We start from the raw sequence: 72,089 nt of genomic DNA on the forward strand, positions 1-72,089 counted from the left end.
CAAATAGCCAGAGGAATATTGAAAAAGAAAACCAAAGTTGGTGGCATCACAATTCCAGACTTCAAGTTCTATTACAAACTTGTAACTATTAAGACAGTATGGTACTGGCACAAAAACAGACACATAGATCAATGGGACAGAATAGAGAGCCCAGAAATAGACCCTCAACTCTATGGTCAACTAATCTTCAACAAAGAAGGAAAGAATGTCCAATGGAAACATTTGTCTTTTCAACAAATGGTACTGGGAAAATTGGACAGCCACATGCAGAAGAACGAAACTGGACCATTTCCTTACACCACACACAAAAACAGACTCAAAGTGGATGAAAGACCTCAATGTGAGACAGGAATCCATCAAAATGCTTGAGGAGAGCACAGGCAGCAACCTCTTTGACCTCAGCCGCAGCAACTTCTTAGAAACATTTGGGGCATCTGTGTGGCTCAGTGGGTTAAAGCCTCTGCCTTTGGCTCAAGTCATGGTCTCGGGGTCCTGGGATCAGGCCCTGTGTCTGGGTCTCTGCTTGGTGGGGGGCCTGCTTCCCCCACTCTCTCTGCCTGTCTCTCTGTCTACTTGTGATCTCAATCTCTCTGTCAAATAAATAAATATATTTTTAAAAAATCTAAAAAAAAAAAAAAAAAGAAAGAAAGAAAGAAACATTCCCAAAGACAAGAGAAGCAAGGGAAAAAATGAACTACTGGGACTTTCATCAAGATCAAAAGCTCTTGCATAGCAAAGGAAACAGTCAACAAAACCAAATGACAACTGATAGTATGGGAGGAGATATTCGCAAATGACATATCAGATAAAGGGCCAGTATCCAAAATCTATAAAGAACTTATCAAACTCAACACCCAAAGAACAAATAATCCAATCAAGAAATGGGCAGAAGACACGAATAGAAATTTCTGCAAAGAAGACATCCAAATGGCCAACAGACACATGAAAAAGTGCTCAACATCACTCAACATTAGGGAAATAAAAATCAAAATCACAGTGAAATAGCACCTCACACCGGTCAGAATGGCTAAAATCAACAAGTCAGGAAACCACAGGTGTTGGTGAGGATGCAGAGAAATGGGAATCCTCCAACACTGTCTGTGGGAATGCAAGCTAGGGCAGCTACTCAGGAAAACAGCATGGAGTTTCCTCAAAAAGCTGAAAATAGAACTACCCTATGACCCAGAAATTGCACTACAGGATATATATTCTAAAGATACAAATGCAGTGATCCAAAGCGGTATGTGCACCCAAATGTTTATAGCAGCAATGTCCACAATAGCTAAACTATAGAAAGAGCCTAGATGTCCATCAACAGGTGAATGGATAAATAAGATGTGGTATATAGATACAATGGAATACTATGCAGCCATCAAAAAAAGAAATGTTGCCATTTGTAATGATATGGATGGAACTAGAGGGTATTATGCTAAGCAAAATAAGTCAATCAGAGAAATATCAATTATAATATGATCTCTCTGATATAAGGAATTTGAGAGGAAGGGCAGGGAGTCATGGTGGGGAGGGAGAGGAAAATGAGACCAGATGGGACCAGGGAGCAAGACAAATCATAAGAGACTCTTAATCTCAGGAAATAAGCTGAGGGTTGCTGGAGGGGAGGGGGATATGGTATAGGGTGGCTGGGTGATGGACATTGGGGAGGGTATGTGCTATGGTGAGTGCTGTGAATTGTGTAAGACTGATGATTCACAGACCTGTACCCCTGGGGATAAAAATACATGATATGTTTATTAATAAATAAATAAATAAATAAAAATTAAACACCTGTCCATGATAAAAACTATCATTAAACTATGAACACAGGGAAATTTCTTAACTTGATAAAGAACATCTATAAAAGCCCTACAGCTAACATTATATTTAATGATTTTTTAAAAGTACATGCTCTTATGCTAAGATTTGGAACAAAAAAATGTTTACTCACATGATTGATTCAAAATCATACTGGAAATCCAATCCCAAGCAATAAAACCAAAACTAAAAAAGGCATAGACATTGGAAAGAAAGAAATAAAACTGCTTCTATACATGGATAGCAGGATGGTCTACATAGAAAACCCCAGAGGAATCTATAAAAAACAAAAACTAGAATAAATAAATGAGTTTAGCAAGATCAGGAGATTCAAGGGCAACATATAAGAAAATTCACTGTATTTCTATATTCCAGAAATGAGCAATTAGAAGCTAAAATATTTTAACCCACTGAGCCACCCAGGTGCCCCAGAAGCTAAAATATTTTAAAGATGACATATACAATAGCTCCAAAAAAGAAAATAGCTAAGTAGATAAAAGTCTAACAAAGATATGTATAGGATATGCATGCTGAGAACTACAAAATACTAATGAAAGACATGAAAGAAAACCTAAACGACTGGAGACACATACTGTGATCATGGACTGGAAGACTCAACATAGCACAGAGACCAGTTCTCTCCCAAACTTATCTAGATATCCAATGCAATTCCAACCAAAATTCTAGTAGGGACTTTTATAGACATAACAGATTAATTCTAAAATTCATATAGAAAAGCAAAGGAACTAGAGTAGCTTAAACAATAAAAAAAAATAAAGAGCCAAGTTGGAGAATTCATACTCTACAATGGTAAGACTTATTATAAAACTATATTAATCAGGAGGGCATGATATTTACTGACCAAAGTATAGACACAGAGATCAAGAGAACAGAATGGGGAGTTTAGTGCTAGACCCACACTAATATAGTCCATCGGTTTTTGATAAAGATGCAAAGGTAATTCAATGAAAAAAGGATAGTATTTTCAACAAATGGTATAGGAATAATTGAACATCTCTATGCTAAAAGAAAGAAAGAATGGATAAAATTTTTAAAAAAGACGAAGAAAGGATCAGAAGAAAGGCATTGGTGCACACCTTATGGAAAAATTAACTGAAAATGGACCACAGGTCTAAATGTAAAATATAAAACTGTAAAACTCTTTTAAGAGAAGATATAGGAGAAACATTTTGTGACCTTGAGTTAAGCAAAGAGATCCTATACTTGACACCAAAAGCACGATCCATAAAAGAAATAGAAAAAGTAGATTGGAATTCATGAAAATGGAAAGCTTTTGCTCTGCAGAAGACACTATGCTGAGGATGAAAAGACAAGGTACAAATGGGGAGAACATATTTACAAATTATGTAAATGCCTTGTACCAGAATCTATAAAGAACTCTAAAAACTCAACAAAAGAAAATAAGAATCCAATGAAAAGAAGGTGAAATATTTGAACAAATGCTTCACAAAGGAAATATATGGATGGCCAATAAGCACTTGAAAAGATGAAAATCATTATTAGTTATCAGAGAAATGCAAACTAAAACTACAAGGCAATACCATCATACTTCTAGTAGAATAACTTCAACATCAACAACAACAACATAATACCAAGTGCTGTCAAGGATGTGTTGTTATGGAATTCTTAAACATTGCTGGTGGGAATGCAAAAAGGTACAGACACTCTGGAAAACTGTTTGGCAGATTTTTTTTATAAAGTTAAACATGCAGTTAAATGGTGACACAGTAATCCCATTCCTAGTACTTACCGTACAGAAATAAATTTTGTTTTCAGACTAAGTCCTATATATGAACATTTATAACAGCTTTATTGATAGCTACTCCCAAATTGTAAATAAGCTAAATATTCTTCCATGGCAGAATGGAGAAACATGGGTACATCCAAAGCATGAAATGCTATGCAGTAATAAAAAGGAATGAGCCAATGATTCATGCAAGATTATGACTCTCACAGGCATTATCCTGAGTGGAAAAAAAAAAAAAAAACAGCCCCAAAGGCTGAATATCATGACTCCATTTACACGATATTTGTATGAGAAAGTCAAGTATAAGGATGGGAATGATCAGTGGTTGCCTGAGATGAGAGGTGAGTGTTGCACCACCATGGAGGAATTTCTGGGGTGCTAGACCTGTTCTGTATCTTGATTGTGGTGGTGTCTATGTGTTGAAACTCCTAGAGCTATACCCTCAAGAAAGGGGGATTGGCCTTACTGTACACAAATGTATACAAAGATAAGCCTCTCCCTCTAGTTTTCCCACCACACTACATTGTGTCTCCAACGAGGGCAGGCATCACCTATAGCAACTCATAGCCAAGGCAGGTCCCTCACAACTTCACCTCATAGAGTGTAACGAAGAGCTACTAAATTTTGTCTCCCAAAACCAATTTTCCCCCTTAATTACAACTGTATCTTTAACAGAGAAAAACTTGCTGTTCCATTTCAAGTGTTCTGGTGAAGAGGTCATTAATCCTGACCATGAGAACTTTGTTTTTCTGTGTCCTTCCTGTTTCTAAGCCTTGTTCTGCTACTTCTTTTCAATTAAGCCCCTCCTGGTTGCTAGTAACAGCCTTCTGAAAATAATATGGAGATTTTGTTATCTCACATGGCCAACCATTAGGAGGCTTAGACGTCTCAAGGTGGCTTAATTTTGTGAACACACATCTATAATCAGGGATCAACCCTCCTCTTCCACCCTCCCTGATAACCTTCTAAATAAATAGTCCTTTGTTGGAAGTAGCCAGCATCTGTCCCTTAGGCTTATAATGAGGAATCTTAGCTGGTGTGCAGGCCTGTTGTGACCCTGTGTTATCACTGGAATATAAACCCCCAGAGAACAGGAGCTTGTCATTATATCTATCTCCAGCACTGCCTGGCATAAAGTAGTGATCAATAATTTGATAGTCAATGACCAGCCAGCCAGATGACTAGACTATACATTGCATGAAGGAACATAGCTGTGTTTGTTTTGTTCACTGCTGAATTCCCGGTGCCCAGAAAAGGGCCTAGCACATGGTTGGCACTCAATAAATATCTGTTGGATCAGTGAGTGAATTTCTGGAACATCTGCAAGTGGGCCTGGTCCTGCACTAAAGTCTGGAAATTTAGCTATAAACAAGCCAAAAAAATAAACTCTGACTTCCCAGAGATATTTGGGACACACAGATAATTAGCCTTAGGAGCTTACTTCTAGCAACCACTCTCAACAACTGAGAGCAGGAGTCTGAGAATCCAAGGGCAAACCAGGCCACTTTCCACAGCATTGATCTGCCCTTTCCTGTTGCCATCTGCTCTCTTCAGGATGTTCCTTGGAAGGAAAGAAGAAACTAAATAAAATTAAAGATGTTGCCAGATGCTCCCAGCAGAAGTAACATCTTGGGTGAAAATCCCCCAGGCCCATTGATACACTAATTGGTGCTGGGAGGTTGGGGACAGTAGGATGAGGCAGATATAAAACATGTGTTTTTCTGGAGATAGTCTCAGGGAGAAAGGATTGGGGATCCTGATTAGAGGTCATAGCTTGGAATCTTGGCACAGTGCCTTGCCTGTCAGAAATGGCTTAGGTGGCACCATCTGCCTCTCCTCACCCTGCCTCTTGGGTTTTTGAAGGACAGAACCTATGGTTCCCTTTTCCTACGCAAGTGGTTTCATTCTGTGGCTGGTGAACACCCCACTCTGTCTGTGTTCCATCCAGTTACAAGCATCCACAGAACATCTCCACCAGGACACCCTGAGAGCACTTCTAAATCAAATGAATGAAATGCAGTCTCTTACTTTCTCCACTCTGTTGCCACCCATCCCTACCACCTGCACTACCTCAAAACTGGTGGAGCATCCAGTGTCCCCCATTTGGCTTATGTCATCACTATCAGCTTCATCTCCAAGCCCCTCCTTCTTCCCCATCCCCTCTATAAAGTGGATCTTTCCCTGTACCTTCTGAATGCCTTCACCACCTGCCCTAATGACAGCCCAGCCATGCTTATCTCCACAGTTGTTTGCAGGCTCACCTCCTCCCTGGACTGTGACACTTGGTGATCCAGAGTCGTTACACACAGGTGTATCTCCGTCTTCAAAGCTTTACGCCTTCCCAAGGCAAACAGCTCCCAGCCCATTTTGCCAGTCTTGTTGTGTCCTTCATGCATGATGTTTATTCCCACCTCCATCATCTTTGTCCTATTATTGCTTCCACTTTGTAGTCCTCTTCTACTTTTTTCCTAATATCCAAACCCTATTTAAGGTTTGTAAGAGCTTACATCCATCCAGACTTTCCTGCTGGCTCTGCACTTTCTAGTTTGCTCTATTTTCCTAGACTGTTTCATGTGGGCGAGTATTTGGACTGTCTGGTTTACTGCTCTATTTCCAGTGTTTAGTCCAAAGCAAAGCTTGTTGAAGAAAGATGAGGAAAAGAACGGAAGGAATGAGGGAAGGAAGGAAGGCTTGCCTCTTGGCACTGAGATCTTGCTGTATCGTACTTTTTGTTCTTCCGTATTGTTTATGAATTTCATACCAATACCAATACCTTAACAATACCAATACCAATTTCATACCAATTCAACAAACATTTATGGGGTACCTATTCACTTTGCCAGACACTAGGTCTAGTGTAACTGAGATGTGCATTCCCTGATGTCAATGAGGTTACAACCAGCAGTTGAGAGTATTTGGGGTAAGGGGAGAAGCAGGGCAGACACACAGCCTGTGTGTACTGGTAGAGCTGCATTGGTTGTTAAGACAATAAAATAATTCCGTACTCATTTTTATTTTTTTTTTTTTTTAAGATTTATTTATTTGACAGAGAGAAATCACAATAGACAGAGAGGCAGCCAGAGAGAGAGAGAGAGGGAAGCAAGCTCCCTGCTGAGCAGAGAGCTCGATGCAGGACCCGATCCCAGGACCCTGAGATCATGACCTGAGCCGAAGGCAGCGGCTTAATCCACTGAGCCACCCAGGCGCCCCCATACTCATTTTTAAATAGCTAATACCTTGCCATCTCCCTAGGGCCCCCCTACATCCTCAGCTTCCCTGGCCATCTTCCAAGGGTCCTCAGTCTTCTCATAGCCCAATGGCTGAAGGGTTAACACTTGGTGGAGAAAGACTCTAGCGCTATAACTGATTGGCAGTCATTCTGATTACATGGTGCCCCGTCACAGAAGTTGTTAAATATGTTGTTTTTTTTTTTTTAATGTGTGTATTTTGTTTTTAATTTTAATTCTAGGATACTTAACATATAGTATTATATTAATTTCAGGTGTACAATATAGTGATTCAACACTTCTATACATCACCCTGTACTCATCATGATAAGTAGTCTTTAATCCCCATCACCTATTTCGCCCCATTCACCCCCCGCCCTTTGCCGGTAACCATCAGTTTGTTCTCTATAGCTAAGAGTCTCTTTCTTAGTTTGGCTCTCTCTCTCTTTTTTTCCCCTTTGTTCATTTGTTTTGTTTCCTAGATTCCCCATATGAGTGAAATCACATGGTATTTATCTTTCTCTGACTGGCTTATTTGACTTAGAATTATACGCTCTAGCTTCATCCATGTTGTTGGAAATGGCAAGATTTCATTCTTTTTTATGGCTGAGTAATATTCATATATATGTATACACACATATATTTGGCCCTGTTTTATATATATATATCTGAATGGACTATCTGCGAGAACCACAAAAGGGGACAATTGAGAATGTCCACCTCCCCAGGAATTGTTATATTAAAGGAAGTGATAGTCCAACCAGTACCAAGAAAGCCAGAAGAAAGTTTACAAAACTCAAGACTTCCCACCTTGAGGAAAAGTTCTAAGCCCAGGTGTTGATTTTCATAGACAAAATCCTTAGTGTGGCCTTGAAGTTTTTTTTTTTAATTTTAATAAATTTTATTTATTTTTTATAAACATATAATGTATTATTGGTCCCAGGGGTACAAGTCTGTGAATCGCCAGGTTTACACACTTCACAGCACTCACCATAGAACATACCCTTCCCCAATGTCCATACCCCACCACTCTCTTCCTACCCCTCCTCCCTTGGGCAACCCTCAGTTTGTTTTGTGAGATTAAGGGTCTCTTGTGGTTTGTCTCCCTCCTGATTCCAGGCCTTGAAGTTTTTGATAGGCTAGTTGCACAAACTGGATTCATTCTAGATTTCCCAAATCAGGATTTAGCTTATTTTAAACTTTGGGTCAAGTTTTTCTGGAGTCTTTAATATGCTGGCTGTAGTGGGGAAGTCTCCTCACCTTTGAGTTCTTGCTCCTAGATAAAGAGGAGGTTAAAAGAAATGGGGAAAAGCCAGCTATTTGGAGCTTTGATTTTATTTTTGTATTAACATCAATACCCTGGCTGTGATATTATTGCAAAATGTTACCGTTGTGGGAAACTGAGCAAAGTATACAAGTAGCATCTGAAGGATTTCCTACAACTTGTTGTGAATCTACAATGATCTCAACAACAACTAAAATTTAAAACAATCTTGGATCCAATATCCTCCTTTCATACTGAGAGTATAGAAGGACTGGCAGATCCTTTATATGCTAAAGAGTTGGCCAGAGAGTGTTTGAGGAAAGGGAAGTCTAGAGGTTCTTCTGCTAGGAGGCAATAGACATTTTTGGTAGCTGTTGGAGCATCCTCAGGCTAAAAACTGATACCCCGGGGCTGATGGTTCATCTGCCAGCTCCGTGGCCCCACCAGTGTCTTCCCAAGGTGCATCAGTTGTTTTGTCTGCTTAGCAACTCTTCCATCCCGCAACAGCAAACTGCTTCTACTGGTGAATGCCCCCTTCCCCCTCCATGTGCTTTGGAGGGGCTGGCGATTACACTGCCCTCCCCATGGGCCAAAGAATGGGCATGTGACACATGCCTGGTTATTCACAATTTCCCCCTCTACAGGCAACAATCACTACCCAGAACTGGATTCAGGACCAGAGCTAGACCAATCAGAGACCACCATTGATTTCTTTTTCTTCCAATATGGGCTGGAGAAGCACTCCTTCTTTTGACAGTTACTGAGTGACATGATGTTAAACCTAGGTAAAGCAATGTCTACTCTTCATGAACTGTAAGGACAGAGTCCGTCCATGGTAGGACAGACTGAGGTTAATGCATAGAAAGAATTCAAGAAATAAGAGATCCAGGGAGAGATACAGAGAGACCCAGAGAAAACAACTTCACCTGAACCTATGGAGACCACACTTTGGCCTCCAGTTACATGAGACAGTATATCCTTTGTGCTGGAGCCATCTTGATTTGGGTTTCTGTCACTAATCCATAGCTTAACCCTTCATGAACTGGGCCCATAAACTTCAACTGCAGTCTCTACCTCACGTGCTTGGGAGGCTGGACTCAGTGAAAGCCCTTCAATTCTTCCTTAAGATCCTGATATTAAAAACAGAGACTTGTTTCTCACAGTGACAAATGATTAGTTCCATGGATGATAAATGAAATGAGACTGCAGAAGGGCCATGCTAGGCCAAGATGCAGCAGCCAACTCTTCCGTACATGTGGATCCCGAGCTGAGATCCTTGCAGTCCCTCTACTGAGGAGGCTGGCTATTCCAAAAGATTAATATTGTTTACATGAGTTATTAGTCTCAATGCAGGAAAAGATGAGCCAGGGAGGAGAGAGGTTGTGATGTAAACAACTCCATTTCTATCTCAGGGTATGGGTACTGCTCCAGATACTCAATTCAGAATAGGTGGCAAATACCCACAAGGTGCTGAACAATGTTCTGGACAATGTGGGAATGGAAAGATGAGCAAAACTTGGGTCTTTCTTTCCCGGGAAATTGGGCTGTTTGGGAAGATGAGCATCATCTTGTCTAAGTATGTATACCTAGGTTAGTGTGTAGTTCTATGACAGATGTAGTACAGTGAGGTTATAAGCAGGGCTCTGGAATCAGAACATCTGCTCAAAATCTCATTTTGGCCCAACTTATGAGCATCCAGGAGCCAGAGATAGAGATCAGCTGTATTTCTTTAGCAAGCAACCCAGGCTCTGTGGTTTTCATGCCTCTGTTTCTTCTTAGCAAAGTGAGGGTCACAACAGTGCCTATCTCAGGGTTGTAGTGAGGATTGATTCAGATAATAGATGTGAGATTTCCAGCAGGTAGTACATACTTAGTAAATGGTATCTCTTTTGTCATCATCACTATCTTCATCACCAATCATTATTACTGTCATTATGTCAATATATTACAATGAAGACTTTGGAATAAACCACAGAGGAAATCAAGGTTCTATGTGAATAAAAAGAAAAGACCTTACAGAGATTCAGGAAGGCTTTCTGGAATAGGTTGCACTTGAGTTGGACCTTGAAGAATAAGTGGGAGTGGTAAGGAGGACATTCTCAGAATTACAAGGCCAACACATCATTCTTGCTGCTCTAACCACCCAAGTTTTAGAGCAGACCATCCTGTAGAATCAGGAAAAGTGCCCAAGCATCCAAGAACTCAATATTGGAGCCCCATCATTGCACATGCTCTTGTCCTTACTCTTAATTCTGCAACATGGAGGCTAGGAGATCTCATATCTTATTCCCAGACTCCTGATGGACGCAGCTTACCATTTCCTTTCTCTGACCCTGAACTTTAAACTGCATAGATCTGTGCTCCCCAAGCCCCTTGCTCTAACCTGTTTTCTAGTTTGCCCCACTGCCCAACCTAGCCTTAACAGGCCTAGCTAAGCATAGCCTTAAGCATGAGCTTGACATGTGGTAGGCTCTCAGCACTTAGGTTATAAATAAATGAATTGCCTGGCATTTTATGGTCTCATCCCTGAGATATAACCTCTATGAGTGATGGCTAGATACATAAAGTCTTGGCTGACCAATGTGATATTTGGCTCATCTCTATGGGTTGGCAGCCAAGAGCCTGGAAATTGGTATCAATTTCTGAGTGGTTTCTTTTCCTTGGGCCTCAGGAGTCCTTAAAAAGAGGTCCCACTTGGTCACATGGTCCTAGAGACACTTAGAAAGCTGTCCTTATCAGAGAAAGTCTTAGGAAATGGCTCTACTTCCCACCCCTGTTGCCACCAATACACATACACGCACTAAGAGCACTAAGTGGTTATCTGTTGTTTCAGTCTACTGAAACTCATCTCGCCTTATTCTGGCAATAGCTACTTAACTGAGAGAAGGACCCTTTCCTCACTCTTTGTTCATGTGGTTAAGGTATGGCTGACAACCATCTCCACTTATCCCACAGGTGGGCATTTAAGCTGGGCTCAGCCAGTAAGCACATTCCATCCCCCTTGGCCACAGTGATCTGTTCTGGGGGTAGTAGGTACCCCCCCCCCACCACAGCTGGCCCAGTATGGGTAAAGCTGAAACTTTTTGTGGGACTATTGGGAGTAGAAGTTCTCTCTTCACAGAGGTGGGCCCATGGTGGCCAGTAACCATTTGGTACTTCATGAGGAGAACATGTCCGAGAGGGAAGCCAACACAGAAGAGCAGAGCAGGGAGTTGATGAAGGAGCATTTTAATGGCTGATGTTAGTCATACCTGAAGCCAACCTAACCTTGTAAGCTCAAAATACATATAATATATATATTAGGTTTTTGCTTAAACCAATTTAAGTTGGTTATCTGTCACTTGCAAGTCCTGATGACACAAATGCAACAGCAGGAACACCAGTTCATATGTCCAAAAACAAACAAAACAAAACAAAAAAATCCCTGCTTCAGACCTTTGGAAATCAAAGAGCTTTTATCCCTGGGATATGGTTATCTTCTCTGCTCATTCAACAAGTATTTACTGAGCCCCTAAGAAGGATGCTGGGTAATTTTTCTTATCTCCAAAATCCCAAGTGTGATTGATGCACTAGTATCAGAGGTAATCAGGAGAGGTCTTTGAGGATGTGAGTGGTAAGTGAGACCTGAGGAAATGGAGAAATACACAGTGCTCCAGCAGGGCAAGAACATGTTGAGAGGCTTGAATTCTGGATTCTGGTTCTAGCACTCACCAGCTGCATGATCTTCTCACACAGGCACCTTGAACTCTCTGTCCTTCAGTTCTTCTACCTTTACAATGGGGATATTAATATCTGTACTGCTGAAGCCATCTGGTTGTTGCCAAAACAAACAAACAAAAGATGCTTTGAATGTTAAAAGAAATATATATTTGGATGAGAGAAAATCATTTTATAAGATGATACGAGGTCCTTTAGCTCCTTTAGCTTCTGGCCAAGATAGAGGATCAGAAACCAGAATTATCCTCCCACCTTAAAAAACCAAAACACCAGACAAAATATATGGTAAAATGATTTCTAGACATGTATTAGAGATGATGCAGGATTCCTGAAAAAAAAAAAAAAAACAGGCAAAACAAATAGAGTGAGCCCTTCAATTCTGCTAGCTTACTGTCTGAATTGATTTTCCAGAATGCAGTGCAGGGAGGGGCATCCCAGGCAGAGTCTGGTGGTCTCTCTGAGTTGAAGAGATAGATTCGGAAGTTGGAAGAGGTCAAATGAACTAGAGTTTTCAGGGCAGAGTATCATAGTACTAGAATGGCTCACATTCCTGAAATCCAGGATAGAGAAATTTCATAATACATAGGGGGTTAGGTGGATACTCAAATACTGAAAGGTATTGCATCAGTAGTAAGGCCAAATCAGCTCTGTACTAAAGACAGGGATGATATGGCCTAACAAAGCTTAAATCAAGTCCTAACAGAATCAAACTGTTTCCAAGTAACTTAAATGAGTCTCAGAATGAACTTCAAGGACATTTAAAGGAACACAAAAAATGCAGGTAAAATTCAAAATGTTTGATATTCAGCCAGAAATGATCAGACATGCAAAGAATAAGGAAAATACAACTGATAATGAAAAGAAAAACCAACCAATAAAAACAGACCAAGAAATGATGCAGGCAATAAAAATGGTAGACAAGGACATTAAAATATCTATTATAAATATACTCCTTATGTTCAAGAAGATAAGAGAAAGAAAGTCCAAATATATTAAGGACAGATACAGAAAATAGAAAAAGACCCAAATTGAACTTCTAGAAATGAAATATACAATTTTTAAGATGGAAAAAAATATATACTGGAGGGAATTAAATTGACATGAAGGAGATGAGGAGTCTCCCAATTTAGGATATTTTTGCTAAAGTGGAATGAAAGTAAACTGGGCATGGAAGGTGGAATTATAGATTCAGGGAAGCTGCCAAAACATACTGGGTCTTTGTGAAAATTATATAAAAATACCTTAACGGGAAGGACTATCATAAAAAGGATTATTTTTAAAGGCATTCCTTTATCAGGGCTGACACAGCTCTGCACTAGGACTACATAGTGTAGTGAGCAGAGTATCAGCTACATTTCAGTCCCACATGGCCATCAACCAGGCATCCTGTTCCAGTTTGTGATCTGTACAGCTACACTACACCCAGTAGCCCAGCCTAAATGAGTGCAAATAAAGGAGAAAGAATGCCACAGGCCTCATGGACGAGTACTTCCTTAAAGACCCATAAAGAACCACAGTCCCAGCTCTGTGTGAGAGCTCTTTTACCTGCTTCTAAGAATCTGCAGAAACCCTACCAGCTAACTGCTTCTTCCTCTTGCTCTCTGCCTTCTTCCATCATTTTGTTCATTCCCCTCTGCCCCCCACTGTCCTTCTAGGAGTTGACTTCACATTGGCCACCAACAATTGTATGCACCAGCCCTCTGACATACAGATGAGATTAATGAAGGGGGTTTCTCAGCCTCTTGGTTAATCAGTGGATGGGATCCCATTCAGAGGTCACTACCAAGATTTAAATGCTGGAATGAATATATCCAGGAAGTGTTTTCACTGCATATCCTATTTGACAAGACTATGGTTAGAAAAAAAAAAAAAGATGTAAGTAGAAAAATCTTGGCCCTGTTATTGGGCCCCTCAGCAACAGTAGCAAGGGGTTGCTCAGATATTTCCCGAGAATTTACTCCATATTTGCCAAGAAGATGCCTTTGTTCTGATTCTATGCAGCCTGAGAACTCCCGGGAATATTTAGAACCCTGGAGACAGAAACAATATAAAGACAGTCATTTCTCTCTGAAACAACAATTTGTATTTTCATATCTTTGATACAGAGTCTAATACTCAAATCAATAGGCCAATGGAGATTCACCCAGTGCAAGTTTAATAAGGAAAATAGTTTTTTAGAAAAAGATTTGGAAAACAAGAGAGATATTACCTGCAGGTGTGTTAGATTGTGGAGGTGGGGTTAGGTCCGTTCTTTTTTTTTCCCTAGTGTAATGAAACAGAGAAACTAAACCTCTGAGTTGATTATGATCAGATAGAAATGGGAGCTTCTGGCTGTTTTCTATTTGCTATCACTCCTCCTACCCTTGCCCCAATCAATACAATAAGTTTTATCTTCTCTGATGAAAACTCAACTTTCTGTTTTTTGCAATTTAGGGTTCCTCATGCTTGGTTTAGGTTTGCAGTCAGGCAAATCAGTTTTCAAATCCAAGCCATGAGTTGTGGACTCTTGCCTATTCCAGAAGGTAGGTAGGCAAAATTGATAAAAAATAAAATCTATAAAAGAGGGTCAAAAAGGCCCAGAGAGGCTGGGCAACACATAGAACTTGCTCTTGAAGATCCTTTTCTTTATCTCATGTCTCTCTTCTTCTTGAAGTGTTGTGGTTCCGTGGTTGCTAAAGTCAAGTTCAGTTCACCAACACAATGGCTCCTGGCTCCTTTAGGCATAAGGAGTGTGACCATGAAGCTTCCATATCAGTGTTTTGAGTGGACCCATTACCTGCCAGACTATATTTGTTCAATAACTATTCATTGAATGTCTACTTTGAGTAGTACATTGAGTGTACCAAACACTGTTCTAGGCCCTGGGGATATAGCAGTAAACAATGCATATTAGCTCGTAGAGCTTATATTCTAGTAGTTTATATTCTATTATTTATATAAACATATAAATATGTAAATAAGATAATATCTGATAGTAAACATGATATAAGGAAAATCTTTAGAGAGCTACTACTAGAAATTGGAAAAGCATTCTAAAATAGGTGAAGGAAGGTATGTGAGCTGAGACTTGAATGAAATGAAGGAGCTAGTCACATGAAGATCTGGGTGAAAAGTCTTCCAGATAGAGAAAACTGCAGTGTAAAGGCCCTGAGGTAGAAATAAGCTTGGTTGAAAGACTAAAGAATTTCTGTATAGCCAGAGTATAATGAGTAAGGGGAAAGTTATAAGAGAGTTAAAAAATTAGTCAAGATTGAAGATCCTACAGAAACTTGTGGACTTTTATAATAAGAATTTTTGATGAGAAACAATTGCTCTGATTTTTAAAAAAGATCTTTCTGGCTTCTGCATGTATAATGGGCTGTTGGGAATGGGGTGGCATGGAATAATAAAAGCAGAGAAAACAAAGGTAGTCTATGCAAGGGATGGTGAACAGTTGAGCCAGGGTAGTAGCAGAGAGAGAATATGAAGGGGATAAATGAAAGTGGGGTATATTCTGGAGATAGAGTTGATGAGACTGACTAATGCATTACCATGTAGGCAGATATACAAAGAGTGAAGTCAAAGATGACTTTTAGGTTTTGACTTAAGCAGCTGGTTGATTAGCTGTCTGTCCATTCCTGAGTTAGGAAGACAGGAGACAATCTAAGAGTGCTATCTTGGATGTCTAAGGTTTGGGATTCTTATTTGACATCCAAGTGGAGAGGTCAGAAAGGCATTTGGATTTGGAGTCAAGAGCTCAGTTGTGGGAATGTAAATTCTCTGGACCAGTCTTTCTAACCTTCTGGATTTCACTCTTCCAATCAGCTAATTGTTCACTTATTCAATAAGCATTAAGTAAGTGTCTTCTACGCTCAAGGATCTATGCTCAGTGGGTTATAATGAAGGAAATAAGACTTAAGGCATGACCCCGTCTTCAAGGACAGGACAGTCAACCCTGGATCCCTGATCTATAACAGGACACTCTAGATTTTGGTTTTCTTGCTGAATGGCCATATCACTGAATATTGGTGCTCTACTCACTTATTCCAGGAATTTCCCAGTTTGGTAGCTCAGAAGCTCATATAGGAAGGAATTTCAAAGGGTTATTACTCAAATGTCCTCCAAGTGTTTGCTTACACCAGACTTGAGTACCTCCAGTGATGTTCCACTCACTATCTATGCTCTTTCAAAAGTTCTGGTAAGTCTTTGAAATTGGACTTCTTGGGGAGTAACAGAAGAGCATGGGGCCCAACTACCAAAACTTGTAGCTAAATGTAAATCTTGGGACTGTGAGTAGTCAGAGGACCTATAGGGGTACTGTGGAGGGTCTGCAGATGGATTCCAGACTTTCCTCAGGAACTTAAGTGTTTTCACACCTGGACAGCTCACAATTAGAAACTATTGGGCTATAGGGCCTGCTGCAGTATTCCTGGAAGATAACACAGCAGAATGCATAACTTTATATCAGAGATAATTTAGTTCATGTTCCCAGGTATCTGCAGAGACGGGTCTTTGTTAAGATTAATAACACCTGAAATTAACAGAGCCACACACAATACCTACAAGCTTTATTTATGGACTTTACTCCATGGCCAGTGAGAAAACAGTAAAATCCTCACTCTTCCCAGATAGATAAGGAAAGTTAATCCTTGGGACCTCCATCCTTTACTCCTCAGAGGTCTGCCAGGACCTGTGTCCATCCGCCCACGGATGTTAGCTGTTCCCTCACCCCACTTACCCTCCACCTCCACCTGCTGTCACATCTCAGCTCTCCTGAGTCACCCAAGCTTTAATTTGGGCTAATCTCCACTCCTGACTCAGGTAGGTGTGGTGGTGATAAATCAAAATGAGGACACAAGCTGTCAGTAATAAAACAGGAGAGACTTGTCAGTCTAATCAACTTTATTAGCAACGAGTCGCAGAAAAGTCTCTGGCAGCATATTCTCTTTTCCTTGATGCTTTCTTTTAGCTTAGCTTCCATGAAGTTGCCAGCAAAGCAGATGCAACCAAGTCAGAGCTGAATTAACAAAGAAGAGGTGGGGGGCGGGGAGGCTCTGTGTGGCAGCCGAGTGAGTGGTCACAATTACTGATGTGACCAGGGCAAACAGGGACAGAGTCAGCAGTCTGGCATTCCAAGTGTCTTCTCCCCTTTTGAAACTATGTAGTTTAGAGAGCCCAACTGGAGGTGAACAGAATAGAAAGACTCCATCCAAATCAACTTTTTGCTTGAGAAAGATCTTTAACAAACTTTCCTCAGACAAGAGGGAGAACACATGTGATAGAGAAAAGTGGCCTTAAAACCTGGAGGCTTTGCAACCCTGGTTCTAGACTTTGCCAAAGCCATGTTTCTTGCTTGCCTTGGGGTCTCAGATCTGTGTCCTTAGGATGTATCTTTCATTTTCCCCCCCAGTAGCTTGAGTGGATTTCTGTTTCTTATAACCGTGTCAGTCCTAATTATGAGAGTATATTAAAGCACAATGTTTTGAAACATGCTATGACAAGCAAGTCAGCATTCTGTGTTTTCTCTGAGGCTCAGACTATCTGAGCCTCAGAGTGAGGCTGCCTGGTGGACTCATCACATGGAGTCTTACAGGCCCCTTAACTCAACAGCAGTTTTAATGTAAACATGCAAACATTGGAGGTAGAGCTAAAGACCCCTAAAACCACACTCCCATTCCTAATTACTTCCTTGGAGGTCAATGCCATTATCACTGGGCTTGTGTTCCACCAGACCTTTTTAGATGCATTTACATACGTACAAACAGAGATACAAATAGAGATAGATGTGTTTGTTTTCTTACATTTTTCTTAAAGTTTTCTTCATTTTCTTAGATTTTGGTTTCTTAAATTTCTTATATTATACTCTGCATGTCATTTGACGACTCACTTTCTTTCTGTTCAAGATGTCTTGTTTATCTTTCTACATCAGAACATGTGCTTGTCTTTTAAACTCTCGGCCCCTTCTGAACCACTTCTAACCTCTGCCAAAGAGGCCCGCTGGGAATGGAAACCTGATGGGGTTGTCTGCTGCCTAATCACAGGCTTCCCAGTGCCCTAAAGATAAGTGCAAGGCCTTTCTGGTCTGAGCCTGGCTCCCCAATCCATGTCAATTCTCTGTCACTTCTGCCTTAGCTCTCTAGAAACAGAGAACCGGCTGTTCTCCACTCAGCTCCAAGCCACTATGTGTTGAACCCTTACTTTTGCTCATGTTCTGCCTTCTGGTTGGAACACCTTACCCCATCTCAGATTAACCCTTACTCCTTCTTTAAGATTAGAGCATGCCCTCAGGTGCACCGCCTATCTCTCTGGAAATACACACTGCCCATCTGGTGCTGTCCTTTGCACCTGAGTTCTATTTACATGTGTACCGATTCTCCCACCAAATTGTGACCTCTGTGAGGGGAACACTTGGTTTCAGCCATCTACATGCCTGCAGAGCACAGAGACAGTTCTATCCCACTCTTAAGCCATCCTTCGGAGGGGTTAGGCCCTACTTCCCATCTCCAAGGGATTGCCATGAGGCTGAGGCTAAAGTCAGTTGGTGGATAATGGGAATCAGCCCTAGGACTTTTGTTCAAACTATTGGAGAAGAAAAGTTCTCTTTTCAGCTGCACTTGTAAGGGTAGAAAGCTGGTGAATCTTCAGCCTTCTGGCTACCCTTAGGAGTTTACTCATGTGAGAAGGGAAGTTAAGAGAAGGAAAGAATAAACACTGAGTCCAGAAAGCTTCATTTGAGCTCCTATATCCAGCCATGCATACTCTGCTGGACTTTCCATTTCTTCAAGTCAGTATGTTCCTTTGCATTTGAAACTAGCTTGAACTATTTTTGGTCACTTACAACAGAGGGTGTTCACTGGCCAGGCAAAAAAAAAAAAAAAAAAAAAAAAAAAAAAAAAAAAAGGGGGTATGTGTGCATCATATCCTTGTGTAGTCCCTCCTATATTGAATAGGCTATGTCCCATAGGATACTGCAAATGTGACTCTATGTCATTTCCAAGGTTGAGCCAGAAAGAACCCTGTAGCTTCCACCTCACTCCCTCTTCGATTGCTCCCACAAGAGGATGCCAGCTGCCACACTGTGGGGACACTCAGCAGTCCTGTGGAAAAGCCCAAGTAGGGAAGAACTGAGACTTCACACAAATTGCCCACCACGTAAGAGAAATACTTTGGAAGCAGGTCCTTCAGCATCAATCAAGATTTCAGAAGACAGCAACCTCAGGAGACACCCTAAGCCAGCACCCACAACTAACTCCTTCCCAAGTGTGTGACACACAGAAACCGGGAGAGATAAAAAATAATTACTGTTGGCAGTTTTCAAGTTTTGGGATAATTTGTTATATAGCGAAAGACAACTAATTCACCTGCCAAATCTACTGCCCCAACAAAGAACCCCCACCCACCCCTCAAAGCTACTCAACCTTTAAATGGTACCAGCCTTTATCCAGTTTTTCAGGCTAAAACAAACAAACAAACAAACAAAAATACATGGGAGTCATTCTTGAACCCTCTCTTTTCCTCAAAACCCATATCCAGTCCAAGTATTAATCCTGTTTCTTTTGCCTCCAAACTATATCCTGAATCCCAACATCTCTCTCCACAGCCACCTCTGTCACCCCAACCCAGCCACCATATCCCCTCAACTTGACTGACATGATGGTTTCCCAACTGATCTCTTGGCTTCACTTCTATACCCATATAAAGGAGTCTTCTTGCAGACCAAAATTATCTTATTTAAATTCACAGCAGAGCTTAACATGCACCTGTTTGTTCCAGTGGCTTCTCAGCCTACTTTGAATAAAAACCCTACTCTCTACCTCAGTCCAAACTCATGCATGCTCTGACTCAGGCTCCCTTACCAAACCATCTCCTTTTGTCCTCTGCCATCGGCTGTGTCTTCCATCTGCCCCTCACGCTGGCCAGGACTGCTGCAGATCAGGACCTCTGCCTGGACTACTCCTCCAGATCTTCACATAGCTATCCCTCCTCCTTGCTCTGGTCTCCTGGAAGTCATTGTTCTTCTGTTTCAGTAGCCTCCCTCTCCTCTACCAGTAGTCTCTACTTACTATCTTGTCCACTTACATTATCTGCAACAAAATTATTTTTTTTCACGTGTCTTCCCTGCCTCCACTACAACTGAAATAAGCTCCATCAGGGCAGGGTCTTGTTTCATTATTCCCTGCTATAGTCTTATTGTTCCGATGAGTGTATGGCTTATAGAGGCTGTTCAATAAATGTTGTCACCAAACAGCTGACTCATATTCCACAGGGTAGACTTGGGACAATACTGAGCCAAATCATCTCAGAGGTCAGTAGCAGTTCCCAAATGATGTTTATACTTGTTCAACCTGACTTTGCTCTTCCCTTTGGTAAATACTCCCACAAAAGGGAGAAAACTTGCCTTCTCTTTGCAACTGGAGCTTTCTCATTATTGAGGCAAGGGGCCATATCTTAGCTAGGTGTTCTGGCTTCCTGAAAGCTATACAACCGGTGTGGATCTGGGCTGAGAATTTGAATTCCACTCTGCCAAACCTGAGAAGACATGAGATGGAGGAGAGGCAAAACAAAAGGGCTTGCAGAGTCTGATAACTAACAGAACTTATTACCACAAAACTGATGTAATTCCAAGGTCCTTGCATGCAACAGTTCCCTCCAACGCTGTGGGAGGGGCACTAACGATAGCTTTACATGTCCAGGTGTTTCTGTAAAGGTTGCAAGAAGAAGATATTTGAACCATATCAGTTAAGACTGCCTTTTCATTCCCCTGCAATGTGCTTCCATCAGGTAGTGTTGGTGAGCTGTGTGTATATAGCAACCTGGCTAAGAAGTTGGGTTAGAGTCACATTGAGCATGAGCATAGTGGGATATAGGTATAGGGTTTTTGGTTAATTTCATGTAGAGTAAAGCTACTGCCAGTTGTTCTAGCATGGTAATGGCATCCAGGGATATTCCAGTTCTCACTCTTACTGACTCACCTGGCATCACAACATGAAGGTATAAGGCCAGGGGTCATATCTCGAGAAGAATTTGTCCAGTCATGCTCAGCATCAGAAGAAAGTGAGGGAATGGCAGAGGTAGAAGCGAGCATGTGGGACGTTGTTCTAATGCCCAGACCTGTACCACGGGAAGTGAAGGGATTCATCCTCATTTTTACACCTCGCCAAAATGAAAGCTTTCTTCTGCACAAAGAATTTTTCCATTCTCTCTACAGAAAAATCATTGCACATAAAGAAGCAAACAGAGTATGAAACCAAAACAGGCAGAGAAAGTATTTAAGTAAAAAAAAGTATTTAAGAGGTGTGCCAGCAATGAATTAATACAACATTGTTATCTTTCTAATATTTGTGAAAATCATTCTTATTCATTATGAATTCCTTTATTCATTCTAAATCAATATCCATTTTCGTACCTAAATTTGTGCTTTTTTTTTTTTCCTTAAAGAGAATCCCTACACGGTACAAGCCTCCCCACAGAGCTCATAGCCACCCCTGATGACCAGCTTGGCCCTGGACTTGAGTTAGGAGGCAGTAGGGGCAGCTGAAGCTTGGGAGGGATCCAGGGTGGGTGTCCTGGGCCTGGGCAGGGAAGTCTGTTCTGGCTGAGAAGAGCGGAGCCCTGGTTTGCACTGATGGGAACAGCTGCTGTCCCCTCCTCCAGCACTGAAATCCTCATCCCTCCAGCCTTTTTTTTGGGCTGAAGGCCAAATGATTTCCTGTGTTTTCTCTGTTCATCAGCTCTCTATAATCATGATGGTGAGAGCCACCCACTCAATAAAACAAAGCAAACAAACTCCCACAAAACCACAAACAGCTCTGAGCGCACAGGCCCCGATTTTATTTCCTAATTAACCAGTCATTCTCAGCCAATCGGATGATTGCTTGTCATCCCATTCGGATTTGTGGGCAAACAAATCATCCCAGGGTCTCAAGCAATAGCTCCTGGGGCGGGAGGAGGGAGAGTTAGGGAGGGGCCTCATTACTCTGCACAGAGGCTTCCTAAGTCCCTCCTCCTTACCCCTCTCTGCCTGTCTGCACAGAGTTAATAGGCTTGCCAGGCTTTCTGTTTTCAGACTGCTAGGGACAAGGCCATGGACCCAGACCCCAGGGAGCCCCTTTCCTCTGAAGCTCCACAGTTCTGCCCTTTCCTCTCGCTGTATTTATCAGTACCAAGGCTCTAATGGGGGTGGGGGGTGAACCCACAATGAGGGCTATTCATGCAGGGAACATGAGGGCAGCCTCTTCATGACAAGTAGATGAGGGACTGTGGCCTGCCCTTTCTGGAGCCTCTTTCCAGCACACTGGATAAGGAAGCGCAGGGTCCCCAGGGAGAGAGAGAGAAAGGAGTCCTGCCTTCCTGGAAGGCCGGAGGCGCAGGGATGTTCCCAAACACTTCTTTGCCTCCCTCCTCACCACTACCCTCTGCATATCACCGACTCAGCCTCCTCCGTGGGCCAGCCACTCTGTATCCCTGGCCTTTGTCTGCTCATCTGTGAAAGGAAGAGGTGGTATTTTAAAGTCTCATAATGTTGGGTCTTGCACCAAAACCGGCCAGCAGATGTGTTTTGAGGGCTCTTCGTACTGCTTTGTCTTGTTTTGTATTTGCATTAGTTGCCAAAACTTTATAAATAGGAGGTAATCATTTTTTTCTAAAGATTTTATTTATTTACTTGACAGAGAGAGACAGCAAGAGAGGGAACACAAGCAGGGCTACGGGGAGGGAGCCCGGTGTGGAGCACGATCCCAGGACCCTGGGATCATGACCAGAGCTGAAAGCAGACCCTTAACGACTGAGCCACCCAGGTGCCCCAGGAGGTAATCATTTTTTACAACATAGATATCAGGCTTTGCTCAAAACACTGGATTTACTGGGCCCACATTCCCTCCTGGCAACAACTAGCTGAAAACGAAGAGCCGCCTCTGAGAGGTGCGACCAGTTCCCCCCACCCCATGATTTCCTACCGGATTCCACGCAACCCACATCACTCATGAACGTTATCTGGGTGACCCTTGAAGGCATATAAGTTTGATAGTCTGCAGTTTTCATTCTGCATCTCTTCTGAAAAGTCACAATGCATTTTACAGGTGTTTATTGACCGCCCCCCTTCATGTTCCTGGTCCCATACTAAGCACCAAGGAATGTGTAGGGTGAAATTCGGCTTTGCCTGGGAGAACCTAAAGTTTAGTTCCAGAAGCATGGGACTGGTTAAATAAGAGTTCATGCCGATGAAAGAAGCCATTCTCGCTGCTATAGGGGAACCCAAGACCAGTTTATTTTATTTTATTTTTTTTTAAGATTTTATTTATTTATTTGACAGAGAGAGATCACAGTAGACAGAGAGGCAGGCAGAGAGAGAGGGAAGCAGGCTCCCTGCTGAGCAGAGAGCCCGATGTGGGACTCGATCCCAGGACTCCGAGATCATGACCCGAGCCGAAGGCAGCGGCTTAACCCACTGAGCCACCCAGACGCCCCCCAAGACCAGTTTAAATTCTCTCTGTTTATCTTTGTGTATCCATATAGCTAACATATATGGGGCCCCAGAGAGTTTGCAGGACACTTCCTATTAGATCTCTGAGACCTTACCACAACCTAGAGAGGTAGGTATTACTTCCAGATGCTCACAGGTGCTGCTACCGTCTGAATGTTTGTGTCCTCCCCAAATTCATACATTGCAAGCTTAAGACTCCAGATGATGGTATTAGGAGGTGGGGCCTTTGGGAGGTGATTAGGTCAAGAGAGTAGAGCCCTCCTAGATGGGATTGCTGTCCTTCTAAAAGGGGCCCTGCAGAACTAGCTCAACCCTTCCAGAACATGAGGTTACAAAAGAGGTCTGCAACCCAAAAAAGAGCTTTCACCAGAACTCAATCATGCTTGGGACTCTGATCTTGAACTTTCAGTTTCCAAAACTGTGAGAAATAAATTTCTGTTGTATGTAAGTTACTCAGTCTCTGGTGTTTTATTAGAGCAGCCTCAACAGACTAAGACAGATACCAAGTGACATGCCATAAACCTCTACAGGTTGTGTTTCTCATACTCAGCACAGAGATCCCCAGACATAATTTTAAGAATTGGCACCTGCCATTCTGAGGAGCTGGAGTGTTGTACCCTCCTCACTCTGTGCCCTGGTCATTGGTCTTTGTGCTCTAGGAAATATTCCTAGTTCAAAGCGTAAAAAGATATTGGAGAGGCGTCTCAGCCAAAGGTAGAACCAAGACCCCCCTAGTTTTCTCTACATGTCACTGGACTCTTAACTCCCCATCCCCCTCCCCCCAAATCTGCTTGTATTACCAACCAGCACTGCAAAGGGTAACAGCCAACCCCAGTCTGCCTGACTTCCTGTGGCTCAACGAGCATCCAACCCGGCCAGCCCTCCTTGACTATATGGAGGGCAAGTTGTATTCCATTTCCATTTTCAAATAACCAAAGGATAAGTATCTAAGGTCATTTGGAATGATAGACTTCTAGTTCTAGAGAAACCATCAATGTGATCCCCACAAACTAAAAGATGTGGGGATTGGGATCTATAGACCTAATGTCCCTCTCCCTTAGAGAACATGATTCTAAATTCTCTTTCTAGGATTCACACTAAGGGTCAGAAGCCTGCTCCATGCTTGGCCAGTGACTGTCACCAAGGTGGGCACGAGTGGTGGTGGTGATGGATGACCTCTTGACAGCCTTCCAAGGACACTGTGAGCTGGGCTCCCATTGTTGCATGTACATATGATACTCCTCTTCTAACAAGCTTTTCCCTGGTTGAAAGTAATATGTCTCCTGTGATTTAGGTGACAGGCTGTTGGAATTGTTTCCTCTGGCTTTGGCATAAAGAGGAAATGTGACTCTAACATGATCTGGAGTGGAGGGAACACATCAGATCTGAAGACTAGGGTTTTTCCATCTGGGCAGGACTCCGGAAACAGACTCCAGTAGGGACCTGAGGTTACCCAGCTGGTGAAGGATATGCTTAAGATACAGAGGTCGGTCTTTGGGCTCCAAATCAGGTATCATTTTTCTCCTTTATACTGTCCTATTCTTCACTTCTGTCTGCATGTTCCCCTGCCTCCACTTAGGTGCCCAGGACCTATGTGATTAATACATTCCCCTCACCCAACTAAGCTGCCTTCATCAGCGTCCTACACGACACACCTTTTCTTTCCCATTGCCTCACGCAATATGTTCTGCCCTACCTGAGGGACACATACTGACTCACCCCCTGGTGCTAATGGCTAAAGGTTACCACATAACTTTTACTAATAAAGAGAGTCACATTCTTTCAAATTCTTTCTCATCCTTCCCACATGGAATAGACCTAGAACTGGCCAGACTTGGACATCCAAAGAGATAGACTGAGCTAAGGTAAGGCAGGAGGTTTCACTGAGCCAAGAAATGGAGGGGACAACAGAGAATGCTAAGATCAGTGGGGGCACAGAGAGAGCACTCCCATGCAGTGTATGACCCCTGGCAGGTGTTCAGTTGCACTCTTGCTGGATGAGTAAACGAATAACTGAATGGAGACCTAAGGTGAGAACATCGGGGAGAATGTTGGGAAGGGCCAAATCCATGAATGGTACAGAAGAGCAGGGAGGATGGAACAAAGAGAGTCATAGGCTCAGTGAGAGTCATCAGGCTCAGTGGTCCAAAGATAATGCTGTGACCCTACCACTATGCCCCCTTCCTCTGGGAACAGACCTTGGTTTTCCCCTTTCCACCCTGCATGCAGTCTGGGTAGGACTGCCAATCAAGATGATCCTGGCAATGACTGGCCCATCACCCCAACCAGGCCAATTAGTCCTTCTATCCGATGAGAACTTGAGCCTTGAGCAGAGTGACACAGGGACAGAAAATGCTGGTTGCTGATTCATCCTACCAGTGATGACTTGAACAGACTGCCCATCATTTTCTGTTGCTTTGTCCACCAGCACTGGCCTGGTTCTGTCTCCTCAAAGCTTTATATTCTTCCTGTGAGCCACCTCCTATCCTTGTAATGAATTTCTTCTTTAAAATTTAGATTAGCCAGAGTGATTTCTGTCACTGGCAACCAGATAATCCTAAATAATACATGACCAGGGGTCAAGAAGTTGAAAGTGACAGAGTCTTCATTTCTGAGATATCTCCCTAGAAATTATGGTTTGCTGTATGGTCACTGATAGTCTGATGTATAAGAGAATCTGCTTGGTTTCTGAGACCAGGAGAAATTACACTAGTAAGTCCCTCCCTGGGAATTGCTAATAAATAGTGAGTCAGTAGGGCTGGGGCAGTCATTGAGAGCTCTCGTCTGGGCATTTGCCTCTCCAGTCTCAAAGCCTCAAGCTCACCTCAGACCCACTGGGCTGGAACATTCCTAAAAGGGGGCCTGGGATACTCAGAGGACAACACTGATGTGACATAGATGCCTTCAGTACAATGAGCACAATGAGAGATTTTCCTTCTGTTTCCACCAAAGACTGACAGCCCAGCCAGTGGCCCATGTAGGATGGTATAAGAAGCTACCTGACAGGTTTCCTCAGGAAATTCTCTCTCTGGCTCTCTCTTCATCAGATAAAATCCTCCCACACCTTTGTCAGACGGTGTTTTTAAGGAGCATGGCTGCTTCATTGTCCCACTGCGAGTAGCTCTGAAGTCTCATTTGAGAGAAAGACCAAGACAGAGAAAGAGGGAAGGAGACAGGGGAGGAGAATGGGAAGGGGCAGGTGACAGGGGAGAGTGAGACTCTGAGCATCACATCAGGTCTCCTGTGATGATGGACTGGACAGGAAGGGGACTGGAAAGTGATTCATTTGGACAGGGAAGAGCAGCCAGTTCAACTAATGAGCTGAAATCATTAGCAGGGCGGGAGAGTCGTGAGGTTTATTCCCTTGGTTTTCTGGCTCCTAAGACCAGAGTTGTGTTCCAGCCACTCACACCGGTTACCTAGGGAAAGTTAGCAGCTCCACTCCCGGACCCAGGACAGATGTGGGGGGTGAGGGGCAACTCCAGCACTGGACCTCACGTTCTTCCCTCACCCCAAATGACCTCTTTATTCCTGGCCCCACGTGTCTTTCTCTCAGTGAGCTGCCTCATCTCGTGTCATCTCTGCTCCCCACCATTCCCACCACCACCACCACCTTGTCTCCCCTTTGTCTTCTGTCCCCTCGTGCCTTCTACTTTTTTCTTTCTGTGGCTCTTTGACTTGGATTCCACTCTCTACCAATTTCTGTTTCTACGGCTCAAGTTCAAAGTCCTCAAAGGGGAGGATATGATAGATTTAGCCAATGGTCACAAGTCTAGGAAGCTCTGGCTGGTAGAACTTGCACACTGAAGTTTTCTATGGTTCCCAGGCTGGCCTGCCTGGGAACTTGCTCTATCTGGCTGATCCAACAACTATAGCCAGGGTAGCCATGTCATGTAGCATAGAGCAGGTCAGCTTAGTGGAAAAAAACCCCAGAAGGAGGTGAGGTGGGCTGTCAGAGCTATATCAGTGTGTTCCCCCTGTCAGTCACTGTCACAGAGACTCCCACCCAGTAGGCATCTCTCAGTGACACCATAAGGGCCATACCATTAGAACAGCAACCACTGACCAGTTAACAAAGGAAGTCAACATGGAAAAACAACCAATCATCTGAGACGTCAGTCAGTAGGACCAGTAACAGACCACAAGGGGCAGTCAGTCAAAGTCCCTCCTTTTGATCAAGGGGGCATTTAAATCAGAGATAGGTAAGAGGGCTAGCCAAGGCTGGAGCTTCTGCTCTAAGCAGGCAGGTGATGGAAAACTATCCTCTCTAGTCTCTGGGTCCTTGCCTCTACAATGGGATAATAGCAGTGCTGGCCACACGGGCTTGCAGGAAGAGGATGTGGGATCAGCAGGTACCTGTGGCCTGCTCAGCGTCTGGCCCACAACAAAGACTCCATGTGATTGGACTTTTTAAAGAGATTTTCATTCACATTAAAATACTTTTTTGTAGTGAAAAGAAGGCCATATGCATCCCAGTGTTCACAGCAGCAATGGCCACAATAGCAAAGAGCCATGGAAAGAGCTGAGATGCCCTTCACCAGATGAATGGATAAAGGAGATGTGGTCCATATACACAATGAACTATAACTCAGCCATCAGAAATGATGAATACCCAACTTTTGCACTGGCATGGATGGGACTGGAGGAGATTATACTGAGTAAAAGAAGTCAAGCACAGAACATTATCATGTGGTTTCACTTACTTGTGGAATGTGAGGAACAGCATGGAGGACATTCGGAGAAGGAAGGGAAAAATGAAGGGGGAGAATCAGAAGGGGAGATGATGCATGAGAGACTGTGGACCCTGAGGAAAAAACTGAGCGTTTGGGGGGCGGCATGGGTTGGTGTGGTGATGGGTATTAAGGAGGGCATATATATATAAGGGCATATAAGGAGGGTGTTATACATAAACAATGAATCGTGGAACAATAAGTAAATAAAATAATTTTTATTTAAAATTTAAGATTTTATTAAAATGGTGTTTAATACTATCAGCCAGACCCATGTCCCAGAAGAACAGATCTGAGCAGAGTGGAAGGCAACTCAGAAAGAGACTCTGCTGAGAACACAAACCTCAGTCTGCCTTCCCTTTGTGCAGACCAACAAACCCCCCTGTGGGGCCTGTGAAGAAGGTCATAACAAGAGTCACATTGAGAATTATCAATCCTCTCTTTTCAGCTGTTGCAACATCACGTTCTTCCTACCGAGTTGCCTGAAGCCAAGTTGGCTGACCTCTGGGGTAGGACGTTTCCACTGCAGTGACAATGGCATTCTCCTGGAAAAGGAGCAGCCTCAAGCTACAGGAATGGGACCAGGGGTCCCTCCCACTGGGCTACATTGCGTTTTTGTCCTGACCAGATGACAGCCAATGACAGGTGCTGGGAAGGAGGAATGATGGGTGGGCAACAGAAATACTGGCTGCAAAACTGGCAACTCCTGGTGGTGGAGGAGCTTTCCAGAACCCATGTTGGCATTGCAGGCATGGGGGATGGTCAGTCTGCCCCCTTCCCAACAGCATCAGAAGCTGTTAGAAGAGGGGAGCTCAGATTCTTTACTGCTAGTCCTGACCCTCTACAAAGTAAACCGTCTTCCTTAAGATGGTCTCACTATGCAGCCTTGTTCCTTTCTTTTCTCTCTCCTCTTTCTTTCGGTTAGTCTTTACTCCTCTTTCTCTGTTCCTTCATGTCTTCTAATTTTCAACCAAGTTGACTGGTCTATACTCCCAAAAGAAGCGTAGAAGCCGAGAGCAGAACCTCTTTGTGCATAAGAGAAGTCTGAGGTCCAGAGAGAGGTAGCACCTTGCCAAGGTTACAGTAAGTAGTGACAAAGCTGGAGAAAACAGAGGTCTCCAGGTAAGGCTCTGATCTCAGATTCTCCCCCTAGCAGGGGAGTACCTGATTTAGCTTCTACCTAACACCATTTCTGCCCAGTGCTAATAGGGATGAAGTCCAAGGGAAGAAGTCTGTAGTCAATTATGAGTAGCCATGGGGTTGAACAAGGATAAACATACTTGCTTGATACAGGACTTCTCAGAGCCTTTGATATATTATGGTAGATAGGAAATTGGGTTGGTGGGAGGGGGGAAAGTATGTTGGGATATACGATATTTTCCAAACTTATTTGATCTTTAATTTTTCCATGACCATCTTGTATACAAATATCCAGCTGAACACATTGGAAAACAGAGTACAATGTGATGCTGCTTCATGACCCATCCCCAAGACTGGATACCCCTTTCAAAGTGTCCACCCAGGAGAGAAACCGCTCCTTCTATATTAGGAGACCAGGCTGTGTTTCTAGAAACATGAGCCTTTAAAAGTGAAGCTGCAGCATAAAACAAAATCAAACATTAAAAAAAAAAAAGTATTTTCTTTCACCTTCTTTTAGTTCTGGAGCTCTGCATTTAATGAAATATTTAATGAAATATCAGGATGGAAGAGGCAGAGAGAGGAAAGTTTGCCCTGCTCCTGAGACTAGGCCATACTTCAGCCCACAGCAAATTAAATCAGAGGTCCCTTAAACTGAAGTCCTGGGATGAGAAGCAGAGAGCAAGCTAACGGGTTGTGGGCTGAGCCCTGGCCAACTGTGGTAATAAAACACAGTGCCTGGACACGGAGGCTTTGGAACAAAAATACCTTGTAGCTATTATTTTCATGAGTCTCTCTGCCCATCCACACACCCCCTCTCCCATTCTTTTAATCTGGAGCTACTGAGAATCAGTATTTTTCTCACCTTTGTAATATGAGAAACAAGTTAATTAAAATCAATCCCAACTCCAGTCTCAGAGCGTCCCTGCTTTGGCTGCAGATCTATCAACAGTGTGTTTTGATAACACTGCACGAAGGTGGTTATTCAGAGACACTGATAATTGCATTAATTTAGGAAGCATTAGCTAAGCCCTATGATTAATTACACAGGCAGCAGACAGAGTTGTAACCCACCGGATTGCTGGATGAATAAGACAGAAACGTCAGTTCCTTTTTATCCAGATCCAGACACCCAGAATACTCAAATAACCAACCTGTTTTCACCACTCACAGATGTTTATAAAGTTGACCCGGAGACACACTGAGGCCTTCAAGGTCTTTTGAATCCCCAAAGAGAGATTAGAGGACTATTTGAATAATGTTCATTTTAAGTGAAATTTATTGGACTCTATTTTTTTGAAAGCTGGTCATTTTCGAGGGATATTTGTGACATATCTCATAGAATCAGAATTTCTAGTTAATTAGTTTTCATCCTATTTCTTCATTCATTAACCAATCTGAGATGAATAGAAATTAGAAAGTCTCTCTCCTTCCCCTTTCTCTTTCTATCCCCTCCCCATTTTTCATAATACACACACACCCACACCCTTCACAGATTAACGTACATGTATACTTCTTTCCAATAATATAAAGATTACATACAAGTACAGTTGATCCTTAAACTAGGTGGGAGTTGGGAGCTCTGATCCCCTCCACAGTCAAAAATCCATGTATAACTTTTGAATCCTCAAAACTTACTAATGTTGGGTGCCTGGGTGGCTCAGTTGGTTAGGCAACTGCCTTCAGCTCAGGTCATGATTCTGGAGTCCTGGGATCGAGTCCCACATCGGGCTCCCTGCTCAGCAGGGAGTCGGCTTCTCCCACTGATCTCTCTCCTCTCATGCTCTCTATCAAATAAATAAATAAAATCTTTTAAAAAAAACTTAACTAATGTTGATCAGAAGCTCAACCAAGATCATGAACAGTCAATTAACACATATTTTGGATGTTATATGTATTATATACTGTATTCTCACAATAAAGTAAGCTACAGAAAAAAAGTCATTAAAATAATCATAAGGAAGAGAAAATACATTTACAATACTGTTCTGTATTTATCCAAGAAATCCATATATAAGTGGACGCAGATTCGTGTTGTTCAAGAGTCAACTGTATATACATATGTAAATAATGAAAAAGAGAAAATGGGAAAACAAGTGAAGATAGTCTGAGAAAAAAATAGCCTTAAACATAGAGAAGGCAGAGGACTATGTGGTGAGGTGGGAGGAACGTTTCTACTTCTCCTGTCGGAGGCCCGCAGTTCCCTTTTCCCCACCTACTAAATTCTACCCATTTCTTCAAGCCCAACTCAAGAGCTTTTCTTTTTCTTGAAGAGATCACAAATGCCTCATTGAGATGCCAGTATTCTGGGCCAGTGCTTCAGGCAGATTTTAGACATCTTCTGGCTCAGTGAAATGTGAGGTAAGAGGAACAAAGGAGTCTGGCCAGAGTGTGGTCTCAGAAGGGGCCCCCTTGAGATGGGTGCTAACTGGGTCCTACAGATGAGAAACCCAGGCTCAGAGCTGTACCATAATTTGTGCAGCACTCATGACTGCATGACTCTAAAGCCTGTACTCTTGCCCTAAGTGCCATACCAACCCTGCAGACACTGACTCTTGGTGCCCCGTGGGCAGAGGATGACTCAGTGCTGCCCAGGCTCTGAGAACCATTTTCTCCATGGAGCCGTGGAGACCCTCTGAGAACCAACTGGTTTAAGAACTACTTTCTTTGGGTCCAGCTTGGCCACTGGGTGTGGAAAGGAAACAATTTTTATTTGTATTACTCAAGTAATATGTCAGTGCATTCTCATTATAAAAAGTTTTATAAGTCAAGCAGAGAGAGTCCATTATCACATGATTTCATTTACTTGTACAGCATAAGGAATAACATGGAGGACAGTGGGAGGAGAGGAGAAGTGAGTTGGGGGAAATCGGAGGGGGAGACAAACCATGAGAGGCTGTGGACTCTGAGAAACAAACTGAGGGTTTTGGAGGGGAGGGGTTTGGGGGGTCTGGGTGAGCCTGGTGGTGGGTGCCAAGAGGTCATGTATTGCATGGAGCATTGGGTGTGATGCATGAACAATGAATTTTGGAACACTGAAATAAAATAAAATAAAATTTCAAAAAAAAATTTTTTTTAAAGTTTTAAATGATCAGAAGTGTGCCAAGAAACCCCAGATGGACATTTGTCTTCCCTTATTCCCTCTCTTCTCTCCAGAGCCTACCACTGTCGATAGCTTGGTTCATGCATCCTTCTGATTAGCTCTATGGGCACTTACATAAAGCAGAGTTATGTTCTGTTTTATGAGCACACCACCTTTTATAAGATGCTTCTTTATATAATAATATACCTTGAAAATCAGTTCATAGTAGTTTGTATAGATCTACCAACTTTTTAATGCATAGCATTCCAATTTTGCTTTTGCTAAACCGTCTTATAAAGACTTCTCTTCGAACACATGCAAGTAGATTGGGAGGGTGGCTTCCTGGAAGTGAAATTTCTCAGTGTTATGGATTGAAATATGCCCCATACCCCAGATTCATATGTTGAAATCCTCATCCTCGGTATCTCAGAATGTGAACTTATTTGGAAATGTGGTCACTGCAAATGTAATTCGTTAAGATGAGACCATTAGTGTGGAGCCTAATCCAATGTGACTGATGCCCTTATGAAAAGAAGAAATGGTTGGGGGGGGGGCGCCTGGGAGTAGGTTGAGCCTCTGCCTTCAGCTCAGGTCCTCAGGGTCCTGGGATTGAGCCCCACATCAGGCTTTCTGTTCAGCTGGAAGCCTGCTTCCCCCAACCCCTGCCTGCTGCTCTGCGTACTTGCGATCTCTCTCTCTGTGTCAAATAAATAAATAAAATATTTTTTTAAAAAAAGGAGAAATTGGGACACAGACAAGCCTACAGGGCTTATGCCATATGAAGATGAAATCAGAGATTGGGATGGTGTTTTTTTCAAGCCACGCAAAATCAAAGATTGCTTGTACACCACTAGAAGTTTGGAGAGAAGCATGGAGCAGATTTCTCTCTCACAGCCTTTGAACGGAGCAAACCCTGTCGACACCTTGATCGTGGACTTTCAACTCCAGATCTACAAGACACTATGTTTCCATAGTTTAAACCACCCAGTTGTTGGTACTTTATTATGGCGGGTTTAACGAACTAAAATGCTGCATATGCACATTTAAGTTTGATGTTATGTTGTCAAATTGTTCCCCCCACCAAAAAAAAGTTTCATCATCTTGAGGTCCTAGGCATAGTGTGTAAGAATAGTGAGAGGGTTCAGACCCAGCAGGTACCATATGCATATGCATCACCAGCTCTAAAGCCCTTATCACCTTTGTGATCCCACTTAGTACCAGCACTGACTGAGTCTGTCCTGATTTCACTCCTACCAACTTGAGCCTTCTTAGCAATATTATCACAACCTTTTTGGTGGGAGGATGAAGAAAAATGCCTCCCTACAGATCATCATAAACTAAGACCAAAGAAGGAATAAAGGCAGTGAATGCTCAAGGTTCACAGGATAGAGAACTTACTCCCCACTGGCATGACCTATGGAGAAATGGGACTCGGAACTTGGGAAGATGGAAGCACCAAGAGTCTGTGTCTGGATGGCTGGGATGGCACTTTGGGTAAGAGCCCAGGCTTTGGAGTCAGGCAGTCATGAGTGCAGCACAAGTTTTGGTACATTTCTGAGCCTTAGATTCTCATCTGTAGGCCTGGGTTAACACTCATCTCAGGGAGCTCCTTCTGAGACCACATCGTGGCCATACAAATGTGAACGCTTCCCTCCATCACATCCTTGGGTTTATATTTGCCATCTATCAGGCGTGATTTTTAAAAAAGAAAGAAAGAAAGAAATCTCCAGAAGGTGACAACAGTCAGGACCAGACTAACACTGCTCTCTCCTCTGGCCCGCAGTGAGGTTTAGCGCAGGAATCATGGGGAATGGCAAAGCTCTGATGTGTTTTGAGAGAATAACAGAAACTGTAATTAGCTCCAGAATCATGTAAACCATGCTGAGGGTAAAAGGACCACAAGTTCATTAACTTCTGTGATTAATTATGACATGAATGTACTCTCAGTCCACTCAACAGATAGGGTTCAAACTTGTTCCTTTAAGACCTCTAGGACCTTAGAATTATCCATGGAACTGCATGTGTGTGGCAAATACAGACCATATCAGGGACAGGGTGTGATGGGGGTCCCATCAGCAAGTTTGAGGGGCTTTTCTGCCAAACTATTAGAGAGAGAAGCACTGCATAAACAAGGCTCTCTGTTTGAACGTGATAAAGATCAACTCATGTCAGCTCAAGCAGTGGAGGAGATTTATGGTCACTGTCATTTGGTCTCTGTCCCCTTCCATCTTCCATCTCTGCTTACTTTGGTGACAGTTCTACTCAGGCAGGCTCTTCTGCGATGGGAAAAAAAAAAAAATCTCACCAACAAGTCTTGGTTTATATGCTCTTCTGAGTAATTCCAGCAGAAATCACTACTACGAAGAGATAGCATCTTCTTGAGTCAGCTTGGATCCTGTGCCCATTCTCAACAAGTTAGTGTGGCCAAAGGGATAGGGACTATGGTCATGGGACCCTAGGAGCACATGGCAGCCCAGACTTGGGGAGTGGGGCTGAGACTGGGGCAGGGTGTTGAGGGTTAAGGGAGTGTTTATTAGCCAATAAACAACTCTCCCTCTTTCTTCTGCCTGAGTTCAGAACACTGGAGAGGTGGCTTCAGAGTCAGGCAGATAGAACTCAAAACATCCCAATTACTACTGGTAAAACTAGGTTTATGGAATGTAGTTTCAGTGTTCCACAATAGGCTTCTATCTACTGAAATCCCAGAAATAGCCATCCTATCATAAGCAGAACTGGACAACTATAAGTGTTCCCCCTTAGAACCTGGACCTTGTAGAATCACGGCTTAGAAAAGAAGGGGCTGTATATTCCCTGAGAGTGACTTAAGAGTGCCCAGCTCCTTCCCTCAAGATGCCAAATAGGTAAGTCACTCCTTCTCTGTGGGGAGGGATGAAGGATAGATAAAGGGAAGGCCAGGAGTGTTACTCTGGTAGAAGCCTCTTCCCTTGGAAACAAGAAGAGTAAGGAATAAGAGACCCGTGTCTTGTCCCCAAACAGACGGGCTTCCTCAAGAGAAAAGCAGGGTGATGCTCCAAAAGAATTAGAATGGCCTCAGAGCCAATAATAACAGCAGTTCCATGACAGATCTAAAAAGACGAAGTGTCTTTACCCATTCTCTTTCTCAAGGATGCCAAATCATCAGTAGTCACAACAAGGTGTATACTCAACATATTAAAATATATAAACGGAATTGCATATTCCAATCTGACTTTGACATAGCCAAGATCTCAGATTGTTTATAAAATCCCTTTTCAGTGAAAAATTCAAAGGTAAAGCAGAATCAGTCACCTGTGTGGTCTGGAGTCAAGTACTAAAAATCATAGGCGGCCTGACCCAGCATTCCAGACAAGGACTCAAAAGAACTGGGCTCTGGCCCAGCACCTGGCCCGGCAGGGTGCCGTAGGACAAAGACCCTTACCCTCCAGAACTTCAGTTTCCGCCTATAAAAAGAATTCTCACCCTGTTGGCCCATCTGACCTCATAGCGTTGTGAGGGTCACATGGGACAAGAGGAAAAGCCCTTCTAATGATAACAATAGTTAACACTGGAAGCATTCATCATGTGCCAGACACTGTTCTGAGAACTTCACATGTGTTAACCCCTCTAATCTTGAAAACAACCCCACAAAGTAGGTGCTCTTAGTATAATTTCCGTCTTATAGATGAGGACCCTGAGGTACAGAGCAGTTGGGAAGCTTGCCCAGGGCCTTGCAGGCTATAAAGGATGCTGCAGCTACAGTCACAGGCAAGGTCATCACTGTTGATGGGAGAGCTCAAGGGATTAGCCAAAAGAAGAATGGTCAGGAAGATGGGGTCAGTGGTCTTGCTGGCCCTGTGCCTTCTCACAGGAGAGAGGTGTCTGAACAAAGAGACCTCTAGACCCAGTCATGGGTCCATGCTGGGACAGGGTATACAGACCTGGGCAGGGGCTTTATCCATGTCTGGTCAGAAGAAGTCAGTATCAGAACCTGATATGGGTACCCAGAGCCCAGCTTGGTCCTGGCGAGATCTTTAGGAAATGTGATATGAGCATCAGCACCTGGGCATGGACCCTTCTAGGCTCTGTGCTCACCCATTAGCCCTAAGCTGAATACCTCCTCTTCTTGAAGTGTGAAGATAAGACAAGGTGACCTTGTTCAGGCCTTTGAGGAGGTAAGCAAGACTGTCATTCAGGATTGGTCCTCGGCCAGTGATACCAGCCTTACCCCACAGTCCTCACTTATCATCTCTTAGAATTCTTGGCTCTTCTTTTAACCAAACAGATCTCTGAGTTTACTCAGCAAATTTAATATTATTGCTGAAACAATCTGTCTATGGTAGCCTGTGCTTTCTAGAGAGAAGGAAGAACATTCTTTACCAAGACCTCCCAGCTCCCCAGAGACGGGGAATATAGATGTTCCCTCTATCTATGAGACAGAGGGAGTGAGAAGAAATCATTTTTTAGCACCTGTCCAAATTGTGGTATACTGTATTACATGATTTAACTTTGTATTTTAGCCTACGTTTGATTTTGCTTGAAGATTTATAGTAAAGCTGCAAAAAGATGTCACAGTGTTTCCTTTGCCCAAATAAGAATGGCAAATGGCTACCAGGCACAATTCCTACCTCCCTATCCCACGTCAGTGACAGACATTGCTAATCAATCATGATGCTTTGCCCCACTGACCCCAGACATAGCCTTAGAAGCCTCAGTGTAGCTCTCCAGGCTATCTGAACTGGCACAAGCAATGAAAACAATTTGCTATTCCTGCCAAAGACAGAGGAGAAGCTGAGGAGAACAAAAACAGCAGACAAGACAAACATAATATCAGGTGACCAGGAGAAAAAATAATACTGAGAGGGAGAGCCGAGAGCTTTGCCAAGTGGATGGTTCCGGGAGACAAGTGATAGAAAACAGGCGTGGAGAATTTACAAGAGCTGTTGATAAGCTGTAACTCTGGTAACCAAAAAGAAAGTGTAAATGTAACACTTAACACATGGACTGTAACTCTTTAAGAGTTGAAAATAAGCTGGGCAAAGAGTCACATCCATACAGGGGGCCAAAGACAGTCAATAGTATATGTAGGATAGATACAGCAATTATTTAACCCTGAACTTTATGACTCTAGAAATAGATATGGACACAGATATGCATGCACACAAACAAACCCTGCCTATTAACACTGACAATAGCTCACGTGTGACTACCTACCATGTGTCGGGCACAGTGCCAAGTGTTTTTCACACACCGTGATATAGGGATTATTTTCCCATTTCACACATACAGTAAACCGAGGCTGGGCAAGCTAAGTAACTAACAAGATCCAATGTTTAGGATATAGTGGAATCAGAATCTGACTCTGACTCTGAGCAGTGCTACCCCCATTTTCCCAAATACACAAATTCATATCTGTATGAGAGCCTATAAAGAGTAGGGGAGAAACTAGTCCAGGTCTTCCCATGTCTGGGGAATTGCTGCTCTTATGCATACATTATTTACTCATTCATTCATTCATTCATTCACTCATTTACTCTTCCACTAATATTTAGTGTGCATCACTGTGTGCCAGAAACTCTGCAGGCAATGGAGGTACCAGAGGGACGAGACTGTTGAGGAACCTGAACTCACATAGCTTTAATGGCCTTTGTAATAAAATTACTGATCTTTCTAGTAACTAAAGAACTCTGCAGCTGCTACAATAACTTAAACCAACACCTTCATGTTATAATTGGGGAAATGTAATTGAGATTTGGGGCTGGGAGGGACTGGAGACACCCCAGGCTTACCATGCACAGCTGTGGGCTTAACAGAACCAGGCTCAGCCTGCCTCATACCTAGCTCTTGCCATGGCCAAGGTCAATGGGAGCTGTGATCCCTCTGGTCTGGGCAGGGCTGGGGAATCAGTTCCCCTCTCTGGTCAGAAGGGCTCATTTGTTTCTGGATGATTCTGATGTGGAGCTGAAGTTAAGAAGCCCTAGGAGGAGGGAAGACCCAGAAAATGCATCAGTCTTGGGTACAGAAGACCTGCCTTCTCTGGACCTCCTCACCTCAACTATAACATGAAGAGGGGGGAGCATGGGGGTCCAAGGTTCTTGATCTGTGACAGTCCCCAGTGGGGTCCAGCTTAGGACTGGTGCTGTGGCCGTCCAGTACCTCACCATTCTTTGGGCGTCTTGCAAAGCAGCACCTGCAAACCACACAGACAGCAGGCAAAGGACATACAATCAGAAGTGGGGCTAGTAAATCAGTCTGAGCAGTCCACTGACAATAGTTGTTTGGGTTCGTTTCAGAGACTTTTGAGAATCTGGTCCAAAAGCTTCACACAATTTTAAGTTCATTTAAGTTCAAAGTGGCTCAGTGGGTATTAGGGTCTTCGCCTGATGCTAGAATAGAATTACCTTGGTTCAGTACCTAAATCTATAAAGAGAAAAAGTTGGATACAGTTTGGGTTTTGGTGGATAAATGGATGTTTTAAACTCATAGTTTCACAGACTTAAACCCCATAGTACAATCTTAACAGGCAACATCAGTCTGAATGTCCTGACCGGGGTGGGGTTAGGGTTTAGGAGGCCACAGCATCCATTAACCTAGACCCACAGAGTGAAGAACATACTGTGGAAGGTGAGGAAGCTTCTGTAAAGGAAAAATTCACTTCTCCCCTGTGTCTCTCCTTTACTACTCACACTGAACCCTTCACTTCAGATAGTTCTGGTCACCAATTATGGAGGGGACAGTTCCCACACCAAGCAATTCTCACCAGCTGAGTGTCCTACAGTTCAGTTCAATTCAGACACCAACTGAAGTTAGTGCAGAGCAGACCCTACAGGCTAAGAATTGAGTACCATAAGACAGCCCTCTGCTTCAGATACAAATCACAGGTAGTAGGTCCCCAGACTACCCACAGCCTCTGTCTGATTTGGCTACTAATTAGAAGTTCTCATGAACCCCGCCTTGATTCAATTATTTGCTAGAGCAGTTCAAATCAGGGAAACACATGTACCAAATTATTATATAATAAAGATAGGATAAAGGACACAGATGAAGAGATATATAGGGCAAGGTCTAGGAGGCTCCTGAGTGTGGGAGCTTTTATTTTTGTAGAGCTGAGGTGCATCACCCTCCTGACATGATGATGGTTCACCAACCCACAAGCTCTCTGATCCCCATAGTATTGCATTTTTTAAAAAGTTTTTATTTATTCATTTGACAGACGAAGATCACAAGTAAGCAGAGAAGCAGGCAGAGAGAGAGAGAGGAAGGGAATCAGGCTCCCCGCTGAGCGGAGAGCCCGACGTGGGGCTCAATCCCAGGACTCTGAGATCATGACCCGAGCGGAAGGCAGAGGCTTTAACCCACTGAGCCACCCAGGCGCCCCATAGTATTGCATTTTTACGGAGACTCATCATGTATGCATGATCAGTTATTGCCTCTGTTTCCAACCCCATCCTCTCTCTCCTTGCTGGAGAATTAGGCTTGGGATGTTTGTGGGGGGAAAATTGAAAGTTCCAAGGTTTTTATCAGGACTTGGTCTTTCTTCTGACCAGCTCCATCCAGGAGCTCACCAAGAGTCACCTCAATAGAACAAAAGACACTCCTATCAGGAAATTCCAAAGGATTTAGGAATTCTGTGTCAGGACCCCAAGTCAAAGACTAAATGTAAAAACACAAGATTTTCCTAGTACCCCTATTTATGAGGGTTTAGGAACCCTGTGTCAGAAATTGGGAGCAGAAGCCAGTATATAGGAATATCTTGTTTTATTGGCCTCACTTTGTTGCTCTTTGCAGATCTTGCATTTGTTACTAATTGAAGATTTGTGGAAACCCTGTATCAAGCAAGTCTATCAGCACTATTCTTCTAATAGCATTTGCTCACTTCTGTCTCTGTGTCACATTTTGGTAATTCTCACAATATTTCAACCTTTTTCATTACTGTTATATTTGTTATGGTGATCTGTGATTAGTGATCCTTGATATTACTGTGGTAATTGTTTTGGGGAACCGTGAACGACACCCATGTAAGACAATGAATTTAATCAATGAATTTTGTGTATGCTTTGACTACTTTACCGACTGGCTATTCCCATCTCCTTCTCCTCAGGATTCCCTGTTCCCAGACACAACATCATTGAAATTAGACCAATGTAATAACCCTACAATGGGCTCTAAGTATTGAAGTGAAAAGAAGAGTCATATGTCTCTCATTTTAAGTTGAAAGTAAAAATGATTAAGCTTAGTGAGTGAGGTATGTTGAAAGCCAAGACCAGCTAAAAGCTGGGCTACTTGGACAAACAGTCAGGTTGTAAATTAAAAGGAAAACTTCTTGAAGGAAATAAAAAGTATGACTCCAATGAACACATAAATGCTCAGGAAAAGAAATGGCTCTATTGCTGATACAGAGAAAGTTTTCTTGGTCTGGATAAAAGCTCAAACCAATTACAACATTCCCCGAAGCCAAAGCCTAACCCAGAACAAGGCCCTGACTCTCTTCAGTTCTGTGAAGGCTATGAGAGGGGAGGAAGCTGCAGAAGAAAAGTCTGAAATTAGCAGAGTTTGGCTCCTGAGTTTAAGGAAAGAAGCTGCCTCCATAACATCAAAGCCTCTGTAACATCAAAGCCAAGTGCTGATGTAGAAGCTGTAGCAAGTTCTCCAGAAGATCTAGCTAAGATAATTAATGAAGGTGGCTACCACAAACAACAGATTTTCAATGTAGATAAAACAGCCTTCTATTGGAAGAAAATGCCATCTAGGACTTTCATAGCTAGACAGGAGAAGTCAATGCTTCAAAGCTTCAAAGGACAGGCTGACTCTGCTGTTAAAAGCTAATGATCTCGGGGCCCTGGGATCGAGCCCCACTTCAGGCTCCACGCTAAGTGGGGAGTCTGCTTAGGATTCTTTCTCTCCCTCTCTCCTTTCAGTGCCTGTGCTTTCTCTCTCTCTCAAATAAATAAAATAAATATTTTTTAAAAAGAAGCTAACACAGTTGGTTGAAGTTGAAGACAATGCTCATTTACCATCTCATAAATCCTAGAGCCCTTAAGAATTATGGTAAGTGTACACTATCCATGCTCTATAAATGGAACAACAAAGCCTGGATGACAGTACATCTGTTCACAACATGCTTTACTAAATATTTTAAGCTCTGGGTTGAGACATACTACTCGGGAAAAAAGATTCCTTTCAAAATATTAGTGCTCATTGATAGTACACCTGGTCACCCAAGATCTCGAATGATAATGTGTGAGATTAATATTGATTTTATGCCTATGAACTCAACATCCATTCTGCAACCATGGATCAAAGCGAAACTTTAACTTTCAAGTCTTATTATCTCAGAATACATTTCTTAAGGCTATAAATGTGATAGGTAGTGATTCTTCTGATGGGTCTGGACAAAGTAAATTGAAAACTTCTGGAAAGGATTCATCATTCTAGATGCCATGACAAAAATTTGTGATTCATGGGACAAGGTCAAATATCAACATCAACAGGAGTTTGGAAGAAGCTGATTCCAAATTTCATAGATAACTGGGAAGGGTTCAAGACCTCAGTGGAGGAAGTATCTGCAGATGTGGTAGAAAGAGCAAGAAAAGTAGAATTAGAAGTGGACCCTGGAGATGTGACTGATTTGCTGTAATCTCATGCTAAAAATTAATGGATGAGGACTTGCTTCTTATGGATGAACAGAGAAGTGATTTTTTTTTAAATGAAATCTACTCCTAGTTAAGGTGCTATAAATATTGTTGAAATGACAGCAAAGAATTTAGAATATTCCATGAACTTGTGAATAATGCACCAGCAGAGTTTGAAAGGATTGACTCCAATTCTGGAAGAAGTTCTACTGTGGGTAAAATGCTACCAAACAACATCACATGTTACAGAGAAATCGTTTGTGAAAGGAAGGCTCAATCAATGTGGCAAACTTCACTCTTATTTTAAGAAATTGTCACAGTCACCCCAACCTTCAGCAGCCATGACCCTGATCAGTCAGCAGCCATCCACATCAAGGCAAAAGCTTTTACCAGCAAATTGATTACAACTCCTGAAAGTTCAGATGATGGTTAGCACATTTTAGCAATAAAGTACTTTTAAATTGAAAAAATCTTTTTGTTTGAGTATATTTGATACACAATGTTACATTAGTTTCAGGTATACAACATAGTGATTTAACTTCTCTCAACGTTGTGCTATACTCACTGCAAGTGTAGCTACCATCTGTCACCATTTGGCCCTATTACAGTACCATTGACTGTATTCTCTATGCTGTACCTTTCATCCCCATGACTTACTCTTTCCATAACTTGAAGTCTGTAACTCCCACTCCCCTTCACTCATTTTGCCCATGTGCCGCTTTTCTCCCCTCTAGCAACCACCAGTTAATCTCTGTATTTGTAGGGGTTTTTTTCCCCTGTTTCGTTTGTTTGTTTGTATTTTAGAGACCATATATAAGTGAAATCATATGGTATTTGTCATTTTCTGCCAGATTATTTCCCTTAGCATAATACCCTGTAGGTCCGTTCAGGCTTTGGCAAATGGCATTATCCCATCCTTTTTTATGGCTGCATATTTGATTGTGTATATATACCACATCTTTCTTTCTTATCCATTTATCTATCGGTGAATGCTTGGGCTGTTTCCATATCTTGGCTACTGTAAATAATGCTACAATAAACATAGAGGTGCACATATCTTTTCAAGTTAGCGTTTTCATTTCCTTTGGGTAAATACCCAGTAGTGAGATTATTGTGTTTTATGATATTTCTGTTTTTAATTTTTTGAGGAAACTCCATACTGGTTTCCACAATGGCTGCACCAATTTACATTCTCATCAACAGTGTGAATGAATGCTCCTTTTCCCCCACATTCTCGTCATCACTTGTTATTTCTTATCTCTTTGATTTTAGCCATTCTGTTATCACCAGTAAGGTGATTATATCATTGTATATCATTGTAGCTTTGATTTGCATTTCCCTGGTGATGAGTGATATTGAGCATCTTCTCATATGTCTATTGACAATCTGGGTGTCTTCTTTGGAAAAATGTTTGTTCAGATCATTTGCCCATTTTTAAATCAGATTAATTTTTTGATGTTGAGTTGCATAAGTGCTTTATATAAAGTATTATTGAATTCAAGAATATACATTGCTGGGTGGCTCAGTCGTTAAGTGTCTGTCTTTGGCTCAGGTTATGATCCCAGGATCCTGGGATCGAGCCTCACACTGGGCTCCCTGCTCTGCAGGAAGTCTGCTTCTCCCTCTCCCACAACCCCCGGCTTGTGTTTCTTCTCTTGTTGTCTCTCTCTCTCTCTGTCAAATGAATAAATTTTAAAAAATTAATAAGAAAAAAGAATAGATTTTTTTAAAAAAGAATATACAGGGACTCCTGGGTGGCTCAGTGGTTTAAGCCTCTGCCTTCGGCTTGGGTCATGGTCCCAGGGTCCTGGGATTAAGCCTTTCATCAGGCTCTCTGCTCAGCTCCCTGTCTCTCTCTGCCTGCCTCTCTACCTACTTGTGATCTCTGTCTGTCAAATAAATAAATAAAATCATTAAAAAAGAATACACATTCTTATTTTAGACATAAGGACATTGAAAACTTAATAGACTCCCATATAGTGTAAACATAACTTTTATGTGTACTGGGAAACGAAAAAATTCATTTGACTCACTTCATTGTGATATTTACTTGATTGTGGTATCTAGAAGTGAAACCCACAATATCTCCAAGGGGTGCCAGTACCTATTTCTTATCATTTCACAGGTTCCCAGAGAAGGGAAAAGAAACAGCCACTCCAGAGAAATTCCCTCTATGACAGAGCCACCCCCAATGTCTTTGGATCCCAGGGCCCCAGGGATAAATAAATGTGCTCACAAGTATATCCTAGTAAAAGGTCAGCAGAGACAGTTACAAAATGGGGCCTAGAAACACAAAGATGAAACCCAGGGGAAAAAGAGATGTGAGGCTTACTTGGACAGGTAACACAATGGAGTTGGAGGCTGATCTTCTGCTTCACTGACAAGTGACCTTGCAGGCAGGTGACTTAGGACAATTCCTGGAGCCAGAGAGAAAGGTCCCCCAGTAAGGGAAGGTTGAACCAGTATGCCATCCTGGGCAGGAGCAGATGGACCTAAATTAACAGCCTTTCCTCTTCCACTAGGATTTACTAAGTCTGGCTGCTAACTCACTCCCTTCTTAAGGATTCCTGACTGGCCTAGGGGAGGAAGAAGTGTCTGCAGAAAAGAAGCACCCAGAAAACTCACACTTAATCCTATCTCTTAGGGCTGTGCTGAGGATTTGGAGAGATGGTGTGGGAAAGAGCATGGCACAGGGCCTGGCAAGTAGCTGTTTTCTCATGTCAGAAGCTGCAATTCTAAGCCAGGTTCTTTAGGACCTTCCTCAGCCCATGGCATAAATGCATCTTCCCCATCCTAGGAAGATGCTGGGAAAAGAAATTGCTCTAGCACACTTGGGCTTAGCCTGGGGAGGCAGAGCCCATTCTGGTCCAATGAAAGAGTTCACATGATTGTTCCTGCACAAAGGCAGCCATCAGATGCCAGTGATCCCCTGTCTTCTTTACTGGTTTGCAACATCAATGGGCCTTTCCAAAATGTATTGACCATAAACCCAAATAAGTCTTCCAAGCAGGCAAGTCTTTGACCTTCACGAGGGCAAGATGCTGACCTTGGATCTCTCCTTCAGAGGAGTAGACTATGAGAAATCCTTTCTCTCTACCTTTCTGTGGCATGGAATCCACCTTCCAGGCTCAGAAGGATGCTATATCACAGATCAGAGCATCAAATTATGAGAGAGACACAGAGACTTTTTATTCTGTTGAACAGTGTCCTAGAATGAGTTGATCGACTAGACTCTCTAACTGCCTTGGGATGGGCCAGCAGCATGGACAAACCCATGACACCTCAGATGCAGACATAGCTTCACTCCCAGCAGGCAGTTTGGAATCTTGCTCTACCTGGAGGCAGGTGGGGGTCACTGGCCATGCTTTTGCTACCAAGGATGTGGGTAGAAGCAAGGTCTTGAGTTTTCAAAAACAAATTAAGCATTTGTAGATTTTCATTGAATAAAAATACCATTACCAGAAGAGTATTTTGAGAGCTGTTTCACAGTCAAAAATCCTTTAAAAATTCTATGACCCTCCCTTGAGGATTTTCCAGAATTCTTGGGGTGCCTTGCTCCCCATTCTCTGTTTGGGTTGCTCCAGCCTTGGGTAAAGAGAAGACACTGTTGACTGCCCCTAGGCAGAGGTGTACATTTTGGAACAGTTGTGAGTAGGGAAAATGAGTGAGAAACAGGCTCATTCAAACTAGCTCTTGAAACAGAGACTGGCCAAAGACAGGAGACGAGGACACTTGGGGCACATGGGGTCTGGCACTGGACTGCCAGCGTCCAAATCTGTGCTTCTCTCTCAGTGCACCGCATACCTCCTGTCCTCCCCAAACACCTGCCCCATCTCCTAGTTATTCACTGCAGACTGCCATTTTCTGCTGGCATGTGATCCCTTTGCTCTTCCAAAATGTTGGCTACAAGATGGTTTCACTTACCTTTCAGTTTAAGTCCCGTGTCACTATAAATGAGATAATACAGACTCAGAAGCTTGCAGCCTGTTTCAGATCTAGCTCTCCGGTTTACTACATGTATAACTGCTGTATCTCAGGTTCCTCCCCTGTGAAAGTGGAATTATGATTGTTTCTATCCCATAAAGCTGGTGTGAGTATTAAATAAGTTGATGGATGGAAAACACTCAGAATAGTACATGGAAAATCCTAACCCTCTTGCAATGTGACTTTGTGCAAACTACTCAATCTTTCTGATTCTCAGACTATTCATCAATAAAATAAAATAAAAATAATCCTACCTCCCTGACGTCATTATAAGGAGTGAAAATATATATGTTTTTTCAAACAACTCTTCAAGAACTTTAAGCTGAATTCTTTTTTTTTTTTAAGGTTTTATTTATTTATTTCACAGACAGAGATCACAAGTAGGCAGAGAGGCAGGCAGAGAGAGAGGAGGAAGCAGGCTCCCTGCTGAGCAGAGAGCCCGATGCAGGGCTCGATCCCAGGACCCTGGGATCATAACCTGAGCTGAAGGCAGAGGATTTAACCCACTGAGACACCCAGGCGCCCTTAAGCTGAATTCTAATACCAAGATGTCTTATCTCAGGTTAATGGGTTTCGACTTCTCCAGAGGTTCTTTGGGTGACTTGGTGTCCAGATTCCCTCCCAGTTTTAGCAGATTTGTGCTGCCCTTTGCTTGCCTAGATGTGTTCCCTCTTCTTTAGACAATGGCACCCTGTTTTCTTTTTTTAAGACTTTGTTTATTTATTTGACAAAGAAAGACAGTGAGAGAGGAAAACATAAGCAGGGGGAGTGGGAGAAGGAGAATCAGGCTTCCTGCTGAGCAGGGAGCCTGATGTGGGGCTGGATCTCAGGACCCTGGGATCATGATCTGAGCCGAAAGCAGACACTTAATGACTGAGCCACCCAGGCGCCTTGACACCCTGTTTTCTTTGAGGGAAACCATCTCTCTCATTGGACACAGTCTGTTGGGACAGTCAACCAATGTGCCCTGGCTTCTGCTTCCTTGGCTTAGTCAATCAGATGTTCTTCCCTCAAGATTCCATGTTGAGCTGAATGACACAGACAAAAGTTGGTGCCCATTTGCCTCGACTGGAGAGATGGTCCGGTTTTCCTGTCACCTCAGTAAATTCTTTATGCACCTTTTTAAACCGACATCTTCAGCTTTCCAATGACAATGTGAGCCACTAATAAATTACTCTTCTGCTTGTCAGATGCAGTACATTCCCATTGCTTATAACCAAGGAACACTAATGGAGCACAGTCCAGATGGAAAATTGGGGGTTTTGGAGGAGGTTGTGAGTATTCCTGTGGGCAAGCTTAGGATGAACTCTCTGGTCTGGTGAGATGGGAAGTATTAAAAGCAAACATCAGAATGAGAGCATCTGGGAGAAAGACTTCGTTAAATGGGGAGGACTTGACACCTGTGTATGGTCTGAAGAAGCAGTTGGAGATAGTGGGATTTCAAGAAAGATCGGTCCAAGCGAACTGATTGAGAGACGTCACCAAAGCACCCCTGCTCTTTCAGTCTGCTGTCAGTGTAACACCACACCTAGAATCGAGAGGACACGGGAAGGTTTTTCTAACTGGCACAACTCCCAAGCTTTGAGGGAAAAAGGGAGAAGTGCTGAAATTTGTTTCCTCCAAATGTTCTGGAATTCGGCCAGGTGCACCCATAAAAGAAAGTTGGCACCCACCTCACCAGGAAGGAGATATATTTCTCTAAACTGCAGTCATAATTCCTAATTGAATGTCTCTCTCAAAAATTCATGACACGAAAGACTGAATTATTAAGTAAATAAAATCATAAATGAGGATCATAACAGAGCTAATGGCTGCACTACACAGCTTTCCATTGTGCAGGAGCTCGCCAACAGCTCCCAATGGTCCAGTGTAGCTGTATCCCTGCAAACTTGCACAACTGTGCCCTCACCCAACAAAAAAGTGTTGTGCCCTGCCCTTCAAATCCTGATGTTTGTGGATTGAGTTTTTCAACCAATTAACACAACTCAGTAGCACAACTTTCTTTTCCTGAAAATGATCTCAAACTTAAAGGCAGCCCCAATTTGCCTGTTTCTCATTGAGCTGTCACTCACATTCTCTTGCATCAGCTTCTGCATTCCTGATAGTCTTTGACAGCTACGAGTCAATGTACCACTTAGACCCCCCAAATCTGATTTTGATTTCTAGCTAGTTTGATCAATTTTTTTTAGAAAGTTCAGCAGTTTTCTTCTATAACCTTTATGTTTAAGCCTGAACTCCAAAAACTAGTGGTAGAGATGGAGATTTTTAAATGACTCATGTTAAGCCCATTCTGACGATCCAGTATTTATTCAACAAATGTCCGGTGAGCTTTGCTCTGTACTTACCACTGTGGTGGTGAAGAGAATTCTATGGTGGATAAAATAGCCATCCAGCTAATCTCCAGGACCTCACAGTTCAGCCGAGGGGAGGAGTTTAGCAAATAGGCCCACAGATAAAATTAGATTCACAACTTGGAATATGTGTTATGAAGGAAATGAAATGATCTCATTTGAGAAAGAGAGGTTAGAAAACATTTATTTGAGCAGGACATGTAAGCTGAGACCAGAGGATGAGCAGGAGATAGATAGGTAAGGATGGGGGGGCGGGGAGCACAGATTGGGGAAGACGTTCCAGGAGAGAGATGCATGTATCAAGTCCTTGAGGAAGGACAGGGCCTGGTCTATTCAAGGCCCTGGGAGCCAACCAGTATGGCTGAAGTAGAGGTAGGACCAGAAGGAAGGGTGGGCAGCTGCCTCTGATGGACAAGGAATGTTGACTAAGCTGGGGCTCCTCTAAAAAGGGGACAACCCCCTGCCCTTGAACAGCAGTTGTTGGGGAATCACTGAAGGGCAGTGTGAACCATCCTGATCTGGTTGTCAAGATGACAAGTTCTGGGGAAAACCACATAGCACTGTGGCAGGGCTTAAATGAGAAAAGTAGGGATAGTACAGAGTATAGAGTCTTGCATCCAGGAAGCGCTCAATAAATGGTGGCCTCAGATCTCTCGTGCAGAGTATTGGTTAGTTCCTTCCTTTTGTCTATAAACTAAAGAAATGGAGCAAGAAATGTCTTGCAAGATCCCTTCCTATAGAACTTGGGTGGGGAGGTTTGCATACTTAGGAGAGAGGCAGCCCGTCTGGATTTCAGGGTTTCTTCCTGGGTGGAGATGGTGTGTGCTTCAGTCCTAACCCCAGGTTGTGATCTGTCTGTCTCACCTCTTCTCTCAAGCCCCACAGGCCCAGGTGCCTGACTGAATTGATGGACTGAATTGCCTGACTGAATTGCTGGTGGCTAGGCCCTGACTTGATCCTGGTGTTCTCCACAGTCCTGTGACATTAAACCGACAGGACTCTGCTAGATCAACAAGACTGTCCTGGGGCCTTGGTCCCTGGCATCCACTGAAGATTACTTAAGAATAAGTAACGTGTACTTGACTTCCCTTCAGTCTACCCTGGCCCAGCCCTTCACTCCCCACCACTAGACTATCTAGCCCCAAACTTCCTATCCCCAAACAGCTAAGTATAGTGCCAAAGAGCTACCACACTGTCCAAGGAACTCAGGTTTGAATCCCATGTGTGATCTGGGGCAAGTTCCTTCTTCCCATTTCCTCATCTGCAAAATGAGGATTAAAATATCACTAGTATTTTTTTGGAGGGGGCAATCACCTGAGATAAGGCACACAGGTTGTGTAAGAGTGCCCAACTCACTGCATATTTTCAACATGGACTAGTTAACATCACTAAATTTTTATCTTAAAAATTATTATCAGGGGGCACCTGGGTGGCTCAGTCAGTTAAGCATCTGGCTCTTGATTTGGCCTCAGGTCATGGTCTCTCTGTTGTGGGATCAAGCCCTCTGTCAGCCTCCACACTTATCGGGGAATCTGCTTGAGACTCTTCCTCTTTCTCTCTCTCTCCCCCTCCCCCAACCTTGGGCGCACACGCGCGCTCTCGCTCTCACTCTCTCTCTTTCTTGAATAAATAAATAAATAAATAAGTCTTTAAAAAAAGTACTGCCATAATCCGTAACAGAGTGAATTCATAATAAGAGCAGTGAAACTGAAAACATAGTAGGGGATGAGGCTAGATCCTCTACTTACTGCAGGTCCCTGAAGGTTAGATCATCAAAGACGGAAAGAGAAGCAGAACGACCTGGTGAGCCTCAGGCTGGCTGGGAGGGAGAAAGCAGCAGGATGAAGGCATCTTGGCAGTGTCTGGGAAATGTCACAGGTGTCTCCCACAGTTGGGGAGGGTTACAGCCCTACTGTGTCCTCCTTAGTCTCGGGCATGGCTCAGGAGCCAGAGGGCACCCTCCAGAAGGCCGGTCTCCTGTGTGAGCTGACGACATGGCTGCAAGGCTGCCATTGCTCTGCTCAGCTTCCCTCTGTCCTCACCCCAGCCCTCCCAAACAAGAAGGCCCTGATACAATCACGCTGGACATGTCCACTACACATAAGAAATGACTTCAGGGCTGTCTAAAAATTGGAGAGTTAGGCCATTAATAGAGTTCCATAGGATAAATAATGTTAACAAAGTTCATGTGCCAGACTTTGTTCCAAGTACTTGGTATGAATAAACCAACTTAATTTTTACACAGCCCTCTAAGGGAGGGTTCTATCAGTATCCCTATGTTACAGATGAGGGGACTGGGCTTGGAGACACCTGGCCCCGGTCACTCAGCTGGTACATGCAAAGCCTTCAGCTTGGCTGAAACTCATGCCTTTACCTACCACACTGGAGGGACAGCTTACTATAGGGTGCTGCCTCTGTGCCAGCCCATTTGGGCTTGGTGCCACCACACTAAGACCCAGGAATATTCAGCTGGCACAATCAGAACTTTCATGCAACCGTCTTGGCTCGAGACCCCACATATGGTGCCATGCTGCTCTCAAAGGAGCCCACATGACTAAAAACAAATGTTCCTTGAAGTTCCTTCTGATTCAAGAGTCAGGGAATCCTAGCCAGAATCGAGTTCTCCCCGGGGGTGTACTTCAGAGCATGGGCTTTGCAAATACACAGATCTGAGTTCCAGTCCTGCCTCCATCACCTCCTGGGACAAGTCATTGAGCCTACTTTGCAGTAATTATACCTCTTCCTATTACTTAACCAGTACATAACACACAGTAAGAACTCAGCTTTGCCCGTTGTCAGTGAAGCCAGGAGTGGCACCCTTTCCACCCAAGCCTGAGCTATAGGCAACTTTACAGAAGTGACCTCCAACAATCTTCCTGGGCAACATGGTCACACCATCCCAACTCATTAGCCATCTATGACCTTTCAACTTGTGGCCGGTAAGCTCAGACCTATGACCTGAGGACATCCACTGTTTTTGTTTTGATTGATTGAAATGCATTTATTTGAGCCACATCCAGGCCAACAGTCTTTCCCAACAACTGAAGGAAACAAAGGATTCACTCAAGAACCACAACCAGGGCCCCAGAGGAAAGAGCTTGACCCTAAGGCAAGGTACAAGATCGTCTCCTTCCCTTCTCTCTTCTGAAATGTTTAAATGCATCAGTAGCTGAAGAAAGATTGGTTCATGGCTCAGGTAAAAATCAAAGCCTGAGGAAATCCCTCAAGTTATCCAAGTGGCACGGGGGCATTCTTCTGGCTCAAGCTACCTGTCCCTGTTGTTCTGGGCTCCACCCTTTGTGGGTAGAGGTAGGGTCTGTCCCCTTACACTTAACTTACAGTTAGAATTAGGTTAACTACTAAAGTCTCTTCCAGAGTGTCAGGGTTGTGACTCCTGACAGGGGAGTAAGAAAAGCCTCTCCCCATATGAAGAAAGATTAGAAATCGTCCTCTTAGGATGGCTGACATGGAACAGTGGGAGAAGCAGAAGGCAAAAGAGATCATAAGCACCCTGCATCCTTCAGACTGAAAATACTCCCAGATGTGACACAGGGATAGTGCCTTATTGAGACCACTTGTTTTAAAGACCTCTTTAATAAGGGATAATTGTTGTACCAAGAGCCATGCATATTTAATATGTGCCATTTGAGGAGTTTGGGAATAAGCAACCATTCATATTACCACCAACACAATCAAGGTAACAGGCAGATCCAACACCTCCAAAGTTTCCTTGTGTCCTTTTGTGAGATAATTTGAGTTTTTGTTTTGTGGTGAGAACATTTAACCTAAGCTCTACCCTCTTAACAAATTTTGAAGTGCCTCATGCCGTACTGTTACCTATAAGCACTGCGCTGTACAGCAGATCTCTAGAACTTATTCTTCTCGCTTAACTGAAGCTCTGCCGCCACAGAGCATCTCCCCCTTTCTGCTTGTCCACGGCCCCTGGCAGCCATTCTGTTCTCTGCATCTAGGAATTTGACCCTGTTACATACCCCTTGTATGTAAGTGGAACCATCCAGGATTTGTCCTTCCGTGACTGGCTTATTTCACTGTCACCTTTGAAAGGTCCAGCAAGATATTGGCAGCCGTACAAGTAAAATAATTTAATAGTCTTTTCTTAAAAAAAAAAAAAAAAGTCTTCTACAGAAGAATACTGAGATTACCTTTACAAAGTTCTTTGAGGGTTATCAAAACTCTCACTGACTCTCTCAGGCAAATACGTCCTTTTGTATGTGTCTGGTCCATCTGTCCTGCCAGCTTCAGCATTTACCGCATCACGCCTCAACCGCTTGTGTGTCCTTTCTCTCCACTAGAGCAGAGCGAAAAGCAGAGGCCGTGTCTTGCAAATGGTGTCAGGCACGTTGTAGGTGCTCAGAAAATGTTTGAGGAGGACAGGGGTAAACTACAACCACCAGCTGCATACCACCACCATGAACATTATCTCCGGCCTACAAGAGGCTCACAGTTGGTATGATTGTTAGACAGTTTACAGGAAAGCAAACAGGGAGGGAGAGACTATGCAGCTCTCCAGAGACACAAAACTGAAATGTGGGGTTGGGGCTGGAACAGCGCTATGTCTGAGCTCCTGCTTTATGTTCCCTCCAGGATACCCAGCTGCTGTCATAGTGAAATCAAAAAGAGGCCTGCTATCTTCAAGTGTGCCCACTTTGCAGATGAATAAAGAGAAGCCCAGAGAGATGCAAATTAATAGTTAATAAGGAATATGATCAGGAAATGGCTCCCAGGATAGTGATGCCTTCCTGTGCTGGCCACACCAGGACTCTACAGGACCCTTCTTTCTTTCTGAGCTTTGTACCTGCTGTTCCCTCTGCCCAGATCTCACTCACTATCATGTGTGCACAAACACTTCACCTGGTCCTAGCTGCATCCTTATGGCCTGCTATGGGCTGAATGTTTGTAACCACCCAAAATCCATATCCATATGTTGAAACATACGGATTTTAGAGATGAGGTTTGGGGGAAGTAATTAGGTCATGAGATGAAACCCCCCCCTCCACCAAGAGATTAGTGCCCTTACAAGAAGATACATGAGAGATATTGTTTTCTCTCTCTCTCTCTCTCCCTGTGTCTCTCTCTCTCTGTGCCATGTGAGGACACAACAAGAAAAGAGATGGCCATCTGCCAAGGAAGAGGGTCCTTCCCAGGAACCTGGACATGCCGGCGCCTTGACCTCAGACTTCCAGCCTCCAGAACTGTGTGAGAGAGAGATGTTTGTTGTTTAAGAAATGCTTAAGCCACACATGCTATGGTGTTCTGTCATAATAGCCTCGACTGACCAAGACATGATCAAGAGTTCTTTAAGCCTCCCCGCTGGCCCCCTACTGGGTCCCTGAGCTCACCTCAGCCATACCTGAATGACTTAGGGCTGCCCCGCAATGTTGGAGCCCTGTTGACCTCCTCATCCTGCCATGTGCCAGAGGACAGAGTCTATGCCAGACCTATCTTTGGAGTCCCAGAGATGACCAACATACCACTGCAGATGACTGACCTGTTGTTCCTCCAGAAGGCTTACCTGCTCACTCCCTACATGACCCTTGGCTTAGCAGAACCAGCCTGTTCTACTGCACCACTGGTCAATTGTTTTCATGGCTGAACCATAGCTGGTCCCTTAAGGGGACCCAGCACTCTCACCCACCAATGGTAGGAATGAACGCTGGCCTGACCTTTCTGAAGGAGAATCCAGCACTTTAGCCACACCTGTCAAAAGCCTTGGAAATGTGCCTGCCTTTGACTATAACTCTTCTTCTAGACATGTATCTGTGTATCTGTGTATTAATCCATGCTGTCCTCCATGGTTTGTGTTTAAGGACATGCAAGGCAGTGTTGTCTCCAATTAAAAAAAAAGAATTGGACTCATGGTAATTGTTCAACAATAGTAGAATTAATTAGAGCAATTGTGGTTCATCCGAATAAGGAAAACCTCTACGCGTAGCCATTCATGCTGTGTGATAAAGGAATACCTATGGATGTGGGAAAATTCTCATTATATAGTAAACTGTTTTTACATGTATATCATGTGCATAATAGGTATTTAAAACAAATACATATGTGCATATAAAGAAAAAGATCAAGTTAAAATATGCCAAGATTGTAGCAATGCTAATCTCTGAACCGTGACACTATTGGGCGTTTTGTTTTCTTCTTCTTTTAACTCTTCTGTATGTTCTAAATTTTCTACAAGGAAATATTTTGGGATATTCTACCTTATTACCTAAGAAGTTTTCTTTTGAGCAACTTTTGGATAATCTGTCTTTATAAAAATGCACAATTGATTCCTTTACTAGAATACAAAATGGCACAAAGACAGAAACAGAAGCAGCCACGATCGTCCTGCTCAGATATGCTCTATTGATTACCGTGAAGTTTTAGATTCAGAAATCAAAAAGTCACTTTCTGTTAAAATTGAGGTTAACCAAAGCTTCTTGGGTATTCGTGCCAGATAGCCACAAGGGGACTCCCAAAAATCAAGGTCCCAAGGAGGCCGTTCTTAGGGACAAGTACATCCAGTTCCAGTTCTCAAGGGGAAGAGCCCCACGGTGGCTTTCTGCCTGGGTTCTGTGGACCTAGAGCATTTCTCAGTTCTGCTCCAGCTCAATGTCTCCTTCTTTCTGTTGTAACTGTTGGGGGCATTTACTCTCCTTTCCCAGAGTCTCCTGGACTGAAGTCCTCTCCCTTTCGCTGCAAGGAGCAGCCCACTCCTATGAAAAGTCTCTAACCCACCCTTGAGAAGATCAGGGCAGTTGGGGGAACATGTAAGACAGGGAAGGGAGGCCTCAGGGCGCTCCAGGGGTCTGTTCACAAGCCACACGTGAGTACACAGTGGTCCTCCGCATTACCTGTGAAAAGCCTAGTATTCTCCAGTTTGAACACGTTATAGTTCACCTGGCCATTCTTTCTAGTTTATCACAGTTACAGACAAGCCTGAGTCCTGTGAGGGTCCAGTGCATGGGACCCTGTGCATTCCTAGGTAACCACCACAATGAAACTTCTCCTTGTACTTGGTGTCCCCACACACTCAGCTCCCTGGGCAGGACCTACCCGCTCAGGACAGGTCCAGCCATCCTCCTGGCCGAAACTCCTGCCTCCATGTGGTCAGTTGACCTGGGTAGGGGCTGCTCTGTGTTGTGGCAGCGATGGCCAGTTGCCCACGCATTATCTGTTCTCCCTTTTGCCTTAGTAGGAGACTCCAATTTTATTCTGAAGTCAGAGTACCCAGTCAGCAGGCCCTTCATTTACCAGCCTTCCTTGAAGATTGTGATGGCCAGTGGGCTGTATGCAGACATGTCAGGTGGGATGTAGAGGCACCGCCTCTTGAGAAGGTGATAGCTGATGCATGCCTTTTTGCCACCCTCGCCTTTGGCTTCCTGGTGGGGATGCAGCTGTGATAGTGGGGGCTTCTGGACCAAGGACAACCTTGATACTACAAAGAATGGTGGAAGAGAGAGAGCCCAGAGCTTGGCACCCTGGTGATGGTGTAACCCCCATACTAGTCCTAGACCACCTATATACAGACTCCTTTCATAAAAGAGGAAAACAAACTCCTGCCTTGATCCAGAGCTGTTACGTCTGTGCACTATTAGTATTACTAGTTCTCTCCAGTTACAAGTCTCAGAAACTGCCCTTAAGAAGCTCACTCAGCTGTTAATAAAATGAAACCACACTGCCAGTCTGGCATTGTTCCTGGGTGCACAGTTGCCTTGTACAGGAACCCCAGTGAGTAGCAATGTGGTTTGGGGGCAAGGGTGCCTCCTGCTCTCCAGCACTGTCCAGTGAGCATTGTTATAGCAGGCAGAATCTTGTCCAACGGGGAGGAGGGGATGGGAAGACAGCTTCCAACGGGAGTCAAATATCCATGCACATCTTCTTATTCCTCTGTGGTCTGCTTGCCATTTTAATATTTTCAAATGCTAATGTGGTGTAAGTCTTGCTGGCACATACAGCTCACAGTTACCAACCAATTAATCTAGACAGACAGGAGGTTGAGTACTTAAGAAGGAACTTGTCAGACCCTATGAAAGCAACCCTGCAGCAACCAGAAGCACCAACGCACCCCTCCCTCGGGAGCCAAGCCCAGCACAGCTGCCAGAGCCGCACCTCTCAGCTGGTGACTTCGTAAAGCTCTAGAGTTCTGAACTCAGCCCAGATGGCAGTTTCTGGGGAATCACAGGGCATTGAAAACTTGTCACAGAAATGCTGTCACATGGTGCACACTGTCTTTCTGAGATCTGGCACGTCGTATGTCTTGCCCTGTGGTGTCTCAAACCTTCATTCCATGAGTACCATAGTTCCTCGCACTTGGCTCTGGGGGAATATGCACAGAGAATCCTGCAATCCCAGGGTTTGGGAAATGACCTTCTTGTGTACATTAGTTTGCTAGAACTGCCACAACAGAAGACCACAGAATGGGTGGTTTATGCAACAGACATGCATTGTCTTACAGTTCTGGATCCTGGAAGTCTGAGGTCAAGATGCCAGCAGGGCTGGTTCCTTCTGAGTGCAGTGAGAAGAGGGTCTGCTCCCAGCCTCTGTCCTTGGCTTGTCCTTCTTCTCCCTGTGTTTCTTCACAACGTCTTCTCTCTGTGCATTTCTGTCTCCAAGTTTCCCCTTTTTATAAGGTTACCAGTCATATTAGATTAGGGTCCACCCTAATGATGGTTACTCCAATAAATACCCTATCCCCAATTGAGGTCATATTCTGAGGATGTCAAGACATATGAATTCTGGGGATGGGAGGAGTGTTCAACCTATAACACCATTCATCAAATTTGGGGGTCACAACAGGAACTATGAAGGTAACATAAATGGGTGAACCCACATGGGTGGGAACTTGTGTCAAAAAACATCAGACAAGCATAGTCTCAGCCCCAGTCAAAAGTAATTACTGGGCGCCTTCTGTTTATCCCTCCAGCTCCCCCCCCCCACCCATGTTCCCTCTAGCCTGTGCCCTGCAGGCCAGTTTTTATGGACTGCATTGAAGGGCTCTTGGGCCCTGTTCTCAGATGATTCAGCTATGCTGTACAACACAGCAGCTGTAAACAATATGTTGCATATTAGAGTTCTCCAAAGAAAAAGAACCAACAGGATATATACAGGTACACAGAAGAAGAGATTTGTTATAGGAATGGGCTCACACAGTTATGGAACCTGAGAAGTCCTATGACCTGACATCTGCAAGCTGGAAACCCAAAAAAGGCAGTGGTGGAATTCAGTCCAAGTCTGAAGTCCTGAGAACAAGAGAAGCCAGTGGTACAAGTTCCAGTCTGAGTCGAAAAGCCAGACACACCAATATCCAAGGGCAGAAGGTAGATGCCCCATCATAGACAGAGAGGACTCTATTCAAGCCCGCAGAGGACTGGATGAGAATGCCCATCTGCACTGGGTGGAGAGTGATATTCTTTACTCCGTTTACTGATTCAAATGTTAATCCTTTTGGAAACTGTCATTTTTTTTAAAGATTTTATTTATTTATTTGACAGAGGAAGAGAGATCACAAGTAGGTAGAGAGGCAGGCAGAGAGAGAGGAGGAAGCAGGCTCCCTGCCGAGCAGAGAGCCCTATGTGGGGCTCAATCCCAGGAACCTGGGATCATGACCTGAGCTGAAGGCAGAGGTTTAACCTACTGAGCCACCTAGGCGCCCCATGGAAATGTCATTGATACACCCAGAAATAATGTTTTATCAGCAATCTGGGCATATCTTAGCCCAGTCAAGTTGACTCAAAATTAACCATTGCATGTAGCTATTTCAAATTACTTGAAATTAAATAAAATTAACATTTTAGTTGGTCTGTTGTACTAGTCACATTTCAAGTGCTTGATAACCACAAGTGATTGGTTGCTATGGTTTTGAAGAATGCAATTATGTATCATAATTGACATTTCTGTCATCACTGAAAGTTCTATTGGGTGGTGCTGGTTCAGCCATGAGAGGCACCAGGAGCAGATGCAGAAGGTGGGGGGGTACTAGACCAGATGTCTATTTGCCAACTTCTTTCCTGCCAGGTTGCTTGGGGTTGACTGTGACCCTGCTAAGGCCACATAGCCTACCAGGGAGCATTCTTCCACAACTACTCTGTCTGGTTTGCTGTAAATCCTTCCTCCCTTTATGGCTTCAGGCTCCCCACTGTTTTCAACCTAGGGTGAAATTACCATCCCTTGCTGTTTTCCTTAATCTTAGACCCATGCCTTTCCCTGAATTTTTCCGTACACCCTATCTGATCAGTTAACCTGTTCCTATAACAAGACCCTACCCTGTTGGAATGCCAGGATAGTGTTGCCAGATCTCATTTTGCAAGAAAAGCTGGAAATCAAGACTTTTACATGACATCTAGAACTTGAACATAGCAACCACCTCAAAAACAATTTTGAAACATTGGGCAAATCAAAACTCATCTACTGCTGAGTGCAGTCCATACTTGGTAATCTAAGCTGGTGGTCACCCACTGTGTTACAGCAAACCCCCTCCACAATAGCTTTAGGATGTGTCATGATGTCCATTGGGTAACTAGCACTTTCCTACCTCTCCCTTTCCCAGGGACTGAAGGGGATATCACTTTCCAATTTCCAGCTGTGACTTGTTCTGTCTCTTTCCTCAATGTGGTAGTTACCTATTATCATAGTGGCTTCAAACACAAACATTTCTTATCCCACTGTCTCTCTGGGACAAAAATCACACATAGCCTTGCCAAGTCTAGCTCAGGGTCTCTCATGAGTTGACATCCAGCTATCAGTCCAAGGTCACAGTCATCTCAAGATTCCGTTTGGAAAGATTCTCTTCCAGGCTCACTCAGGTGGTTATTGACAGGATTCTCCCAGGTCACTGGATCAGGAGCTTTGGTTTCTTGCTGACTGTCAACCAGCATCTGGGCTTCTACACAGGGCAGCTCACAGGATAGCCGCTGGTTTTGCCAAAATAGTGAGCATGAAGAGCTGGGCAAAGAGTGAGAGTGTGGCATCAACCATTATCTTAGAAGTCACACCCAATCGTGTTCATGGCATTCTATTTATTAGAAGAAGCCCCTAGGTCCAGTCCACACTCTAGAGTGGGGGATGGCACAAGACTGTAAAATCCAGGAGGCAGAGATCACTAGGCAACCTCTTGGAAGGCTGTCTACTCTGCTTGGGGTGTGTATTCTGTGGGTAGGGTAATAACTGGTTTATAATTTAAAAGTGAACCTGGGTGAGATAGGACTGACAAAAACTAGGGAGCCCCAAGATACCTCTAAGCCAGGCCTGCAAGAAAATAATTTCCAGGATCTTCATAAAATCTCTCTTCTCTCTTGCCAAATATCCCTGTCTCTTTGTTCATTCTGTTCTCCACCTAGAATTGATTTCTGCTTCTCAACATGTTCCTTTTTAAGACTCAACTCAGAAACCTCCTTTCTGAAACCCTTTCTTGACCCCCCACCAGCCAGAAAGTTCGATCACCCGGTTTCCCCTGATATCAAACATTTTCACATCCATTATTTCCTCTCCCCTCATTTGAACCTTACACCACCTAGTAAATAGCTAATTTACATCAGGGGAGACTGAGGCACAGAGAGGCCAAGATACAGATCAAGACCACACAAGTAGTAAGTAGCAGATTTAGGAATTGAACTAAGGTCTTCAGATTCCAAGATCTCTTTTCTCTGGTCCCACTATAGCATTTCACATATATGTACTTTTTTTCATTTGCTTATTCAAAAACTATTTCCTGAGGCCATAGGGGGTGCCCTGCACAGGACACTGACGGGGTCTGCACTCTCCCTCCCCTGTACCCAGATGCCTTCCCTCCTTTCCTTCCTCTTCCTCAGCCATGAAGGAGGAAGAAACCGCCATCTGCAACAATATGGTTAGACCTTGAGGGCATTTTGCTAAATGAAATAAGCCAAACAGAGGAAGACAAGGACTGTATCATCTCACTTATATGTGGAATCTAAAAAAGAAAAAAACCAAACCTGGAGAAAAAGAGATCAAACCTGTGGTTACCACAGATGGGTGGCCGTGGGAGGAAATAGGAGGAAATGGGGTCAAAGGGTACAAACTTCCTGTGAGAGGATAAATAAGTCCTGGGGAGTATTTTTCTTTTTTGCTTTCCCTTTTTATTACGTCTATATGAGGTGATGGAGGCTAACGAAATTTACTATGGTCATCGTTAAACGACCTATGTAAATCAAACTATTATACTGTATACCTTAAGCTTATACAGTGAAATATGTGAATTATATCTCAATAAAAATGTTTAAATGTTTAAATGCTGATTGGCTAACTGGCTGGTAGGTTGCCTTAAAGAAGGGCTTTCTGAAGATGCCAAAATCAGGTTAGCTGCACAATCTGCAGGACCAGTCCTCAGGACTTCAAAATTCCAGCCGAGGGTTCCCACTCCCACACCTGGCTCTCTGCTATTTACCTGCAGACATTTAAAGGTCAGGATGGTAATGTTTAGCTGTGAACTTATCACTTCCACGAGGATTAAGGTATTAAAGAGGCAGGCGTGTGCATGTGCATGCATGTGTGTGTGAATGTATGTACGGGTACACAAGTGCATGTGGAAGGGGAAACCAGCTCTGGGTGAGGCAGATGCTACCGAACCCTCTTCTGGGTTTACTCCACAGTGTCTGTTCTCTCCCAGCAGGTTTGGCAGGACTAGAGTGTATTTGGGGACCTTCTTTCAAGGGAACTAGTTGCTTCGGGTCTCTGAAGGAACTCTGAATCTGTGTCTGCCACATCTCCAGGTCTCTGAGCTCCAAAAGCTTTCAGCTGCCTAATAAGCCATCCAATCTAACATCCAAGTTAAGTGAATTTTGATCTTGCTTCAAATCAATTCCTTAATTAATTATTTCAGGCAAGTCTTAACTTCCTCACTAGACTAAGCTCCTTCTAGGAGGTGGGCAGAGACCTCATGAGCTACTCCTAGATGCCCACAGCCTTCAGCTGGGTGCTGGACACATGAGGGCTGCTCAAGGAAGAGCTCATGACTGAGGAAGGAGTCTGACTCCTACATGCTCAGGCCCATGACCCTCTGTCTCTGGGCTATGGCATGGGGTGGGGAAGGGAAGGAGGGGGCACAGCAAAGGGGCTGCTCCCCAAGAGCATTCTCTATTAGTGGTGCATTTTTAACAAATTTAAGGTACTGGGTTGTCATGACTAACTGTTAAGAATGTGACAGAAGAAGCAGCATGAACATCGTAGTCTGGCCCATCAGATATGTCTATTTCCTGCCTATTATCCCTGCAGAGCTGTTCTATTACAGCGCTAGAGTCTAAACTCCTCTCTCTGGTCTAGAAAGGCTGGTGTTTCTGGTCCTTTACGTGCTACCTACCTCTCCTTCCAAAAATGAAACACTTTGAAAAAAGAAGTAAAGGGGCGCCTGGGTGGCTCAGTGGGTTAAGCTGCTGCCTTCGGCTCGGGTCATGATCTCAGGGTCCTGGGATCGAGTCCCACATCGGGCTCTCTGCTCAGCAGGGGGCCTGCTTCCCTTCCTCTCTCTCTGTGATCTCTTCCCTTCCTCTCTCCTACTGTGATCTCTCTCTGTCAAATAAATAAATAAAATCTTTAAAAAAAAGAAAAGAAAAAAGAAGTAAAAATGAGAAAACTCAAATCAGGAAGAGAAGACAGACTAGTAACAATACATGAGTGAGCAACAGAGTAAATGCAGGATAAAATGTTCACACAGCAATTTGGGCTCTTGGAGAAGTGTGCATAACTTGGGTGGAGAGGTCAGGATAAACTTAGTGGAGGGAGAGATATATCTTGTTTGATTCTTAAAAGAAGGGTAGAATTGGGGGCTGCTCTCTTCCACACGATTTACCTGTCCAAAAAGATCCAGAGGCTCTCTGGAAAGTCTTCATAGGTCTATTGCGGCCTCTTGGTACAGTTAAAGATGATGCCAGACACTCACAGCAGAAATGGCATGTCCCTATATAACCCAAGGGTGCTTAGTTATCAGGGAAATAGAACAGTTACCAAGCTAGCCCAAGCTGGGTGCAGTTAAAGGGGACATTTGCAGAAATCATTTCCTAATTAGCATCATGGCATTCCTGCCCATTTCAGATCTCCAGCAATGTGCAAATCTGGGGAAGGCCTCCCTTGCTTTGATTCCTCAGGGTTATCTTTTAAGCCCCTCATTTCTTTTGGGTGAGATGAGATCTCTAAATTCCAACTTCACAGAGACAGACCCAGCAATCCCCTCCCCAGCCCCATTCCTTAGCAACCTCTCAGAACGAGTGTTCTTTTAAAAGAGACAAGGTCCTTGCTGACATCTCTCTTTAGAGAGCTCCATCAAAATCCTGCACTGGCCCAGTGTCCTTTCCTTGGCCACTGGTAACCAAGGAAACGAGATACTATGGTAACACTGGGAGGAAAGAAAAGGAGGCATCCAGAGCCCTGGCTCACTCTCTCTTCTCTCTCCTGAAATCGAGGCAGCCACCAGGGCAGAGAGAACGAACATCTGTTCTCAGCTTCCGGGGGGGGAGCACCAGGACATCCACATGGGAGGCTTACTGGCTGACACCTAGAGATTCCCATTCCCCAAACTGAAGACTGGTGCCTGAGGGCCGCCCCCCCCCCCAAACTAAGTACTTTCCCAGGCCCGAGGCCCAGCCCACTCTAGAACTTATAATGCCCAAAATACCAGATGTAAAGGATGCATAGATGTTTATTCAAGTGAGTGAACACGATACAGATTGGGATCATGTATAAGCAAAGCCCTAAACATAATTGAAATTATGATGTATGACAAAAATCACCATGTGTTTGTGCAATCTTTAGCAGTGTTGGATTTATCTCTTGGTTTTGCCCTGCTTTTCTGCTTCCTAGTTCAGCACCCCTCACCCCACCATCTCTATCTCTCCTTCTCAGATGCCCTATCCCTGTATTTTCCTCTGCTTACCTGCCTCTCCTGCTGAGGCTGCTTTCTGCTTCTTTCTCTTACTCTCCGCGCTCACCTGTCACTCTCAGGATGGAGTGGTTTAAAGAGAAAGACTCCCCATGTTCTTTCCATGTAGAATGTCATGGTTACTGCCGGCGACCCCACCTCGAACAGGCATGATGCCAGGCACCTTGGGAGGGAGGCTTGAAGGAGGTCCGAACATTACAAACCATAACATGAATGATAATGTCATAAACAAACCCAGGTCAGTACCAGGGACAAAAGAGAAACCTTCTTGTCTCCGATCCTTTGTTGGTTGAATCTTCTTTTACAACCGTAAGAATTCTCATTAGAGTTTTAAAATCTTTTCTTCTGATGCTTACATTAAATCCCACTCCATAGGAGCACTGATTCCCTCCCTTAGAACAGTGGTGTGAACGGCTTTGATCACACATCCTTATCAGTCAAAACATTTTGAATGTGGACCTCCCCATATAAATGCACAAATGTATTTATAAAGCACATGCAGATACTACTGTACTCATATTTTGTACATGATAAATATACACAAAAAATGAGAATTTAAAAGGAAATGATGTTATATCTTCTTGGGCCAACCCTAACGTATTATCTGCACACCCTGTGTTACCTAACCTGGTCCCTTTACATGTCTGAGAACCTTACTTTGTCCCTCGTGTCAGGGGTTAGGGTTCCTGGAGAACCCAGAGAAGATTGCTGGAGGACCAGAATATGATAGAATTTCTTTGTCAGGGAGTGTCTTCATTTCCTCGGGCTGCATGACAAAGGACCACAGACTGGGTGGCTTGAACAGCAGTAATGCATTGTGTCATGGTTCTGGAGGCTGGAAGCCCGAGATCAAGGCATTGGCAGGGTTGGTTCCCTCTGAGGGTTGGGAGAGAGAACCTGCTCCATGCCTCGTTCCCAGCTTCTAGGGGCTTGCTGGCCAGCTTTGACATGCCCTGGCTTGTGGGAGCCTCACCTTGAGGTCTGCCTTCCATCTTCGCATGGCATTCTCTCTGACTACATGCCTGTCTTTGAGTCCAAGTTCCCCTTTTTATAAGGATGCAGTCACACTGGAGTAGGGCCCACCTTAACGGTCTCCTCTTAACTTGGTGATCTTGACCTACTCATCTTATATCCAAATAAGCTTACTACTGTAGACTAAATTGTGTCTTTCCAAAATCTGCATGTTGAGGTCCTAACTCCCACTGTGACTGTATTGGAGATATGACCTTTAAACAGATAATTAAAGTTAAGTGTGACCTTTAAATAGATAATTAAGGTTAAGTGGGGTTATGACTAGTTGGGTACTTATCCCATACGACCGGTGTCCTCAAAGGAACAGAGGGAGATGCTGGGAGTGCACAGACAGAGGAAAGGCCACATGAGGACACGGTGAGAAGGAACTCATCAAAGAGAGAGCCAAAGAGAGAGGCCTCAGAAGGAACCAGCCCGGAGGACATGGTGGTCTGGTCTTGGACTTCCAGCCACCAGAAATGCAAGGATCCATTTCTCTTGTGTCACCCTTCCAGTCTGTGGTATTTTATTATATCAGCCCTAGATGAGTAACACAGGCATAGTTTGGGGGACAAATTTAATCCATAACAAGAGACTAATGGTAAATGGGGTAACAAGCCGGGGTCTTTAGGCTAAGATGTGGGCATGAAGCTTCTCCAAGGTGGGCAAGTTGGACCAGCCAGGACAAGCAGGACAGAGCCCTCTTTGCCAAGTCGCCTTCTACCAGTGGGTAGTATGGCCTCTTTCTGGGGGCTGAGATCACCAGACGACAGGTCAACCCCACAGGCATGGGGCTCTGGTCAACCACTAGTTCTACCAAAGTATTTTCATTCACCGAAGTGGTCTCATGCTGTCTTCTATTCTGAAGTTCCCAAAACAGTGTGCAGCTGTTATTTGCAGAAGAAACTGTGCTCCAAAAATCTGTAATGTCTGTGTTTGAAACAGCGACACGACCAGGCTGCTCCTAGGAGGACAAGGACACACCCTCCCAACCCCATGATTGAAAGGAAGCCAGATCGTGGTGTTTGTTTCCTAAACAAGAATTGAGCGTTTGTCACTTGTGCTATTTAATTATGACCCAAGAGGTTTGCTAACATTGCACATTCTGTCTGCAGTGCCTGTTTAATTTTGGCATTAAAGACATGGTCTCTATTCGTTACCAAGTAACAAGTGTTTAAACCTCAATAAATAACATTTTTAATAATAAGGTTCTGAAATGCATAGATCACATCTCCCTGTTCATTCTCTAAGAAAAACATTTTAATTATCTATTGACACATATTGCACATGGAACAACCTTCTTTTTAAAAGATAAATGGGTTTATAGGCGAGTCGGGTTAATTAAAAGCCAGTGGAGTATTACAAGTGTATTTACTGGGGAATATTCACTGTAGGAGAGGCACGGTTCCTACACAGTTGTCAGAATTCTGTAAATGTATTGTTTAATAACCACTTGGCACTTAATTATAGTGGGATGGTGAGAGCTTAAATCTAAGCAAAGCGCACATTCCAGTTATCTCTTCTCAATGGCTTCTCCTGCGTGTCACGGATTCTCCAGGTCAGATCGCACTGTGGCACGAGATGATGATCTAGGTAAATGCGAAGCAGAAGCTTCCCAGGACCACCGGCCTGTTATGAGCAAGTGACTGTTGTGATCCTGGACACCAAGATGAAAAGTTCAGATTCGGCTCCCAAGGCGAGGCCAGTTCTGAGGAAGGTCTCTAAGTTGAAGGGCAGAATCCTTATTAGGACATACAAGGGCTTTTACCATCAAGCCCCTACCAGCGTTCCACCCCCCATGCCACTCACCTCCAACTGTAAACCCCAGTGTGTGTCTCGCCAGCTCTGTTTCCCCCTGCCATAAAGAACAGCTATTCTCTTTGTTTGATCCCATGGGAAGGATGAGCAGGCTGGCCTGAAATGATCACATAGTATGAACAAGAAAAAGACTTGGCTGTTTAAGTCCAGCTGGGGAGTGTTTGTTATTCCGGCGTAACATAGCCCACCCTGAATCAGATACTCCCCTTCACCACTCCCAGAGCTTGTTACAGAGAAGACACTCTCAAGACTGGACGGTGAATAAATACATAGGCCTGTCACTAGATTTTCCCTTTCTTCTCTGGAATGTTCTCCGGCCCCGGGAAATCACCTCCAGACTTCTAAGGGACTGTGAGGATCTCTCCCTGTGTGGTATGAGCAAAAAAACCCAGCGCTGAGCTGAGAAGCTTGAGTTCTGTGGTGTAGTCATAACCTACTAAAATGCACTGATCCATGATTATTACTGTAAGCAAACTGGCAACTGGTGAGGGTTTGGGGAAAAAGTCACAGGGAGCAATGCATCACTGAAATAAGTGTCCACGTGCATGCGTGTGTGTGAGTGTGTGTGTGTGCGTGCGTGTGCACATCGTGCATTCTCCTGTCTCTGATAATGGTACTCCAATTTTTAATTTGACGGACCAGTTCCCATCCTCACATCCCCATCTCAGGTGTTGTGATCTGGGGGGCATTGACCATACCCCAAGCTCCAGGAGTGACTATAACGGCTCAAGATCACAAAACAAGATCACAAATAATAGAGCCAAACTCGGACCAAAGTCTCATCTTGGACCTGATTCACTCATTTTGTAATTATCTGGTGACTCCTGCTCTGAGCCAGGGCTTGGTTCTGAAAACACAGCTTTAAGAAAACTAGACATCCGTCGAGTGCTCAGATTCCATCCAGTGCTCTCTCTACCATGGTGCCGTCCCTTTCTCCACCCAGATGCCCCCTCTTCCCAGATCCTCCGCGGACTGCCCCAACCATCACTGACCTTCCCCTCTGTCCTGAATTCCTTCTGCCCCAGACCTTGGCACATGAACAGAGGTTGAGCAAGACACCCGTGGGAGAGGCCATCCCGGGGCAAGGGCTCCAATGGCACAAAGAGAAGGGACAAAGGGGTTGACTAGAGTGATGCTCCTTCACAGTGCCCCACAAATCCCATTGACACTGGAGCTGCCTGGCTCATGGAGAGCCTAGGGCAGTCGATGAAGTGTCCCCTTCTCACCCCAGACTGGGGAGTTCCTATTTGGCCACCTCCAACCATTCCACCTCCGACCAGATCTTAACATCTGGCTCTCCACTGTCAGGGCAGGAAAACAGAAAGATCCAGAAGTAACAGGGCCCTAACCACCCAGTTGGAAACAAAGTCATTGGGAGCCACAGGGAGAAGGAATGGGCCCAGAAGCTGATTGCATTGCCCCTGGCAACCACACGTCCCAGCAGGTTGAGCCAATACCACAGCGCTCACTGGGATGTGGTTTCCTGAAGCTCACAAAAGAAATCTATATCATTCTCAGGAGCAACCAACCTTTCTGCAGGCAGCACGTCCCCTCCAGTCTGTGGACAGCTTAAAGGGACACAGAAACCCTGCCCAGAAGGTGGCTAAGCCCCAGTCCCCAGACCATTAGCCTAAAAAGAAATGGCATTTCATCTGCATGCTTTCCCCCTCCCTCGCCCCCACCAACACTTCTCTCAGCCTCACAGCTGCAATGGCCTCCCAACTGAGATGTGATATTTGTTTTAGTCTCTCTCCTTTCTAATCCAGTCTAATAATAGTAACTGATGTTTATGGGTCCCTCATCATATGCTAGACTATCTACACAACACTTCACAAGTATTAACCCATTTTATCCTCAGAAAAAGCATTCCTAGGGAGTGGATATTATTAGTAGCCCTATTTTTAAGCTGAGGAATCTAAAGGACAGAGCAGTTAAGTAACTTGGCCGAAGCCACACAGTTCATTGGCGATGGAAGCAGGCAGTCTAGCCACCATGCTTACCACCCCTCACAGAGAACCCTTCCCATAACCCCCATGTTAAAGGCAAGGACTTTGGAAATAGACCAATCAAGATCAAATTTTCAGTTCTAGCTCTGTGTCTTAGACAAGCTACTAGGCCTCTCTGATCCTCATTTTCCTCATCTGTCACACAGTGGTGATGACAATAGTGCCCATCTTATAAGAGAATCAAGGTTTCAACAATTCCCAGTGCTTGTCCTACTCTGAGTTCTAGCAACACCAAATTATCCTGTTTCCTGCATGTGCTTTGTGCATCTCTGTTCCCTCTGACTGGCATATTCTTTATCCTCCCTCCTCAATCTGGCTGGCTCTTTTTCACCTTTCAGGTCTCAGCTGAGTGCTGCCTCCTCTAAGAAGCCTTCCCAGATTTCCCATTCTGTACTGTCTTTTTAGTGTTCTCTCATAGCCTGCACTTTCCTACCATGATCCCAATCCTACTTGACTCTAACTGTCCATAGACATGTCCTCCACTGGGCTGGGTACTCTGTGGGGGCCATGACAGTGACCTTACCCCATCCTGAATGCAGAGTGTCTAGGAAGGTGCCTAGAATAAGTCAGAAGTAAGAAATGAAAGTTTCTTTCTATTGATGCTCATATTCTTACTATGTCTCTTTTAATAGATGACAAGTGTCTTGAAGGCAACAGCCATACCTTATTATTTGCCTCTGAATTCCCCACTATGTTTGGCCCATAAAAGCAGACCTGGGGCTAGGGTGAGCCAATTGAGATGTCTAGGGTGCAAGATGTAAGGAGGCTTCAACTCATCTTGGTGCAAGTGCAGGGTGGGCTCAGGACGTCCTCCATTCATGATATCTAATATAAATTAATGGATGATCCAATAGTTGGGCTATTAATCTCCATATCTGTCCTCAAGAAGTTCTCAGACTCAAGATGATTTATATTCTTCATCAAGGACTGACAGAGCCACACCTACCAGCTTCCTTTGGGCTCCTCTCTGGAACCACCCCCATCATCGACACTATGACACCCGGCCACCCATGGGCCAGACTGTGGGAGAAAATTATGTTCATAAAGACCAAGAAAATGTGATGGACAACACATCAGGGGTGGCTGAAGTCCGACAGGCAGGGAGAGAAACAAGAACATTTCAGGCAGAGAAGTGAATGAAGAAACCAGAAAAATGCCCCGTTCATAGGGCACCTTACACAAACTCATCTGATTAGAACTCAGTCTATACGCCAATGAGCACAAGCAAAGAGGAAACAACCCCTTGCCTTTGCCTAAAGCCTGTAAGGTGTTTTCCCATCTTTGTTTCACTTGACCCCTACAGGAAAAAAAAAAACTTATAATTACTCCCATTTTAATAATGAGGGAACTGAGGCTAAGAAATCAAGTGACTTGTTCAAGGCACACAGCTACTAAGGTTGGGTTTGAAGACTTGCTCAGCTACTTGGTATTTCCCACCCTTACAACGTGGTGATGATAATCACTGTTCAAGCATCCTACACCTTGTGTCATATTATACCTCCAGTCACAATACCCCACCCAAGGAGTGACTATGGTACTGGAGCTTCTTGTGACCTGGATTTGAGAGTGGCTTAAAGCATCTGGGATTGCAATCCTTCTTTCAAGCAACTGGATAGAGGTCTAGGGGGTGCAAGAAGAAAGTGGTTTCTTCCATTACTCTTGGCTTTTTGCCCAGCCCAGCAAATGGAATAACTAAGGCTTCCAAAGCAGTGCTTTGGTTTAAGTGAAAACAGCAATTCAAGGACTGTCTGGCAAACAACACAGCTAGCATGTCACGGGTCTCTGATGTGTCATCCAGACCTCCATCCCCTCAGCCCAGGGAGGAATGTGTTTGCTGCCTTTGTTAGTGTGGATGGAAGAACAAAAGAGAATGGATTAGCTAATCCCCTGCTGGTGGTGAGATGGGAGGCTGGAATTCAGCTCTGTGGACTCCTTGACTCGGGGGGTCAAGAAGTTCACAGTGTCCAGAGCCAGCCCTGCATGGCTTCTACCACTGACAGCTAGCTGTACGGCCCTCATGGGCTGGTGGGAGGCCACAGCAGGGGAGTTTCCATTTTAACCCCATTGTTTAGCCAAATGAAGCCAAGATGTTCCTGCTCCCCACTGGAGAAGTCAGCCCAGCTTCAATAATTTCTGAGTGCTGACAGATAATTCAGAGATATTGGATATTTCCCCACCTGGGGACTGCCCTTCGCTACTACAGCAATCAGTTACTGCCTGCCAACCAGGGGCCATGCGGAGGCCCTGGGCCCCCTCACGCCTTTACGATCAGGCTCCAGCGTCTTGGAAAATATTGCTTGAATTTATTTATATAATCACGTTAGGAAGGCGGTGAGTTATTGTGAAGTCAGCATTCTTCCATCTTCCTTCCCGCTAATCCTTTGTTTGAGATTCTGCTCGAAGGACTCCGATTACTAATGCAATTACACGCTACCTGGTAAAGGGTAATCCAAAAAAAATTAAACCCCTTCACATATTGTATTTTTCCCTCAGAGCCACCCTTCTCCTAAAACTGAGTGCTGACATAAATCAATTAGCTACTGATTTTATGACTACCTGCATTTAAGAACACATGGGCTTTTGACACCGCCCTTCCAAGTAGATAAGTCATCTTAAAGGTAAATGCTGCCTGTCATTTGGAGCACCAGCCCTTCTAACAGTTTCTCAGTAAAAGTGAACACTCTGAACTGGGTTGGTCCTAATAAAAACAGAACACGCGACTGCCACCTGGACAGTCAGTCTGGACACTGTGTGTGCTTTATGCCAGTATTGCTAAAACCAAAGGCTTTAGCCTGTCTCTTTGACATTCATAGGCCCCCAATATCATGCCACCCCTTCCATTCATCATGGAATAAATGTGAAAATAAGTAAAATGATGCCATAGAGTCTGGAAATATCCTTCATAAGGTGTTATAGGAGGCATGACATTGAACCTGTGGAGAAGGATTCTGGTCCTAGGGCACTGAATGATTCCACAATAAATAATATTATAAAAATCACCTAACTGCTATTTATTGGATTTCAAATTTCTCATCAATCTATAGACAAAACCACAGAGGCCTAGCTATGAATACAGAACAAAATATAAATGCTACCCAACTTAGTAATATAAAAGTAGATACAACACACCTGGGTGATGGAGAAGCTTAGGAGGGAATGGAGAAAAATGGAATGTGGACACAGTTGCATAGATGACCAGTAAGTAAAGGAAAATAGTGATGTAATTACACATAGGGGACTGGTCTGGGGAAACTAAGTCTTTTATTGTGGGACGAAGTCAAAAGACAGTGTCTAGAATGGATCAGCCAAAAAGCACTATATAATTATATTATTTAGACATGCAGAAGAAACTGCCAGAACTAAAAATAGAAATAATTAAGGTGTTTGCTTTAGTTTTTTCTATGGCATTAGAAGTCAAGGTAGTGAGTAAACTTGGGGAAAGGTGGTTAAGTGGCTTTTAGGGTGCTGGTCATTTTCCATTTCTTGATGTGGATGCTGGCTACAAGAGCGTTCATATCACGAAAACATTAGCCACATGGTTATGACACATGTGATTTTTTCTGTTTGTAGGGTACATTTCAACTAAAAGTTTCCTTAATAAAGTGGTTGCCTCTGGGGGAGTAGGGCTAAGTCAAATGAGATGAGAAACAGGATATTATTGGTTCTCATGATCAGGCCAGATGATGGTTCAATTATTTTTAACCATGCAGATATTGCTTGGATGAAAATTAATTATTTTTATGCTGTTTCATTCTGGACTCTCAGGACTTCTCACATATAAAAAGCATGGCCCCTAAAAGCAAAACTCTGAGCAATGTGCATAAACTCCCGGGGGATGAATATCAGCTGACTTAGGGAAATGATTTCTAAAGCTCTGAGCCCCCAATAATTTGGGTAGTGAGGTCACTGTCACTGGGGGGCTCAAGTCAAGCAGATCGAGAAGGAGCTTTTCCCGGGTGACCATGGAGGCAGTCTGGTCATTGCTGAGACTCTGCAACTCTGGGACACATTCTGAGGGGCTACATACACTTTGGTCTGAGGCCTCTGCACTTTTTTCCTTTTTAACTGTTTTGGTCCTGAATGAAACTCAAAAGTTCAAGAATTCCAAAGAAAAAAATACTCCTTATAAATTAGGATGAGATCAGAACTGGAAAGAGGAGGGTCAGAGAAAGCCCTCTTTCCATATTGACATCAAAGGTGAGGCGCTAGCGGGGTGA

Source organism: Mustela nivalis (genome assembly GCF_964662115.1).
Source record: "Mustela nivalis genome assembly, chromosome: 18".
In the NCBI taxonomy this organism is placed as follows: Eukaryota; Metazoa; Chordata; class Mammalia; order Carnivora; family Mustelidae; genus Mustela; species Mustela nivalis.